General features: G+C 39.0%; 2 protein-coding genes across 2 annotated transcripts in view; one reads left to right on the top strand and one right to left on the bottom strand.

Moving 5' to 3' along the window:
* The first annotated feature begins 14,989 nt into the window (after nt 1–14,989).
* On the top strand, nt 14,990–66,845 carry CCDC93 (coiled-coil domain containing 93). The gene is made up of 23 exons (XM_054830222.1): nt 14,990–15,197; nt 16,352–16,465; nt 18,187–18,281; nt 20,852–20,963; nt 25,014–25,112; nt 26,532–26,588; nt 31,392–31,492; nt 35,853–35,892; nt 37,070–37,162; nt 37,624–37,674; nt 38,607–38,693; nt 44,424–44,540; nt 48,847–48,909; nt 49,108–49,181; nt 49,739–49,820; nt 51,115–51,186; nt 52,207–52,278; nt 52,541–52,649; nt 55,137–55,219; nt 59,555–59,592; nt 61,016–61,100; nt 62,380–62,493; nt 63,723–66,845. The coding sequence occupies exons 1-23, from the start codon at nt 15,156–15,158 to the stop codon at nt 63,774–63,776; spliced, it is 1,854 nt and encodes a 617-aa protein (XP_054686197.1). The 5' UTR covers nt 14,990–15,155; the 3' UTR covers nt 63,777–66,845.
* Nucleotides 66,846–69,109: 2,264 nt separating this feature from the next.
* Nucleotides 69,110–72,089, bottom strand: part of LOC129208161 (5-hydroxytryptamine receptor 5A-like) — a 12,212-nt gene continuing 9,232 nt past the window's right edge. Inside the window, exon 2 of the mRNA XM_054830451.1 lies at nt 69,110–72,089. This exon is cut by the window's right edge and continues 416 nt beyond it. The gene's annotated coding sequence lies outside the window, so the exon portion shown is untranslated.

The raw sequence follows: 72,089 nt of genomic DNA, 5'->3' as shown, positions 1-72,089 counted from the left end.
ACAAAGAAATGACTGATTTAAAAACAAAGAGCTCTAATGGAATTCAATAGTGCTTTTCAGTCATTCCAGTTGGCATCTCTATTACCTGAAATGATTCACAGTCCATTATGGGAGCTTCCATGCTAATAGAATGTCTATCTTCTGTAATACAGACACATCAGGGCACTAACTGAGAATCTGTCACAATGAATTTCATCTAGATTTCACTTCATCTCTTCATGGACTGTAAAATTTGCTCTTGTACAATGCCTAAATTTACTGTGGGTAATTGAGAGAGATCTATAGATGCAGCACACGGTAAAAAGCGGTTTTCCAAAGATCTATTGTAAATTGTGCAGATTTGGTTCAGCTGGGAAAAGATTATGAAGTGCTGGACACCAGTCGCTGCTAATTAAATGTTTTCGGTGAGCTCTGAAAATATTTTCAATGGATTGCGGTGAATAGAAAAGTGAAAACAGCAGCCTGGTTAAAATGTCTCTCTTGCAGCTACAAAGGCAATGAAAAAGCTTTTGAAATTTAAGAAGACCCAAAAAGAGGCAGGCAAATGAGTGAAAGTCAGCTCCATTACCCCTTGTAGGACTTATGGATCATATCGAGTAGACCCATCATATTTTTTATCTGTCTTGTGTTTACATAGTGCAAAGTGGGATATTACCCACTTAATCTGACTTCCTCTAGTTCTTCAGAAAATCCTCCTTAAATAGTGCAGGCAACTCCATTTTATTTTTGCGACTGAGGTTATTCATCCTAACTGAAAATGTTGCTGTTAAGTTCTATGCATGGCCTGTTGATAAAAAATTAAAATAACATTTAATGCGTGGCTCATTTTTTTCCCCAGCTGAATACTTACTGCTCTGCTCATGAAATAGATATGCTGAGCGTTTTCAAGCATTTCTTTCTTTTCTTTTCTTTTTTTTTTTTTAATTTTACTTGTGCCCATTAAAAGCTAAACGAAATTATTGGTATCCTTACTGATCACAGACTTTAATATTTGTTAGCCAATTACAATTGTGATATATTCTATAGCTTTTTTCCCAAGCCACAAACAGAATAATAGCATCACGCTCCACTGCAAGTGAAGTGATCTCAGCCTTTACATTAGGAGAAAATCAGAATGGTATGACTGCAGTTCATTACTGAAATAGGTAACTGATGAACTGAAAAGACAAAGGGCATTGTTAAATGAAATGTCATTATTAGAGCTGCTCATGTTTAACAAATGTACTGTAAGTTAATTCAGCGGTGTTTTCTCCAAAGTTCTCTGTAGGATGTTCACCATTCATGCTTATGCTCTTTACATGTTCAAAGTATTTTTATTTTCTTTGCGGAAACAATGCTAACTAAACCTTAAATAAACACCAGTTAGACTGTTGCAAAAAATGTCACATCAACTTCTGTCCAAGGTTTACCTCCAGAGCTATTGCTCACCCACTGATCTCTGAAAGACAAGCCTTTTCAAATGTTATTAAATGTTTATTTATATCATGTTTGAATAAATGCCTTGTTTTCCTTGAAGGAAAATGGAAGATAAATTCTGAGTTTCATGGGAAAAAGACTCAGCCTTTAGGCTCCAATTCAGCAATCTATGACGATGCAACAAAGCACTTTGGCACGTGTTTAATGTCAGGACCTGAAGCATCTGTTTTAATATGTTGCTGAATTGGGGCCTTAAAGCACAAGCAGAATCTTGGACCTCATATTTTAAGAGCTGTATAAAAGTGGTGTTCTGATATTAAATAAAAAGCATATCATACTTTCAGCATCTGTGGGAAACTGTTTGCATTGCCCCAGAGGTGCTAAAAATAATTTATGGACCTCAATATTTTTCACAACAAGGAAATGACCTCAGCTTTGGCAATCTGAGGTAGTTAGTGAAGCTTTTCTGCTACATTTATGGATTTACTTGAGCTACATATTCTTTGACCTGTATTTTAGATTTATTGGCAGATACATAAGTCACAGTAAATAACCAAAAAAGGAATTGATGCTCTGTGCATTTTGTGCATGGACTGACTGACAGATTAAGAAGAGCTGCTTCTTCACAAGTGATTGAAACTGGTGCCCTTGTTTGTTACAAATATGTCTACTGGAGTGTCACGCACATTGTTTAACCAAAAATTCTAATATAACTCAAAGATTAAAAGCATATTCAGGCTATAGTACATTTAAATATGAGCTTGAAAAGAAAATATGTAGTTATGAATGCTATGATAAGGGCAATCAAAGTGTTGAGAGCAGCCCTGAAGCCCCCTCTGCTCTGAGCAGTCCCACTGGCTTGGTACCTCCTAGGAGCAGGGCTGCAGAGTCCGAGTCTGCGTTGCAGAGCAATAATGGTCCAAACGAGGGGGACAAGACAGGTTCCTCTCCTTCTGCTATCGTGGTATTGACATTCAGATCAGCACTGTTAATAGCTGAGGACCTCAGCCAGAGCTTGCGAATGTCTTGAACAGATTTTGAATGAAGATCTGGGCCTTGAGTGCCTTATGCAAAGCACTCGAAGAGTGCTTTGCATAATCATACAGGATTGAGTAATTACTTTGGTATGTGATGGAGGGAGAGTTGTGCCAGTTCCTCAGGTGGATCAAGCACTGAGCAGTAAATAAGGGAAATAGATACTGTATTTGATGGTCAAGCATCTGATTGGAAGTCACAAACCCCACAAGCATATTCTTTTCATGATACTGCTATGGCACTAAGATATTAATGACACTACGTAGACATCCCTAATATCTTTTCATCCTTTTTTAATTTAGGCAAGGAGCTTAAAAGTTGCAATCAAATATTTATACTGACAACTCCATCATTTGCCTGATGAAAATTGGAAAACAAACATCACCCTCTCCCATCCTTCCACCAGAAGTGAGATCAGTTTAAAGTGTGAGGCAAAGCTGTAGAAGTTCACCCTCAGTCTCTTTGTTCTTGTGGCTTTAAACCAAGATCTTACTAACCCTTTCAGCAGCTTTTTTTGACGTTAAAAAAAATATTTGCATTATAAAAGTTTTAAAGCAACTCATGGTGATATAGCTTCATTCTCTTAGATGTAGCACAAGATAGGTAATAAAGAATAAAAGTTTACTCACTTGAAACTGAGCTTCATCCTCATCTGTTCAGCTATGCATAGGTTTTAAATACGGATCTAAGAAAGAAATGATAACAGATTCTATCTGTTCTACTGTTTCTATGACCAAAAACTTCACAAACAAAATAAACATGACTTGGATAACAAACAGCTATGGATGAATTAATATTTTCTGCTACCTGAATGTGCCACGGGTGATCTGTGCACTGGAAATGAACCTTGCACTGTCTGAATATTCACGGAGCTCTATGAGCTCTCCGCGGCAACACCATCCAGCAGGCACAACACATTTTCTCGATTTATTTCCACCCATTTGTTTAACTTCACTGCCATCTGCTGTTACGGAAGGGAACCTGTACCGCAGGCCCGGGAAATATCTGTGATTTGCTCAGGTATTTGCCATAGCACTTCTAACCCTTACACATTGTAATGTGCTGTAAAGGACAGGAGGGAAATATTTGTCTGTAAGGCTTGTGTCCCACGGGACACTATGCTACCGCTTCCATAGCTGGGAGTTCTTCTAACAGACCAGAAGATGCTGTTTTCCTGCTAAAACAAGTGTTACAATGGCCACTGATTAAATCAGAAGGAAGCCTGGCCCCTAGTACGCGTTGCTGCGTGATGCCATCCTGTCCATGCTTATACTCTGCCCAAGGGGGCGTTTTATCATATCAAGACTCCAGCAACACCAACGTAACGCCATCGTTCTTTGTACACGTTTCCCCTTCTGCATCTTCCTCCCACTTTTGCTCTAGAGAGAAAGCCTTCCTCATGTTCCTTTGCCCCACACTATTGCCCTATATTCCTCCAGACCCTGGAAAATCCCATCTTTTTCACCTAGCTTAAAAGAACCTAGAAGAGCAGCTTGAAAAGTAATCAGTAATTATAGCATCTCTCATTCTGTGCAATAGAAGCACCAGCAGTTTATTAGGCAGAGAGGACCGGACCAGATGGATCATCAACTCTTGTCATTCAGTATGTCAGGTAGTTCCCTCCAGTCTAATTACCTGATGCTGGCATTTTCACTGTATTTAACAAAGAGGAGTACACTCAGTATGGGTGATGGGTTGCATCCAGCAGAAAAGCAGGGCTGTGTGTAAAGACTATGGAGTTTGATTATGGAAAAGATGTTAAAAGTGGAAAATATTCTATCACTGCTGGGTGCAGTTAGAGATAGGAAGTCTGTAAAAGCATGGCATTTGCTATGACTTCCTATGTACGCTTATCCAGCTTTGACTCAATGACTTCATTCTTTGGCCTGATTCAATATAAAGCAACAGAAAACTACTTTGACCTCAGTAGGCTTTGGCTGAGACTGTCAGTAAAACTACTGTGCAAGCTAAAGTGATGTTTGAAGACTAACCTAAATATTGTGTTTAGATAGTTAATCTGATGGCCTTGAAAGGTAAATGATGATATTATACAATTATATGTATTTATTACAAATAGTTTAGTTTTCCTCTGCATTGTAAAGGACAGGCTTCTGTCAGAAGCTGGTTACTACTCTAGTATTAACTCTTTCCCCATGGCAACGCCTACAATCTCCTTGCTTTGCTGGTATTTTTTTTTTTAATTACTAACAGGCTTGATAATCAATACCGCTGTGGGAAAAGCAAGATACAGTCTATCTGCCCTTATGCTTTAGCAATAAAATTGCAGTTCAGTCCTGATCTCAGAATATCTGTTGCTATCAAAGCTAAGTTATGAACTATATGGCAGAAAAAATGTAGCTCAATTTTCAGATACTGTGTTAAGTGCAGACCTGGCAGTTAGAAAATCTTATTTTGCCTTATAAATGGAGTGAATTTGATATGGAATTTAGTGAAAAAGCATCAGAATGGAACACCAACATGCCACTTCCCAAGTAGAACAACATCCCTTGGGGCAACCAGATTTGTATGGAAAAGTATTATCCAACCTTGGGTTACCTGTTAGCACCGGAGCGTGTTCTGGGGGACAGAATACATTAACAGTCATACTCATGTCCAGGTCTCCTGAAAAACCTCTGTATAAGACATGGAACAAAATACTCTTAAAATGAAAGACTTAAGTAAAACACTTTGGAAAGAGCTTGGTCTAGAGCTGACCAAGGTCAAAGGCCAGAGATGTGGGGGTTTTTTTCTTTATGTTTTATTTCTCCATAAAGTGTTTTGAATAATTGTTCTGACCCTAACCCTTTCACCATGCATTTCTTCTTTGGTTGCTCCTATGAAACAAGTGGATGTTCTTCTATGAACATCCACTCTTTTGCACAACCACCCAGCATATATGCAGGCCGATTTTTGTAAATCAGAATCTCTTCTGAACTGGTTCAATATTTGAAAATCTGCCTCTGCTGGCAAGTTCATGGGAAATCACTGGTACTTCTGACTTACTGCATGGCAGGAGAACCGCTGCTTGCCATCTTACTTTGGATCCCCCAGTTCACTTCCTCTTACTGAAAGCAGACTTGGTTTTTTGCTCTCGTACAGATCGGCACAGACCTGTTTTCTCTGAGCAGCTGTGAAGCATGCTGCTTCACTTCATCTACAGTTCCAGAAATAAAGGCAAGCGAATCCTGATGTGATGTTCTGATACAGCATATGCAGCTCATTTCATCTTACTTTCTAAATGAAAAAAATGCAGGATATTTTATGCTACACAAAGGGAGAAGTATAGCAGAAGGACTGACTACAAGGCAGCCAGCTAGGGAAGCAGAGACTGACAAAAAAAGAAAATGCATTATCTGAGTTTTCTTTAAACCTGCAGTAGAAAGGGAGCTGGGAGAGAGTCTAGCCAGAAGAGATGAAGACAGAGAAGTGTTTAAGCTCAGTAGAACAATAGTCAAGGTAAAAGGTTAATTATTCTCTCTGTGGAAGTTACAGTCCCTGAATGAAAGGGGGCAACTGCTTCTCCCCTAAAAGCAGTTACTGGATTCGGTCATTTTGGCTCCACATGGATTATACTGAACTGCCAATTTATAGCATTGCTCAGTGCTCACTGCTCTGCTTCCCACCAGCCCTGGGCTTCCCAAAGTGAAAGGAAGTAATTGCTGCTAAGCCCATCTGCAGGGAATGGACGGTTTTATAGGATGGAATTTTAGCTTACAAGAAGTCTGAATAAGAGAAGCAACATGTCTCTGCAATCACAGGTCATCACAGCCAGGGGTACGGTGCTAAAGGAATTCCAGTATGCCCTAAGAGCAGGGCCAAGAGATAGGAAGCTGGAAGAGGTTATATTCCCTACACAGAGGCAGATTTAGGAGAGAAGAGGTAGTTGCACATCTACTTCTTATACTAACCAAAAGTAATATGGAAATCCAAGAAGGCAGGCAGCAGCAATGGGAACCAGATTTTGCTGGAGCTTTTAACGCTTGCTGTGTGAATGAGCTGTGATTTTAATAGCCATTCCGAACAAACTAGACCGGACAGCCTGTGGCATAGCCCAGGTGTGTGTCTACCCGTAGGAACTTGTTTCCTCATTTCAAAAGTCATGGGAGTTACAAGGCATCCTTTTCCATCTTTGGTTTCTAGAAGGCATAGTCACTGATAAGAGGGCATGCTTTGAGGGTATGCAGTATAACTCCAAACATATTACTCCCAGCCTTTCAAACTCACAAGAATATAAACTACTGGAGACAGTGAAGGAATTGCTAGGAGAATTCTACAACAAAAAGACCTCATTAGCCTTGAAATATAAAAAAATGCAACACAGTCACTGGAGTCAGTCAAACCTGCTGCTTTTGAGTTGACTGATAAGAAAAATGCTAACAATCTTAGAGGTAAATCTTTGTCCTTGGTGGCCCTGCGTAGAGGATGTGAAGCTGTGTAATAAGGCATCGCCAATTCTCTCTATTTTTATTATGGGCCTTGCAATATTCAATGATTATTTAAAGCCCAGCTCCCAGAATCAAGAGATTAGGTGAAAGTCTCTGTTTTAATTAAGAAACAAACAAGAAATGTTTTCTTCATTTTGTAGTTGCTGGAAAAATAAAATCTCCAAGGGTGCAAAAGCAAAAAAAAAAGCAGAGAAAAAAACCTTCATATTGATATATGATTTAGATATATTAAATCACCTGATTTCAGTTAATTACATTATTTACAGAGACTGAATTTTTAATGTTCATTGTTTAGTAACACGAATGATGCTAAAACCAAGAGGAGGTTTCTTTTTTAAGTGACCCATCCTTTAATTGGCAACAAAACAGCTTCAAAGGATCCAAGCTCAAGTCAGTTGATTCCTTTTTGATAGCGCTCATGAAGGAAAAAAAACCCCAGGTAGCACTGATAGCTGATGTTACCTGTATGACTGCAGCTAAGCAGGATATGCAGTATAAAGACAGCGCGTGCATCCATAGCTGTTTCCAAACTGAGTTGCCACATGACTGACATTAGGTGCACGAGATAATGGCAATAGTATCACTCTGTTGCACACAGAAAAGGAAATAATCTCGCCTGGAACACGTAAATCTGCCAAGAGGAATCTTCCCCTTCTGGTATGTGACGTTAGATCTTTGGCAAGACCAAATTGCAGATATCTGATTCTACAGGCAAGAACCCCCGCTGAAGTTGACTCTCAGTTGTAAACAAACAATACACACCTTTCTGGCCGCAATGGACATCTGGTCTTGCCGTTAGAAAGGACAGAAAGTTATCGTGAATCAACGTAGGCTGCGTATTGTCTCTGCACGAGACAGCTTCTTCCAAGCTGCAGAGCGCGCTGAGTGGGATGAACCGTTGCTGTGAGCGTAACCCTACTAGGTGGCTTTTTAACAACTGAGCTAGAACCTGGGCCATTTGGACTTGAGTCTTTCTTGCTTTCTATTTTGGAACTCTTGCCCTCTAAGAAGCCTTAGAAGTCTTGTACGAATTGGAAGCTAAAGCTTTTGGAGATGTAACTTTTTCCTCCCTCATTCTTTTGGGCAATAATGGACCTGTTTTCTAATTTACTGTTTAGTATGAGTGATTTTTCCCGACTTACCAACTACCTCAACCTTCCTCAATATTCCTCACTGCACAAAACAGTAGATTTATCAGCTGGGTGTCTCTGCTACAGTGCATTCAATGTTGAAACAAACTTAACACTTTTAGATGGCATCACAGGCTGAAGATTTATCATCCCACTGCTGTGAGATGGTGGGAGGAAGCAAGGTATCGCTTTTCTTTCAGAATAATCATCGTATGCTATGTGCAGACTTATTCAGACATGCTGCACAGTTTTATGCTAGGTGACATTCTGATGATTATCTTTACACTTTGGAGATGTCACGCCTTATTGTCTTATTAAATAAAAGATTAAATCAATATTATGTGGACCAGGTTCATATGATAAATTTAAAAATAACTTGGTAATTATATGACCATGTCTTTTAGGAATCATATACTTGAGTTCCATGTAACAGTTAAGAACTTCCATGGTTCCCACATTCTTGACCTTTATCTAATTTTTGGCAAGGTTCCCTGAGGTTTAGGGGTTTTGCACAGCTTTTGAAGTGTAAGAGAGTTAGTTTGCACTAACTGCAGCCTTAGAAAACCAGTTCTTTGCAGACTAAAATTCCAGACTGTTTTCTAGGCTTATTATACTTACTAACTGCTTTTATTAATTCCTAACTAAATTCACATTAATTTGCCCTTGAACTTTAAGGAAATGGGTGCAGTCATCATTGTGAAAAAGAACCTATTCAGAAAAATCATGTATTTTATTTGTTAGCATATTCAGGTTCAATTTGTGCTGAAATTAGCTATGATTTTCAAATAATAGTCAGGTTAAGATCCATCCTTTTTCTTTACCTCTGAATAGCTAGAACGGCAAAAGGTATTTCATTTTTCTTAATAACTGCTTCTGTGGAAAAAGAAAATCTTTGAAAAGACAGCTAAGCCAAGTTTCTTGAACATTGTAAGAAAATACTTGGATCACACACAGAAAAACCTTGAAATGTCCAGCGCAATAAAACTTGGGACTGCATTTCATGGTGCCCATAAAATCTGCTCCAAAGCCTCCTAAAAAATGGCTCAGAACAATTCAGAAAATGTTTGATTCAAATTACAAGAACTTCTCAGTGATTTAAGGAACAGTAGAGATAGGGTGACTGTCAGCTCAGATTTGTTTTCGGGAAGTTCACTCTTATACTCCTTATGCCTAATTGAATAATGGATTAAAACATATTAAAACACATTGAGACAGGCTTTCCAAATCACAGTCTGTGCACCACCAATACATTTTCTAATGGCAGCAGAATATAGGGATGTGCCTGGTGTCACCAGATGGTGCTCTTCCACCATTTGTCAAAGTGTTTGTCTTCACGTAAGCAAGATTTCATTCTTAAAAAGATATGTTGTTCTAATGGCAGTTTTGGATTATGCCAGAACCCCCTGCTTAGAAGTAGTTGGAAGCTGGAGGGAATACACTGAACGTTAGCAAAGTTTGCTTTTCATTTAGAGTTAAGCTGCTGTCAGGCTAAAATTCCTAAAAAACATTGCTCTGTGGGACTGTTTCATTTCAGAATGGATACATGTAGAAATTAATCCAATTAAACTTGATGATTACTCAGACAGTATACAGCTGATTTCTTCTGCAAGGAAGCTACATTGTAAACTAGCTCGTAAGTGGTCCTGGATATCTTAAAGGCGTGCTGTTAGTGTCATAATGAGATATTAGTACAAGAAGATGATGGAAGATTTCTAAATGTTAACATTTTTCATCCAAATTTTTTCATCCAAAAAGGCTGTAGATTATTTTAAAGTTAATGAAGTGAAATAATTGTTGATGCAGGGCTTGTAATTCACAGAAAAGGCAAAGTCCTATTTACTTAAATAAAACAGCAATCAGATAAGTGGGATGCCTTCACTCCGTACTTCACGTGCCTTTCCTCTCACTCTTCAGCCTATTCTCCTTTTTGCTCTAGCTCTGTTCAAGGTTACACTTCAAGTGCTTGCCTTGTATCTCTACCTTTCTCTATTTTCTACCTCTACATCACATCTTACTACTACTCTGCCTTTTCAGTTCTCTTTCACAAAAACTGACACGGAAGAAGAAAAGGCAAAGAAACTCCTCCACCTTAGACCATCTTCCTCTTGGGAGTGAGACAGACTTGTGAGAAGCCTGTCAATTGTTTCAGTTTATCTGACTCCATCGGATAACTTAACTTACAGCTATTTTAACTGAAGGATGTGCCATACCATTATGACACACAGAAGACAAATCCATGTATTTTGCCTGAAAAATCCACAGTGAAAATATATACCTCTCTGCCCCTTTGTAAGGATTTGTTCCAAGATAGCCAGTGATCCAACAACTTCTATTCCTCTGTTCTTTGAACATCAAGTAAATCTTAAAGCCTGATTCTGTTTGGAAAAGTTTTACCCTTTAAAAGTATATTATAAGTCCCTGGGGTTTTTGTTTTCCAACAATTCCAAATCAGATTTGCTCAGTCTAAATATAAAACCGAAACAAAACATTTCTTCCTGGTGCTAGCATCACAGATACAGCTCCAATCTGAAATTTAATATCCTGGCCCAAATCGAGGACTGCGTGACGCACTTACAGTGCAATTGTTCTCATTTTCTTTGTACCTTCTCAGGTAAAGGCTCTATGACTCAGACTTAATTAGTTGTTCCATGGGTGACTCAGAAAAACCCACTTCATTCTCCCATAGATTAATTTCTCTTGACTTATCTATAATAGCTACAGATGCCCTGAGACTTTCAGAAGAGATGTTTAACGGCACCGTCCCGAACAAACTTCACGATGGGTAATTACCCACCTGTGTCAGGGTGTACTGTGCCTGTCCTTGCCTGGACTTTGCAATGTGTACCCATGTAGAAACCCAGAAACTCCTCGGTAGCCTGAATTTCAAAGAGGGCACAGTAGGCACTCTCTGAAAATCAAGCCTCTCATAAAAGTTCTCAAAAATTGAAGTTCCCAAAATGATGAGTTACTTGAATATTCTGACCACAGTCTTTGAGTGATGTGACCAAAATCACCACACTACAAAAAAGAAGTCTGGTAAAAGCTTCAGGATTAATCACATACTTAGTTATAATATGCTCTTATTCTCCAGACAGACTGCTATGACAGGACTTTCACGGATGAAATTGTAGAGAGGACCAGCCACCAATTTTGTCAACTTTTGTCATGTAGACTATGAGGGAGCTGTGGTTTTTTTCTTACCAGAACATCAGCGTTTTCACCACAGGACTGTCTTGTCCTCTACAAATTCCACAGGTCATAAAGTCTTTCCTCTTCCTCCTGCTTAAAAAAAGGAATTATTGCATGGACCTTTGCTAACTACATCACCAAGAAGGTGACCATGAACAGGAGCTTATTCTGTTTTCTCATCCGTTACTCCCACCTGTTTTACCTGTGTGTGCCTTGGGTTTGGTTGGGATGAAGTAGCAGCTTGGTAAGCTAAAAATGTTCATATTAATGTTCCCAATCTTAGTAAAACAATAATAAAATGACACAAACATACTCTTCAAGAAAAATGTCTTCCTGTCTCCCTATGTTTTAAACTATTAAATGCTGAGAATAGGAATCGTTCAAAGGAAAGACTGAATAGGATCTCAGCTAGCCTGTACCTTCTAGGTGTCACCAATGGATGGGATAGGGGGCATGTTTAAAACATCAGTAGTTAACATTACATGTGATGGCTGAAAGGACACTGTACCTTGCAAAACGTATCAGCCTGTTTGATGGGATGCAATGGTCTGCTGCAGCCTCTAATGCAATGGCTACTGTAACAGGCCTGCGAGTTTTTCATTTCACAGTGCACAGAGTCTCTCTTCCACAGATGATATTTGGGAATTTGCAATTGCCTACTGAATGGTTCCCCATGCCTACTGCATCTCAAGCAATACATGAAGGGGGGTTGAGTAACTGTAAGGAAACGGGATACAATCAAGACAACAAATGAGAAAGAGTAAATGCATACAAGGAAGATACTGCTGCTATGCCTGGCAGTCTTGCTAATTCCAGAAATCTGGATTGAAACCTTCACGGCAGGAATCACTTCATTATGGATCAGGATGGAAGTGATCTCTGTGCTGGAGCTGCCAGGCAACAAAATGGGTTGAAAACAGAGCTCACCCAAGATACGAGCCACAGAAAAAAATGCAAAAATCGATTCTGACTTTGGAAGGTTTGGGTTTAGTCCCCCCAGTTGGCTTCAGCTTCTCCTGAAATTAGGAATGCAACTCAAAAGATGCAGTTATGGCATTACTGAGGTCCATATTCCAATCAAATCACCGGGATCCTTTCCATTTACTCCAAGATCTGTCCATGACACTTTGTTTAATGCTATACATAAAAGAACGTTGTACCCTAACAAAAGGAGACTGTACAAAGGGCCATTGCACAGGGAGTTATACTTCTTTTATCTTTATTTTACCTATCATGTAGAATTTATGGAAACAAATCTGTCTTTTAGGCCTCCTCAGCATAGAGACAATAGGAAAATTACGTAAGTTGATATGTTTATTTATCTAACTGTGCCTGCCCCACAAAGAGTGGAGCCCTCGCTGATGCTGTTATAACCCCATCTCACATTTTAATTCTCGTTACAAGAAAAAACAAACTGTGCTGAAAGATACAGGGAAACCTATTGCTACATTTTCAGTGGTGACCAAGTCTGAAGCTGTCAGACGTCCAGGCTGAACAGCGAAATAAATCGTGTGGTTACAAAAATGGAGGAAGCTCTTTAGCTCAGTTTCATGGGGTCAGGATTAATGAAATAGAAAAATTAAGACAGAATTGTTCAAAGCAGCTGCACCAAGAGCCAGAATTTGGCTTACCTTCGCAGATCAAAATAGAGCAGGGAAAGGGAAAACGAAGACTAAAGCTGAACCTGCTGGAGATTTGCAAGCCAAAATCTAAAGATCTGAAGGAAGGCAGGTTTTTCCTTTTAGATGGTGCCTCTCTTGGGACTTTTTTTAAACCTAATTGGTATTTAGAAGATTGATTATCTGAATGTCATAGGGGACAACGGCTCTGTCTGGATAACTGGGTGCATTTGCATCACAATTAAGTATTGGGAAGCAATGCCTTTGTGGAGTATTTTATTGAGGTTCAAGTCATCAAAGATGAGTTGAAATGACAATAGAGATACATTTTTGTATTTTCATGCCTTTCCTTTTCATTTCCTAACCGTATATCAGGTGAAGGAAAATTCCAGCCTTCACCATAAAGGAGAAAAATGTTTCCAGTCCCTGTGATCCCATAGACAAAAAGCAAATTAAAAGAACCTATTACATTTCTGTAAGTATATAACTTTAACCCAGCTTTGTCATTTTGGGTGCCAGTTACACGAGTTTTAAACTCCCTAGGAGTTAATTAGCCCTATCTCCCTCCTTTCCTTTACTGTGCTTTAAAAAGCCAGAGAGACAGTGAAGTGTTCCAGGGTGGGTTTGATCCCTCCCTTGTCTGACACTCAGTTACTACTTAAGCCCCTAGTTTATACTGCCCCTGGCTTTTTATCTGTCCTTTTTCTTGGACACATTTCTTTGAAATGGAATTTTATGACCCCATGGTGGCTGAGGAAGCTTTTTTCCAAGTTGATGTTTCTTTTCAGTAGTTACGCCATAACCTGCGCAGGCCTCTGTCTCTGGGGGTGACACGCACCCCTTCCTAACACTCCTCTGTTTCAACCCTTCTTCTTGCCCCTGTTTTTTGTTTGTTCAAATCTTCCTCTCCGTGACAATCAAATTAGAGCCGTACAGTTCCCTGCGAGGAGACAAAAAGCAGAAAGCCTGCATTGCTCTGGTGAGCATGTTAGCCTCTGGGGCTGCATAAGTTTTCTGCAACTCTAATTAAGACGTGGCCTGTGGTTACACCAGTACACGGCCTGAGCCAGTCTGGCATATTTTTGCTTTTATTATTATTGTTTTGATCGCTCTGTCAGGGCAGCAGTCCGTCCGGGCTGGCTGCTGTATGCTCTGCTGCCCTCCAACGGGTGGAGGTGATGCTCTCGTGTGGCTTTTCTTGTTCCTTCATCTCTAGTTGCAGCCTAACACAGAGTTTATTTTTTATAACGCTCTGCGTACAGCAAAGAGCCTAGAAAGTGAACGCCTGGGGTAGGCTTGAAAAGAGACCACTCTCAGGTATTTCCGAAAGGCTACCCTGCCTCCGAGCTGTGGATTAGTTTACCAGCAGGCTGTTACCACCCAGTAAATCCTTGTGCATTGGTGTAAGTTTATCCACGACCCCAAGGCGTGTTAGCGACCAGGCGGTGTCTGGGCACAGCTCTGCAGCCCCTGGCCCTGCCAACCTACACCCGTGGCACCGCGGGTGCTGCTGAAGGCGGGGTGGGAGGCCAGGCTCCAGCTCACCCAGTCCCTGCCAGCAGACGCCTGCCTTCCCAATGGGGCTGCGGTTGGACACAGGCCCACGACGTAGCACCAGATTAAGGGGGTGCAAAGGTTCCTGAGCACGGGACCCGTGCGCGGGCCAGAAAATATTCAGTTAAATCCCCCTCAGCTGTTAGGTCACCACATGAGCCCCAGCTGCTGATGAGGAGTGTCAGCGCCCCGTGAGGTGTGAGAGGCCATGAGGCATCCCTCAGGTCACGGAGCACTCAGTAACTTGTCCTCCATGCTGGTGAGAGGCCTCAGGTCCCCGTGCAAAAGAAAAAAGAGGAAGAAAAAAAGACAAGGGCGAGCGGCAGTAAAACGGAGGGGAAGTGCCCGGGCCCAGGGGGTGCCAGCAGCGAGGAGACGGGCTGTGCGGGGACGGCTCCGCGTCCCACCCCGCGGCCGTGGGCACCGCGGCACGCCGGAGGCACCCCAGGCCCCCCCTGCGGCGCCGTCCGCGGGCACTGCCGGGCGGGGGCGGGACGGCGCTCCGGCGGTTGCGCTCCATGCAGTCAGTCACATGAGCCGCCGGGGAGCCGCGCAGCCCCCGCCCTCCTTCCCCCGCACCCCTTTGGCCGTGAATGGCACGGCCCGGATGCGCTTGTACGCAAGGAGGGTGCGGGCGAACCATTGAGCGGGGGCGGGGGAACCCGGCAGCCGCCGGCTGGGAACACCCCTTCGCCCGGGCGTTGCGGCGGGGGGAGCGGACGTGACAGGCTGAGTGGCTGGGCGCAGGCTGTCGGAGACGGAGGGCAATGGTCGTCCCCAGGGGACAGGAGCACCAGGCCCCCCAGGAGGTACCGTAGTTGCGTCTCTCCCAGCTCCCCCCACCCCGGGCAGGGCGGCGTTGGCGAGGGGCGGCCGCCCGCTGTTCCTCCGGCCCCGCTGCACTGGCTTCCCCGGGCTCCTTGCCTGCTCCTTCGTCTCCTCGCCTCCCCGCGGGCTGGGGCGCTGACCGGCCCTCGCCGCCGCTCTGGGGCTGCGCCGGGAGCCCGGGCGTCCCCGCGGGCTCGGCCCAGCGCCTTCCCTGCGTGCGGCCCGCGGCCCCGTGAGGTGGGGTCCCTCGGGGAGCCGGGCCCCTCTCCGCCCCGCTCCGTGGGGAGGCCCTGTAGGGCTGCAGGCAGCGACCGTGTAGGTCACCTTCTGTGCACCATTACGTTTCCCTGTCCCCACCGCTTGCGAGGCTTTTCAGGTTTCCTTGGGTTCCGGGGGAGGGAGAGGAGAAGGCTGTCGAAAAGATTTTGGGGAAGAGGAGGGTGCGAATGGTCGGTCCCTGCAGCCCTGAGGGGGACCTGAAGCTCTGTTAGCCATCTCTCCGGCCTGGGTCTGAGATGGTGGGGTGCTCTCTGCCTCTAGTAAATCGCGTGTATTCTTGGAGCTGTGCGGTTTCATCCTGTCACAGGGGGACAAAAGTGCTCTTACAAGGGTGCTGTGCTGATGAGGTTTGGGAGCACTGGAACTATCCAGGCTGCCCGTCGGAGTTTACTTTTTGTTACTGCTGTACTTTGAGTTTGCTTAAAATTGCGTTATCCAAAAAGTGGAATTCCACATGAATTTCTCCTCCTGTTTTTGTAAAAAGATTATGAAAGTGTTAATGCGAGGTGTACAATTTTGTGAACCTTGAAATTGAAAGAAATGTGTAAAATGGAAAATAAATTAACTGTCTTATGGCAATAGGAGCAATCTGTCGAGCTGGAGGCAAGCAGTGGACCAGGAGCTTGAACAGCAAAAGCAGATTAAAGTATTTAACTGGGTGAAAAAGATGTGATGTTAAATCCATGTAGAACTGCGTTACCTGTTTCTTTAATGTCTTTCAAATTAACAACCAAGTTGCTAATGGAAGTCAAGGGTTTCCCTGTTATGTAGTCTATGTTAAGATAAAGTTTGGAAAACATTCATTTGAAGAATGAAAAAGAAACACTGAATTAGTGTTGTATTGTTTGTTTGTCAGGTTGAAACAAGAGAAGATGAGGAACAAAACATCAAGTTGACTGAAATTTTGGAACTGTTGGTGGCTGCTGGGTATTTTCGAGCAAGAATCAAAGGATTATCACCCTTTGACAAGGTGAGACCAATGCAGTATTTTTAAAAACCTTTTTTAAGTATATGAGGATTGCATAATTTTTGCAAGTTAGTTTAGCAGTTCTAGGTGATTAAAAAAAAAAAGAGAGACTTGGAACACTGAGGCTTTCCTATGTAAATAATTCTGCAAATGACCCAGTTTCAGACAGATAGGACCTACTCAGTCTTGAAAAATTATTTTGTGCAGCAAGGCCTGTTTTAAAGGAAACACTTGGATGCAAGCTAATTGCTGGTGTGCTTTTTTGTGGGTGTTATGGCCTAAGTTAGTCGTATATGGGGAAATTTGTCCCTCTCTCAATGGCAGTTAGAATAGCTAGAAAGATTTCATACTTCGAGATAGCATTGTAATTTTAAATAGAAGTATTAATTAAATGAGAAATGAGTAAATATTTGTCTTGAGAGGGTCTGTGTAAGAATGGAACAGTTAGCCTGGTGAGATTTTTTTGGGGGCTGTTTTTACATATCTTTAGAATGTCATGTATGTTAACCTTTCATTGTCCAAGGCAGGAAGTATGTGATACTGACAGTGAGCAAAGTTCAGGTTGAAAAGAGATTTGTGAATTGTTTTAGTGCTGACTCTGTGAGAAATTCCTGAACCAAGGTTTGAAAACACAGAACTACGGCAGCCTTGAAATGGACTCTTCTATTTTCTGCTGTTTCTGTGATGACAGCGCGGCTTACTTTGCAATACAGTTTTAGTTTCTTCAAACTGCTTGGCGTTACTGACCTTAGCCGCTCAGGAGGCTGTGCACACAGACACAAAGTAGTTTCAAGGAGACCGCAGTAGGATGTAATATTGTTGCATTTATGTGTAGAAATGGATGCATCAGGTTTATACTTGCCTAAAAACAATTGCCAAGTTACTATTTCACGACAATGCGCAACCTTTACAAAAACGGGCATTGCTATAGAAAATGATCTAGCTGCTAGTATAAATGGGATACTGATTAACTGTTTCAGATGGGAATGTGAGAGGGGTAATGTGTTAGAAAACCTTGTTCACAATTGTACACAACTAATTTGCTGTGTGATGTTGGTAAGTGATTCCACGTTTTAATCCCTTTTTTCTGTTCTTTGCCTTTGCATACTTTTAGGTCATCTTGCATATGTTTATGCAAGGTTGTCTTTAAATATTTACGCTAATTTCTGTAAAGTTGATGAAATGGCTCAGGAGTTTAAATATGGCTAAGTATTTGTAGGAATAGGGCCTGAAATGGAAATCCCCAGCTCTGTAGAAATCTCTATTACTATGTTGATACTGTGCTGAGCATTTGGTGTTACGTGTGTCAGCAAGCAAAGAATAATTATAGCAAAGGTATGTATAAAGGTAAATACATGTATACAGAAATTATGATCCGTGATAAAATTTTGATATGGTCATTTTTTAAAGATCATGACATTTAACATACTGTCGTGTTTTATCTATTTTTTTTCATCTGAGAGCTCGTCAAAACTAATATATAAAGCTGAGGGGAATTTCAAATGTCACTAACTGCTCTGTTTTTTTCTGTTTTCTTTTATATGTGTATTGTATATAGAAGTTGATGTACGTATTCTATCTATACGTATTTCAGTCTCTATATAAAAATATTGAGGAGGGAGAAAATACTAAGCTGTAGTTTCTAGAATAAAGCCTTTAATATGTATTTCGTTTTACCTCTTCAAATTAAAATGGAACTAACCGTGCTGTTGCTCCTTTTCTAGGTGGTGGGCGGCATGACGTGGTGTATCACTACTTGCAGCTTTGATATCGATGTTGATTTATTGTTTCAGGAAAACTCTACTATTGGTCAAAAAATGTAAGTTGACTAAATGGCAAGTGTGGTTTTTTTTGTTCTTGGAAAAGAAGCAGCAGGCAGGGGAAATTACCTGATGTTTGCTTCTTTATAAAAAGGATTTATAGTCCAAGTTTCCTGCTTGTCAAGACCACCTGTTTGCAAAACGTTGCACTGGTTTCTGGGTTTCTCAGACTGTAGTTCCACAAACTCTAAAACTAGAAAGAAGCTTATTCCAAAAAAGACAGTGCTATCCCCTTCTGGGCTGCCATGTTCTTGTATTCCTACTAAGCAGTGAAAGCATTTATGTGGCTCCACATTGAACTGGATTGGGAACTGATCCAGATTAAAACCTACCAAGAAAGAAAGGGGGGGGGAGGAAGGAAAATAGTTTTAACATGAATCAGTTCCTGGATCCAGTTCTCTATGCAGCTGCACAGATGCTTGTGCTGGCGCAAGAGGGTGATGCAGAGGCCAAAACAAAGGGCAGAGGGAGACCATGCTGCTGGAAACTGGAGTTCAACATTAGAGCACCTTCCTTGAGTTCTTTATGTCTGCAGTTTTGCTGTGTAAATAACCTCTGGTTCTCCTTTATGGTTCTGGGTTGGAATTGTAGGCATCGTAAAACAGTATTTAAAGCATGACACTGTTGCTGAAACAGTTACCTGCCCTATACTGAGGAGAAGGAGTTCCTTCCTGATAGTGACCCAACAAAACCATTTTGGTTTGATTGATTTCTTATGCATGGAATTTGCTCATAAACCAGCTAATTCCTGTATTAGGGAGGTTCTAAATATTGTTTATGCTGAGAAAGGGAATACATTCTAAACTACATGATTTCTTTATGCATTTCTATGATAAGAGAGCCATAAATCAGACTTTCAGGAAGTAAGAATTGCCTGTCAAGTTACAGTTGCATGAAGATACTTGTTAGCTCAATATAGTTGAAAAGAACATCTTTCTGTGCTGTTTTCTTGAAAGTCATTTAGCATCAGCAAGACTGTAACACATTTAAAAATAAAGATTTTGGGTTATTGCCATTAAATTTGGAGATGCCCGAATCATCATAGATAACCAACTACATAAAGCATTGTTAAGTGCACAGAATTAAGTAGAGACTAGGAATGAAGATGGTGGTAGTTTTTATGATTGCCATCTTTGTTATCCTTAAGAACAGCAGGATAGGAAATAGTTAAGTTGTTCTGAAAATGCTCTGTTATCTTTTCAGCTGACTGGATGCAAAACAAAACCCAGGCTCCTCTCCCAAAACAGCAAGAATTATTTATTTGTAAATCTAAAGTGTTCAGAGTCACACAAGCACAGGCTGTTTTGATGTCCATGTAATGTTTATATTTGGTGGTGGCTCAGTGCTGCTTTGATGTTCTCAAGATAAGGACAAGTTAAGTTATGTTCTCTCAGTATTATTCTGAAGACATTTTGATGGAGTCCTATTATTTAATTGCTGAGTTGAAATAAGCATGGAAACATACATTAGGAGAGGATCTTGCATCTATTGGATATATAACTTTTTTTAATTGCATTTGCTTTGATCGTGCTGAGAGGCATTTCTATTTTCATGTTGTAGAATATTAGTATGGTGCCATAGTGGAAATTGCCTTATAAGAATTATGTTAAAGTTTTCACTTCTCTGAAGAAGTATAACTTTTCAGGCTCTGTTCCCAGACTTTGGTCTCTGTCTTTGTATCTCTTGCTCCCCTTTTGTTGTTCTAGAATACCAGTTGTCCGTTTCAGCAGTACTGAATTTCACTGAGGTCAGTACTGGACCTGGTAATTTTTTTCCTTCATGGAAAAATAGTTTTAGTTTTCCCAGTACAGTGTTCATCCTCAGTGCTGACGCGTGCTTTAAAAATGTGCTTAACAGCATAAGCAGCCCTAAAATAAGGGATTCAGTGGAAGCAAAATGTTGTTCTAGATGAATCCCTTGTGTTAGGGTAATCCTTTTACTTTACCAGATCTTACCTGAGCTGTAGAACAAGATGGTTGCCAGCAAATTCAGTTTTATTTACTTCAAAACCATGTGAAGTTGTAACACAGAGTAAACTGTGTATTTAGCTTTTAGCTGTAATATATTTTTAAACTCATGAAGTTTCAGTAGTAATGTCAAGATATATTTTGGGAGTTCTGCTAAATAATTTTTACATCCTTAAATTTGATTCTGGGCTTTCTTTGAATGCATATCTTTTACTTAGTATAATTGTTTTTAAAGCTACTGTTTCCTCATGCGTGCATATGTTATAATATGCAAAGGTGTTTGTAGATATTTCTTACGTGGGCATTTCACCTGAACAGACAGGTAGATCTTAAAATTATATGTGTAATAAATGAAATCACAAGCTAGGAGCATGCAAGAGGAGTTTAATGACTTCTTCACAGACTAATAATATATATAGTGCAATGTAAAAAAAAAAAAAAAAAAAGCTGTTTTGTAAATGAAAGTTTGATTGCTTTTCACAGCTGTATACAATGGAAGCCACTAGAGGGAACCTTCTGACTACTGTTTGCAAAAATAATTTCTAATTTACAAATGAAAATTGTAACGTTTATATGTGTGTGTTTTTGTTGTTTTATAATAGTGCCTTAACTGAAAAAATTGTGTCAGTATTACCAAAAATGAAGTGTCCTCATCGTTTAGAACCACATCAGATCCAGGGACTGGATTTCATTCATATATTTCCTGTTGTACAGGTAATAATTTTGTGATGTATTGATACTTTGCTGAAAAAGGCCATAAAACTTGCATAAAAACTTTGACAAAGATCTGTATTATTGTTTGGCTGTGTATTAACTTTGGAATGAATAATCACAGAGTAGTTGTTTAAATGAATGTTTTTAAAGAGGAGTGACATTATGGATGATAGAATTCTGAAGTGTTGTTTGAGCCAAGTTTAAGAAAAACATGAAAGAAACTCTAAATTCTTTCGATAGAGTCAGATTCTGCCTTTTGTGGAATTTGTCTGCTTAAAGAAACTAAAGTTTAAGTTTGTTTTGGAATCTGATTAATCTACTTTGCCACACTAAAAAAAAGAACAAATATCTTGCAGTCTGTGTTAAAGCTTATGGAGTAAGTTACGCAGATAGTCACTCAATCAAAAGGATATGAATAAGGTGAAAGCCAGCTGAGGTTGTTTCTTTAAGCATAATTCATCCTTTACACGTATTGCTTAAAAACTGTATGGGTGGAAAAACTGCTCTGATGTGTGACCCTATTGCTGTGTATTTGTTGAGCAACGGTAGCTGACCATGTGCGTGTTCATAGTTCTACATTTTATTAAGGTTTAAGCTAACACGTGATGTGTTCCAGTTACGTATGGTATTTTGAGAATCCTCGGTATGTTGTTATCACTTTTTGATTTTGCTTTCATCTGCACACAGAAATGTATCTTTGATAAATAGGGAAAATGAAGACTGTTAAGCAGCTCTTTTTCATTAAATATCTCCTTACCTCCTGCCTGTGAAAGGATTTAGCAAGTAAGAGTTTAATCTAAATTCCAGTTTGTAAGAAGTGGGGAAAACTTCCTGTTGTCTCCTTCTTGTTATCTTCTAGTAGGAGGCTCCTGAGGAAAACCACTTAACTGCACTCCCCACAAAAAGTTGTGTGGCGTGTGCTACTGTTAGGCAGCTTTCAAGCTGTGGTGATGCTGCCTAAGGTGGAAAATTTGAATCTTGTTAGTGTGAGGTTTTAATTCTAAACTTGTATCTTCCTACACAAAAAAAAAAAAAATCCCAACCCAGGTTAATTTCTTGCCCTGGTCACTTGATCACAATGATGATGATAATGAATGGTTACATTTATCAAATAAAAGACTTCTCTCACAGGAAAAAATATTCCTCTCCTAAAATGAGAACATAAACTATTACTTCTGCTGTAAAAACTATAGCACTAGGTATTTTTTTTTTTCCTCTGACCTGCTTTATCCAAAACCCTGATTTGGGATATTACCTCTGGAAAGGAGAAACATTAATTCTAAGCAGGGAGGAAATCGGCCTCTAGATTTCTCTGAGTGTAGTGGTTCTCAGTATTAGTAGTTGGCCAGTAGATGGTATATGTAATCCATAATTGGTAAAGTCTTTCATGATGAGCTTAGTTTTTTGTATGTAGAGGATCTTTTTTAGAAATTGTGGCTTTCTATCAGATCCCTGTGAAGTTGTGCCTACTCCAGATACTGTTGGTTCCTCATTTCATCCCAACTAAGATAGGCTTTCCAGAAAACTTTTGTTGGTGTCACCAGTATACTGTGTTCTGAAAAAGACCATGCAAGAGCTATAATAGGCTGACCACACCATGGCACGTAGGAATTATCGATTTGATAATGACACTTTACTCAATGCCCTGTTAAATTCAAGATTTGACTTGCTATCTGTAAATCTCAGATCAGTCCCCAAATAATACAGAAGCTCTTTCCTCCACCTGGCATTGTGTCCCAATAGCTCTTGCACTGTGCAAGCTAGTCTGGTGAACTTGACGGGTGGAATTTAGATTAATTCTTCCCTACAGGAAGAAATTAGATTGAGTTGGCTCACTGCCATAGACTGTAGCAGAACTTAAGACTAAAAAAGATACCAGTGGGCAGAAACGATGCTGTTCTTCCTAGTAAATTCTGCTTGTGTTCACAGAAAAGTATGTATACAATCTTGTATTGAGATGTGCTTTGTAATTAATAGTCTGCATTTTCATCTTGCTGTCATCATCTTCCCCTCACTTTCCAGGGGTTCATGGTTATAGCACAGAAAACCGTTGCTGGTTCAAACTTGGATCCCAAGATTGATCTGATCTCTTATGTGACCTCCTGCACAGGCTGTCAACAGCCCACAAGATTTATCTTCTTCAGCATTATTTAATACGTACTTCAATCTCTTGTGGCTTTTTGTGTGGTCTTATAAATGTCAGAAGAAGTATTTTTTCTTATATGGGCATGTGGTGGTTCTTGAACACTTTGTAGGCTTGAAGATACGTCTTTTCACAGTGGAGCTGTACTTTTTGAAAACAATAAGTGATCTATAGTAGGAAAAATTAATTTAAACACATATAACCTGGCTGTAATGGCTTCTACCTGGTGTACAACCAGGATTAATGACATGAGGTTGAGTTCCAAGTGGTGTCTTCTGTCAAAGTATAATAGACCCGTGATACATGTTCAGTGTTGGGTCCTGGCACTGAGAGCCCAGAACATTTTCTGTTCAACTTCTAATGGTTTCAGATTCCAGCAGAGTTCCAGCCCATCTCCTCCCACTCAGACTGATAGAGATGGGTGCTGTGAACAGTTCAAACTTGCTTTGTAGATGGATGACCATACCATAGCCCACAGACTGTATAAAATCCACCATTTGTTTTAAAGTATGCTCCCAAGGGCTTCTTTGGAGTAGAGGGATGAACCTGTATGCATGCAGAGCATAATCACGTTTTTGTATACGTGCTGTAAATCCAACACTTCCTAGAACTGAGAGATTTATTATTTGTTCAGTATGGCCTGCTCAGTAGAAGGACAGCATTGATAGCTTTTAGAGTACAGTAGAGTTTTGAGTTTTTTGAATGTAGAATAGGATATATGTTGTGTTGGCTGGTACAGCTAAGCTCTTGGTCTGGTGAGTTGTGAGGTGTGCTGGCTATTCCATGGTATAGGTGGAAACAAAACCCCAGAAAATTAACATTCCTTTGTTTTGTGAACTACTGCTGTATATTTTTTTATATGTTATGTATTATTCTGTATTTTGAGAACATAATGTTATTAACGTTTAACAAGTAATAACAATGAATACTTTATATAATATAACTACTTAGTGTGGTGAAATGTACTTCATTAAAACATATTTTTAGCTTAAGTAGTAGATTTCTTGTGCTAGGATGTAGGGTTTATGCCACTCAGATTTTTGGGAGGCCACATTAGGGGTTTGGGGTTTTTTTTGGCGGCGAATGTTTTGGTTTTTTGTTTTGTTTTTTTTTTCCCCACTGATGCTCTTCATTTTCCCGTTTGGAATCATTTTATTGAAGATCCAATTTTTTGGATTACAGAAATTCATATTGGCAGAATTTCAATGAACTTTGCTTATGCTTGTGAAGATTTCATATATTTTTGTTTATAAATGAATTCATCAACTAAGAATTCCTGATAGTTGAGATTTGCAATAGAATTTTCTTTCCATACGTACTATAAAAACTAATTAGAATGTAAAAGCAATTAAGTATATGAGAAGTTACAGTGCAAGCTAAATAAAGGGGAAATCATGCAACAAAATAACTAATTTTGCAATACACTATTTACAAATAATTCAGAAAAGTGTTTTTTTTTGGGATACCAGGCTCTGCTCCAAGGAGCTTGTAAGGGAAGGCAGTTAGATCTTTGAACAATCAAATCCCACTGTAGTGTGAACAGTACGGCTCGTTGAAGTTTGTATGGTTCAATATAGTTCATCAGGATGAAGAATATTTAGGGTTTTGTATGTAAAACTTTGATTATAAGAAAAGCCATGTGATTTCTTAGCTTATGCATTATCCGGTTGCTCTACCGAGCTTTTTAGTACATAGAAGAGCAAACATGAAGTTTATAAAAGCTGAATCATTTTGTTAGGAGTAGGTCCCTGAGTTACCATGTTTGCAAATAAATGTTCTTGTTTGTGTGTTTAAAATATGCTGTGAGCTTTTATCATGTATTAAAAATAATTATGCAGTAGTTTGGTGTTTGCTGCTGTTATTCTTCCCCTTTCCACTGATACAAACTGTGGGTTTTTTTTCCCCAGTGGCTTGTGAAACGTGCAATAGAAACAAGGGAAGAAATGGGAGACTATATCCGTTCTTACTCTATATCACAATTTCAAAAAACTCATAGACTACCGGAGGTAAGATCAAGCCAGTTCTTGTTTCTGTTATAATATGCCAAATGCCTAGGTGCAGTACCAGCTTCACAGCTCTGAAATCAGCACAATATACCAGAGTTGCCTTTGCTATCATTTTATTAATCAGTCCTCCATGCACAAGCAGGACTCCATGCACAAATTCAGCTGGGAAAAAAATTAAAATGTTATTATGACAGAGAGTACATAGATACTGGTTAACTTTTGCTTAATAGGAGCCTTAGTTTTTCTGCAATATTTGGTACTTCTCTGTCAGTCTGGCTTGCCAGGTAGCTTGCTTCTGGAGTGGATCTAGAGCTCTGTGCACTGTATCCAGGCTAACCATGTGAATGGAGCTCCATTTCCTGAAATGTGTTTGAGAACACCTGGCGTGCTGTGGAGAAGCTGATCCAGTTAAATGAGAACTGATATGCTGTTAATGCTTTATAACTTGGGTTTTGTTTTAGAGTCCTCAGAGTCAGCTCTTGTCTCCCTGCATCCAAACCCCAAAATTTATTCTTGAAAACTAGATTACTAAAAAATTTCATTGAAAAACAACGTGGGGAAAGATGGAGAGGGACAGGTTTGGGTTAAAAGGAAATAAATTTGTCTCTGTAAAATATAATTGCCAGAGGAGTGAGAGCTGCAATTTTATCTAGAAGTGTAGTCGTAAGAGTAATTTTGCACTGTTTGAGATACCTTGATCATGTTCCTTCTCCTCCTAATAATAGTCAAATGCTGCTTGCTTTGAAGTTACATGCTTAGAACAGTGTTGTAGTCCTCTCTTCTTCCTGTTCTGCAGTAATGACATGAAGGTTCCTTGGTGTAGGAGCAGAGCTGGCATGAGCTTGGATTTGTGCCTATAGTGCAGAGCCATCAGTTCTCTTCACGCGTATCCCAAGGCAATTCCATATTTAAAACCTAGAACCCAAGTTTTGTCTCCAGTTCAGTAACAGCATTAAAGGTAGATGCCCCTAGTACTGGGAAATACAGCTGAATTTTATTAGCTTGAGGTGGTTTGGATTTTGGTTTAGGTGTTTTTATTGTGTTTAATGCTTAGAAACTAAAATAGCAGTAGGAGAAACTTCTCTTTTCCACACTAAGCCCATCCCAACTTCATTTCTTCATAGTGTAGTAATGATTGGAGATCCTGGTAGTGGGCTGGGATTGCATTTGTGGCAGGTACTGCATAAGCAGAGAGCAGAAAGACTGCTGGTCTGGATATAGCTTTAAAGACCCACCTTCCTATCAGATGAGAGAAGCAAATACTTTTCTGTGTTACAGGAAATTGCTAACATTTCACTAAATAATTGGGCAGCTCAGTTAGAAACTATTTGACAATTTTGTTTGCTAAACTCATTGCAATGGTTGAGATTTGATCTCCATTACCTGGTATTCTTAATCACCTCCATTAATGTCTTGCAGGATGATGAATTTATGCAAAGAAAAGAGAAGGCTATCAAAACCGTTACTGATATCTTTGTAAGTATGTTAGATTTTTATAATCAAGAAACAAGTGGGTTTAATAACGAAATGGTGGCAGTTAATTCTGTTTAATGTAGCCAATCCTGGGTTTTCTCATGAGAAGGTCCCAATTAAGTTCCACATTGAGCTTCATTCTTAGAACAGGTCTAAAATGCCAACATAACAGACTGAAAATCTTTGAAGTGTACGCTGTACGAGTAGGTAAACCTTACCAACTGCCTGCACAGAGAGTGTGGAGTTCCACGTTACCAAACAAAAGTCACAAGGTAGCTTATGGGCCATTAAACCCTCAGCAGACTGTTTGTTTGAAGCTATCAGCAGTTGGACAATTTATCTTGAAATCAATCAAAATGGTAATGATCTCAATTTAAATGTCTGCATTTCAGAACTTGTCAGTTTTACTTCTTGTAATTAGCAATGAAAATACACACCCTGCTTTGGAAATATTTTCTTCAAGTAGCAAATGTTTGTTTGGGAAAGGTGGTATCATTTGTGTTCTTCCTCTTCAGATGCAGATCTGCTAACTCTTGAATAAACAGTTTGTTTATATTTTTTGAAAGCTTGTTCATGGATGCTACTAGGAGTGACATGCAAAATATGTAGGCTATATCACTGTCTTATACCTGAATTCAGATGCCTAGCTAGCAATTTGAGTTTCTCTCCTTGCTTTCTTGTGACTGTCAAGTCACCTTTTCTGACTCCAACAGTTTGCTACCTTTTTTTTTTTTTTTTTGACCATCTTGATAAATTCACAGGCCAGCATTTGAGAAGTGATGAGAAATGTGCGTATGCTTTGAATGGGACACTTCCAAGGCTCTTCAATAAGCTGTGAAACACCACTCTTTTGACAAAATCAATGCTATTTCAGGTAGCACTATCCAGACACCCTAAACTCTTCATCCACGGATAGGCATGTTAAGTGCCAGTATAGCGAGCTGTATGATAGCTTGTATAATGAACCAGACCAGTCATCTTTCTCTTTTGTCATAATGACCTGAGTGCTGCTGAGCCTAATGTATGCGGTTGAATTACAGTGTATGTTTTAGAAAGACATTGCTATGAAAGTCTCCAGGTGATGACCAATGCAAATCCCTTGCTAATCGATTTGTAATTGAAATTTTCAAGGCAAGAGTAATTATTCAGTCTTTAACTGTTGTTCCCAATGGGTTTGTGGTTTTTTTTTTTAGTTTTGTTTTTTTTACTTATTAGCAGACTTGCAATCAGTCTTTTACTCCAACCAGCAACACTTGTCTTTCCAGTAAGATCTGTTTTCTGTTTTACAAGTTAGCTCCCATTGTAAATGGGCATTGTTGTTTTGTTTGTGCACCTATATAAGCCTTTAAATTGGGAGAGAATGCAAGTCAATGTAAGAAACGAAATTCCAAAGGTGTGTTGTATCAAGTAGCACTTGAAATTGAGTTTATGCTTATTTTCAATTTTCAGAGTAATTGTCCTAATTTTTCAAGAGTGTACATTTTCTACCTGCATTACTTTTAAATAATGCTAAAAATTCTGTGTCCAAGTGGCTGACACCAACCTTGTCACTGAAAAGACAGAAACAAAGTAATCACAAAGCTGTTACGAGACACCAGTACCTAGAATTTTTAGCGTCATTTAAAAAAACCAGAAGGTATTTGATTAACAGTGATGAAGGGATCCCTTTGATTGCTGAGGAACAGAGGTAGTTTCAAGGCTTAGTTTTTCTGTGCTAATAATTTGGTGGGTTTTTTTAAAAATTTATTCTGTTTCATTAATGTATTTATTTGGGACAACTTGTCTGAAAAGAAGGAATGCAAGCTACTTTCAGTGTGCAGTTATCTAGTGTCAGGTCTGTTCAAGTGCCTTGTCCGAAGTCCCACAGTGCTTGGTTGGGTTTCCTTTACATATCTACCTGCATGTTTTCTAAAATGGCTTTTCAGATCTTAAAGAGAATGACATGGCAAAGGTGAAGCAGGTACATGTATGCCAGATCAGGTGTTTCTTTGCTGATTGAAGCCAGTGAATTGGTTTTCACTTGCCCAGTATATTAGGGCTGTTACTTTAAAATTCATAGGTCATGGTCCTGGAATGAGGTATGTGTGTGTCTACTTCTGCAGCTAAGGGAGTAGTTCCATATTCAGGGTCCAAGTATGGAACAGATAATGGAAAGCAAGGAAAACAAGGTAGTCTTAAAAGTTTGATAGTATTTTGCACCATTCAGCAAATATCTCTGAATAGCTCTCCTGAACAGCTCTGAATATCCTCTGAATAGCAGTGTGCTGGCTGCTCCCCCCAGTTTGGATCTATCTGCAGGGCTGATAAAGGTGTATTCTGTCTTCTTCAGACCACGGGTCGCTAGTACTCACGTGCATCATCATGGCAGATAAAGTTCTGACACTTGCTCATCACTGCTCAGAATATCATTAGACAAACACCTCTTTCTTAAATGTATGAGCTCTGTCAGGATTATATCCTCTACAGCTGACACCAGAGCTTCTTAACAGATGATTAGTCCATGAGATCTCTTGAGATGTCAAGGCGTGAATGCAGCCTAGAACACACAGAGTGCATTTTCCGGGGAGAAAATGCCCAAGCTTTCCTCTCTGTCCATAGGACCTGGAAGAAGAAGGCTCTAAGATGAAGACTCTTTTGCAGGTCACCTTTAAATCATTATGCATTGGAATTGGAAGAGAAATCTGCTTTCCTAAAAGAGGACCAGCAAGTGTGAAAGATTAGTCTGTTGTCTGAATCCATTATTATGACTCTGGTCTAAGGACCTACCCTTCTCTTCTCAAGGAGAAAATACAGTGAGATTTATGGTCACGATCAGGCCTAAAGATTAGAAAAGGGAATATTAAATATCAATAATGGTTATTGGAATAAGAACTACTACCACTGAAAGGTGACTGTCTAGTGAATTGAGATTATCTCACAGTGGTTTTGTTCAGCTACTCAGTTATCTAATGCCAATACTAATGTTTGTGCTATGATGCCTACACTTTATATAGCACAGGTGTAATATAGAGTGCCACCATAAAAGCTGTAATTACTTTCATGAGTTACATTGCTTTTCTGTAAGTGTGAAAGTACATTTTGTGGGAGATTCTTGATCATAAAAAGCTTTTTCATGTGACAGGCAAAAATGTAGCAAGATTCAATAGTTGGAAACAAAGATGACAGAAATTGAAATTAGAAATGAAGTCAAAATTGCGAAAGGTAACTGACAAATTCAGGAGAAACTTGCCAAGGAATACTGTCTATTTTCACTTCTTTGAAATCTCTACTTTGGGATTACTTGTCTTTTTGAAAAAGATTGAAAGCTATTTCAGCAATGTTACGGTGCAGGAATTGCTTGTCGAAAATAATAGTTTGTTGTGCAAAAATAATCTTCCTTTTTTATTTTCTTTTAGAATCTTTGCACCTTATTGCAATGAATCTTTGTTCCCATGTGAATAGGATTTTATGAAGTTAAATGTGTATGTGGAAAGCTCAAGCTTTGATTTCAACTCTTGTTTTTATAATGTATTTGTTCTAAGCATTCTGAGCCTGGCCCTCAAAGGATTTAAAATACATGAATGTAAAACAAACCAGAGGAGAGGGGGATGTTCCTTATTGATGCTGTCTATTTAGTGGTGATGATGAAGTTTTTATCTGCTGTGATGAGGACTGGAATTTCATTTCAGAAAAAGAAGAGAATATGTCATCTAATTGATTGAGGGGGACACTTTAAAAAGTATCAATTGGAATAAAAAAATATCTTGGAGATCACAGGTTCTTGGTTAGTTTTTTTCCAGTATTCTTGCTAGCAGGATAGCACTAAATAGTAGCCTTAATTAACTTCAAAATCTTTAGTTCAGCAACAGAAGCGTTGCATTACAGACTCACTGCACCCTAATCTTTCAACAGACAGCAAAAATAACTCCAAGTAAATGTTATTTTGATTCCAATTTCTAATTTGGGGAAAGCTGAGGATCTCATGATTATGTTTGGATTTTGTTTTGGTTGTGCTTGGGGTAGAATATTTTTTCTAATGTTGTTATATAGACTTTTATAGTGGCATAGTTGATCTATATGGAAGGAGGAACTAAAAAGGTACTTTAATATAGGCTATGTTTATAGTGCTATAACAGTTGTGTCTGTGTTAACAGTCAGGATAGCTGCACTGTCCTTTTGTTTCCATTTTGTTTTTAAATTGAAAGTAGCTCTATCAGCACAAAATAATACTTGTGAATCCTTGTTTTATTTGGTGGGCTGTTGTCCAGCTATAGGATCACACTGGGATAGCATGAGATCAAATTATTTTAATACCAAACTTAAGATATTTTTATTCCTTAAATTGCAATAAAATCTGCTTTAATTCTGTTGTAACCTGTGATCACTGAGTTAGATAATAATTACATTTAATTATCTAATAAGAGATTAAAAATAGAATTAACTTGCAAAGGAGGTAACATTTCTAGACACAGGCATTATCAACTAAATCATAGGGCCTTTTTTTTTTTAATAGATGTTGATTGTGTTATTTTTGACTCTTCTTTCAAGTGTGATGGAAGAGATGGTTGAAGAAATCATGTTTGTTGTTAAATACCCATTTATAATTTTTTTTAAAACATGGAAAGACATGTCCTATAGCAAATTGGTTGGAAGTAAATTCAGTAAGATTTTATCACGTAATTCCAAAAAGAGAAAGTGAAGGATGTTTATTTGTGTAAGTATATTGAGTTGGAAAGCAAACAGTATTATATATCACTCTAGATAACAATTCTTCATTTATTTTAGAAAAGCCTTTTACAAGGTCTGAATTTACTCACTGTCTTACAGGAGGTTTACAAACCCCAGAGAAAATATAAACGTCAGAAGGGAGCTGAAGAACTGCTAGATGAAGAATCAAAGGTTCATGCTACGCTTCTGGAATATGGCAGGTGAAAGGCTTCATTTAATTGTCTGCAGGGTTTGTATTGTGTGTATTTAAAAGCATTCCATATAAAATTTGGATTGGGGGGGGGTGTGTTTCTACTACTTGAGAATCAAACTGTTTCGGATTTATTCCTGTTTGGTTTCAGATTTTGTTTGCTTACCCTGTAAATTCTCTGGGGACTGGACAGTCCTTGTATGTGTGAACATACAAGTTCCTCTAGTGGAGGATGTCCCTGCCCGCAGCAGAGGGGCTGGAACTACATGATCTTTAAGGTCCCTTCCAACCCAAACCATTCTATGATAGGATTCTATGATAACAATGTTTTGTACAGTGGGAGCCCAGGTTCTGACTTAATGCTGCTAGTAGCGTCTGTTTATTTACCATACTTGTTCTTTGCTTCATGAAAATGGCTTGAATTCATGATGGTTGCAGGTAGTGTCTGTCAATCAATATTGCCTCTTTGCAGTCCCCAGAAAGTAGGAAAAAAGGAGCTGGAGTTGTTACTGCTTCTTTTTGTAGTTCTAATGTAGCTACAGCTACATCAGGAGGCTGAATCATGGTTTAGTGCTGTCATCTTACTTTTCTGCAAACTTCCATGTAGAGATGAAGTTACCAAGGTTTACAATTACCCATTCCCTTTGGAAGTCCCTCTGGTTTACTGAGAGCTCTCCAAACACATAAAAATGATGTTACAGAGTTTCTGTTTCTAGCTTCTCTTTCCAGTTTTCATAGTTTAGTGATATGGACAGCTTGTCTGCTGTCTGAGCTCTTAATACGTAATGAATGCAAATGACATTTGAATTCGTTTTTGTATCTTCTGTGGCTTCCTCTCTCCCAAAGGCATAAATGTTTTTAATTTTTTTTTGGAGGTCTTATTATTTTGAGTACCTTCCTTTTACCCTTTTTATGCATTTGTCTTGACATACAGTTGAAATCAGCAAGTGTCCTGGCTGCAGATTGCTTGTAATCTTCCCCTTCATTCGTGGTGGTATTTTTTGAGGGCAGCATGGACACATTAACATCTTTCAACTTGTTTTCCATTAAAGTGGGGTGAAATTCTCTGTGTGTTACTAATGGAATGAAACTATTCAGAGACATCTGGGTGTCCTGTTACTCAGCAGAACTCTTCTAATGTTGCATAAAGTTTATATACAAATGGTTAACTGTAGAACTCTTCCATTCCTTCCACCACGAGTGGAGTTCAGCACAGTTATCTGAAGTACACCGAGCTGATTTAAAAGCCTATGATGACTGGCTGCTCTAATGAGCTTAATCTGTTCAAAACAGAGAGCTACAAGGAAATGCCATGCCTCTTCTATATGTGTTAAACAGCTGATTTTATTAACACAGTTTGCATTTACACATTCTGTGGGCCACAGTCTTCAATGAGTCTTATTATTTTTCTAATGCTAGTAAGGAGTTAGGCTGGATTTACCTCATCCTTTTTAGTGTCCAATTCCCCCCTCCCCAGTGAAAACTGAATTTGCAAGTTAGCAGTGCCAGGGATTATTCTACTGGGCATGTGAAGTTCTTCCATGACTCTTTAGGGGAAGACGTGCATGCCAAAATCTTGAGATTTAGATCAGGTCATTGAGACGTCATCAGTGCTCACAATGGGAATCCAAAGAGCTGGTATGGAAAAACAAAGTGCTGGTGTACTCCTGTCTATTTATAGTTTGTCTATTTATACTGTTTCAGAGTTGTTACTGTATATTGGTGTCAATAGATACCTCCTAATAAATAAAAAGAATATAAAATAGTTTATGCAGTTTAAGGGAAATTTTGTGTATGATTTTTTCTAGAGTAACTTTAGGTTTTTTTGTTTGGTTTCAAAAAGCAAAACTGGAAATCAGTATATTGCTTGAAAATTGTAATAAATAGAAGATCTTTTCTACGGATCCTTACAAATTGTTTTAGCTTTAGGTAAAGTGGAACAGTTGAGACCTAAGTAAAGCTCATTTCTCCTGGAAAAACAGATAAATCTTTAATACAAAACACAATGAAAATGGGTGATGGAGTAAGTTCAAGCACAGAGAGAGGAAATAACAAAAAAGTAGGAGGTGTTGAAGATATAACAGAATGGCTCTTCTATTGTATAGCATGCATCAGTACATAGATATGAGGAATGGTTTGGGATTAATAAGAAGGATGACTGAGAACTTGTGAGCTTTTGGGAGGAAAAATACCTCTTCAAGACAGTGCTTGGTATTGCAGAGCCCTAGCTCTGCAAAGGGAACAAAGGGAAAAGAGGTGTTTGGTGTTTGAAGGGCATTTATTGAAACTGGTGATCTGAAGGAAGGACAGGACTTACTAAAAGACAAATACAGTTAGCTATTTGATATGAAGTGCTTGACATGAATTGAAGTGGGAGAAAATTAGGATAGCTGTAGGATTTGAATGTGTTCTGGTAATGATTTCTTAATGAATTCTCAAAGCTCAACTCAGGTCTTGATCAGAACGCTATTTTTGATATATTGCTAAAATAAACAACATCTGAGAAAATGCCAGTAGTGAGCCACGCAAATATCTGCTTCATGTGTTTTGGTAGAGAAAGAAGCTCTTAAGGAAGGTGATAGTATGTCTACTGTGAACCTAGTAATAAACTAGGAAGAGTACAAGGACCTGGAGATACACAGAGAAATCTGTGGGGGTAGTAGGAACTACTGTCCACTCTTCGACTCTGTTAGGGGAATTAGAACACTGCTGAAAAAGACAAATAGTAAATTTTGCTAGATTTAGGAACAGAGTTGAATGTTTTTAAAATTCAAATAGTTAAAGTGAATCTTTCATTCTTTTACTGCATGTAGATGGCAGTTGTAGAAAATCATGACTAGAGGATTTTTTTTCCTCCTAAATGCCCCTTGGTTATCAAAGAAATGGCTCCTTTCAGAGCATATTAGTCATGAAAGGTAATTTCCTCAGTCCAACAAATAGTATAGGGTCTTGTCATGTCCTGATGCCCAATGCAGAATTATTCAGATCCAGCCAGTGATAGTGCCATATTCTAAGTTGTTTTTTTGATCCTGTGGCCTCCAGCTTAGAGGTTCTCACGAATGAGCTTGAATATGGTAGGTCGGAGTCTGGCTTGAGAGCAGAGTGATGCTGGTGAGCATCTTTCCACGCAGTTGCATAGTCTGTTCCAGCTAAGGGCTTTCATTGCCACATCTTTCATATTATCAATCAGTTTTCAGCAAAGTACAAAATCAGTTTCTATTACAGGTGTGAAATGTTAAGCCTGGGAGGCATTTGGGTTCTCTGTTGATATAACTGATGATGAAGTTTTTGTTATTGCTGTTCTGGTGCAGTTCATTACTTGGATGCAATTATCTCTGTGAAAATAAAATTGTGCTCCTACAAAAACCAAGAACAGATAATACAATAATGGCAATACTAATTACAAATGCTTTTATACTAATACAACTTTGTGTGTATTCTGTGGGAAGGTAGCACTCTGCCACATTCTTTGTACTGCTTTAAAATGCAGAGAGAACTTAATGTTGGGGAATTCTTGAAAATTTGGTGTTACGCTATAATAAAATATGACTGAATTTACCTCCTAAGTATGAGTGTTGAATAAATGGAGAACCGGTGAAAACTGATACTGCTGCTGAGGGTAACTTAATTTTTAGCCATAAAAGTCTTGTAAATAGTCCTGCTTCTGCAGTAGTTAAGCAATTAAACAGTTGTAGGTATAAGTTAGTCCATCGGAACATCGCTCCTTTTCCTGTCTGTGTACGTACTGGTTTTAGTGCTTTGTAATATTGAAGATGATTGCTTACTCATATCTAAAATTTTTTTCTACCTGTTTTTTTCTTTAAAATACTATTTCCAAACTAACAATATAACTCAAATGTAAATTTTTCCTCTCCCTCAAAAAAAAAACAGAAGTAAAAAAGGTTTTTTTGAGTATATAGTTAAAGCTCTGAATGCCGTGCTTCAGAAAGAAATTGAAGATTCATCAAAGCATACAAGCATGAGTGTGTTTTTTGGGAGAAGAGATTGCACTGACAGCTTCCTGAAGCCTTTATAGAATTCAGAAGTATATAGCTAGCAGCTGAGGATTAACTTCCAAATGAGAAGAGAGCATTGCTTTTTACTTTCAGGAGCTTTACATGACAATATTTTATGAACAGTCTAGATTTGCAAATTGTAATGGAGGGAGTAGATGGGGCTTAAATTATTCTGTAAATATGCTGCAGTACCTGCTTATTCAGTTTATTTGAAGCATTCCAAAACAAACCTGAACCTGGTTTTATTAAATGATTCACTTTTTAGTGCATTTCTTATGTCAAAAACTGATAGAAACTTTATTTGTGGAAGTTGTTAACAACAATGTATTTCTTTTGTTACTGTTGTTCTTTTAGGAGATACGGATTTAGCAGACAAGCAGGAAAAACAGAACAGGTAAAAATAGAACTAATTTTAAAAATTCATATTGTGGGAAGAATTGCATTGGTTTTGTTGGAGTGTTGGTAACTGTAAGATCTGAAAGGAATACAATAGAATAAACAGCTACAAATTCTATTATTACCACCTTTTAAAAATAGCTAACTGGAACAAAAAATCTACATACCATGGAAGATGCAACTGATTACTGTCTCCTTTTTTAAAGCATTTCCTTCAACTGTACACAAAGATCACATTTTGCAAACATTTTTCGCTTAGATGATTTTTTTTTTTAATGTGAAGTAATGAACACATCTGTCTGTTTAATGAGTATCTTTTAACTAAGTATTCCATGATGTGATCATTGAAGAGGTTTTTTTCCTTTTCTTTTTAAAGAACCTTTCAGCTTGGTAAGAAATTTTGTAGGCATTTATTACATAAGAGGTTATTTAATGTGATAGAGAAACATGATGCCATGCCATAAATAAATCATAGTGCCTCCTGAAAAGTAGAATCCTTGCTATGCTTTCAATGATTATGGAATCATAAAATGTCCTTGTCAGAGTATTCACAGTTTTCTTATTTCAGTGCAGGTGTTACTTTGGCTACAACCTGTTATTACAGACAGAGATAATGAAGAAATGCATTAGGCATGTCATGGACCCAGTAATACGCTGAGTACATTAAGGTTGCCCTACTTCATTATCTCAATATTTTGCATACAAATTTAGCATTTAAATATTATAAATTGAGATGTTTCCAAATCTAGGCATACCTCTTTTTCTTCTCAGAGTAACTGCCAGGCTACAGTCACATTTATATAGTTCATTTTGTTTCGTCAGAAATTTTACTGACTTTGGAATATTGTACATTAGAAGGTCATCGTGTCTGTTGTGTGAATAGAGTCACCAGTAAAGCAGAAGTGGAAGATTAATTATATAGTGGTGCAATAGAGTGACCTAGAAATTTAGTCTGTCACTAGTTCTCAGTATTTTAGTGGTATGAATTCTGGAGTACTTATGAAGTCAGCGAGGGTTACCCCTCAGCTGGCATGAATTGCAGTGTGGGGATGTTCCAGTAGCTAACGTGTTCATAAAACCAGAACAGCTATATTCCTGTTTTCTCCTCATTGTCTTTCTTAATACTTTAGATTATTGTAACTAGATAAAATATTTTCTTAATTTTTATTTCAAAGGCTGAAGATAAAAAAATTGCGCTACCTCCAGGACTTGCAGCAGCAGGAAAATCTGAGCCTTGTGATGAAGATGACCTTCAGGCTGCTGAAGAGGTGTGCCACATACATAGTAGGCAAAGATGTTACTAACTTGGGGGGAGGGCAGCAGTTCGCACTCCCCAGTCATTCTCTGCAATAAGGAAAATTTCCATGCTTAGCTGCAGTGGGACTTGCTTCCCACAGGAGAATATGGAACCTGAAATTGATGCACAAAATTAAGTATTTGTTGATATTTAATACCAAAAAATCAACTTTTGTTTTGGAATGCAAGCATTTTTAAGAGGTTGGCTTTCAGTTGATAGTGGGAGCTGAATACTCTGAATGAACCTGTACTGTTATAAGGAATTTTCCTTTGATAACTTTAGCCACCTTTTCTTTAACTTTCATAGACTTACTGTCCCATTATGTGCATTAAACTACACGTTATATGATACTAATTGTATACATGTGTTCCTAGGCAGAAATAAATAATAAAAGATAAATTGCTATGTGTAATTCCTCATATTTTGCCCTAGCTTCGCATTAAAACTCTGATGACTGGGATGGCTGCAATGGCAACAGAAGAGGTAAGCAGCATTTAAAACTGATACAGCTTTGTTTAAGTGATGGTTGGTTATGGCAATTACTCCTAAAATCAGGTTAATGGTGAATCTGAAGTCTTGGAATGACTGCGTTTAACTTCTCATTAAGGGAGTGCAAGCAAAGATGGTTGAATTAGGAAGATGGTAATTTTTATGAGGCTGATGACTTAATCGTTTGCCTTGAAATGATAAAAGCAATATAAATAAGTGCCTCTTTCAAATGGTTCCTACGAGGAGAATTTCAGGGGAAAGACATCACAGTGCAGCTACCCAAGATGCATTGTGATCTTACTTTATTCATCTTGTGAAGATATCCAGAGGCATAATCATTTTACTGGGGAGACTGGAGGAAACCTGTAGGCATTTCAAGGTGTTTTTCAAAGCACTGTAAATATTTATAAACACCAGCATTAGTGTAGGACACTGCCAATACTGGATATTGGTTGTAGTCGATGATATGATGGAAGAGAAGGTAGCAATTAGTCTTGTCTCAAGGTTGATTGACATGATTTCTACTGAAATCCACTGTAGAATTCAGTTCTACTTGAAGATTGTTTTTCTATATGCATCCAGTTTGAAAGGTGCATTCTTTCATGCATCTGCATTGTTACAGTTTGGTTTAAAATGTGGTCTAAAAGTGAGTTTTATTACTGCATGTGCAAAATTCAGTATACAGAATACAATTTGAAGTAAGTTTTTGAAAATCTGTTTTGTTTGCTAAAAGGTTGTAAATGGGAAATTTCCATCAGTGAAGGTTTTTTTGGGGGTGGAATGTTTCTTGGTCTTTTTTTATGATTAGAGATTTTTACCCAGTGTAAAGGTTTTGTACATTTCAGTTAAAATTAGAGCTTGGGGAAATTCCATGTAAAAGCACAGGCAGTTCCAAAACTCCAAACATTTTCTTGACACAATTGCAGGGCAAGTTGACAGCAAGCACAGTTGGCCAGATTGTTGGACTCCAGTCAGATGAGATCAAGCAAATAGTGTCAGAATACGCTGAAAAGGTAAGTGTGTTACCTGATTATGTTTTGCCAAGTAATATTTGCCAAAAATATATTTGATAGCTTGTTAATTTAGACCTTAAGCTTCCAACTTAATTGCCATGATTCTCTTGAAACTACACTGTTTCATACATGCTGTGGATAACAACACAGTCAGAACTCAGGAAGTACTTTAATGAGTCTTAAACAGGCACAAGTTTTTGGTGCTACAGCACATATTCCTGAATGGCTTTCATGAGGAGTTTGGGTTTAAGCACCTGCTTCAATGTTTTCATAAATAAAGAAGGTCCTGAGTTAATATCTGTTCCAACCAGTGGCCTAATCTCTAAATGTGTTTTAAAATGTTCAGCATCAAGTGCAGAAATACAGTTCTGCGGGCCTGTCCAGATCAAAATCTAGGCCTCCTCCACTTGGATTTTCAGACACTGGGCTGTTACTTGCACTGGGCTCCAATTATCTGTCATACCCTGGATTTCTTGTTCTGAATCTAGTATCATCAAAACCAAACCTTTGTTGTTTTTAGAAGTCAAGGCAATTAACAGTGTATATTAGCTCCATTTATTGTGTTCAACTGTGATTTTTTTTACAGTAATATGAAAAGAAAATCTGGCTCTTCAAGCAATTAACGCATACAATACATCACTGCCAGTTATGAGTTATAGGTCACTCTTATTTGTCCAATAGTCTTCTCATATTTCTTCCTTTTTGTTGACACGTATGAGGTATGGAGCTTTCCCATTTGGGAGATAAACCCTATAACTCAACAGAGTCTATCGCAAATTCTTGGCCTTTCTTTATTACAAAGGATTGGAAGAACAGAAGCCCAAGGGTCATATTTCAGTGTTACATTTCTTCTGTTCTGAGAGAAAACAGCAGGACCTTGACTATTATAGTAGAACGATGATTAATACTCTGGAAAGTAAGAACTGATTCAAGTCAAACAAAAAATATATCGCTTTTCAAATCTATTGGATGTGCTCAAAAATAAAAAAAATAAATCTGTGTGTGCACGTGTGCACCAGTAACAGAGAATTAAGGATATTATCAAACCGTTTATTGAAGCATCAGCAATGTTTGGATATAGTTCTAATAGTTTTAAACTCTCGCAACTATACATAGTATTCATTACCTGCTTTCTAAGGCTGATTAGAATAGAATAGACAAAGTAAAATCTCTATGGAAAAGCAGCATCTTCTTCTAAGAAAATGCATTATAACCTACTAAATGGCAGCTGTTCCTGCAGCATATGTAGGGAAAACCTCACTTTCAAAATGCAGAACGGAAGAGACTATTTCAGTTGGAAGGGGCCTACAATGATCATCCAATTCAACTGCGAATTATTCAAAGTAGCTATGATTTTACTGTGTTAGAAGGATTCTTCCTCTGAAAATTTACAAGTATAGTTATATGTAACAAATGGTTTTGCTAGTAGAATATGAGGAAAAGCTTGTTCCCTGGTAAAATGAAAGAATGACTAAAACTGGAGAAGTGCTGTCTCGAAACTACCTCTTCAAAAATGCCTGAAGGAGAGTCGTCTTCAACAGTTTAAATGCTGGTTGCAAGTTGCTTACATCTTGATAAGTTGACTCAGAATATTTTTTGACTTCTAGAATCCCATATCAGAGATTACTATGTACCCTACACAGTCAGTTGCAGTAGCATAAAATAAGCATTCAGCTGTTTAGTATGGTTAGGGGTTGTGTTCAAGGAAAATACTAAATTAGGTATTTTTATAAGTTTTGGTTTGAGGAAACCCTGAAAGATAAGGTGAGATGCAGTGATTTTTATCTTTGGGTTCCTGAGCCTCAGGAAAATGTCAAGGAAAAATGACAGCAAATTACATTGAAATGACTGCTAAAGATCTACATGGAACTTGACTGAAAACAGATCTGAACTGTTACAGGTCTGGAGATTGTTTTTGTTTTCTCAGTGGACTTCAGGCAGTGGACTTCAAATTGAGGCAACTATGATGGAGTTAGTGACAGAACTAAACCTCTGAAGTCTATTTGCTAGTAAGAGGTGGCTGAACATGAAGAGATAAAATTATTTACTGCTACAAAGTTTGTATTTCTGTATAAAGACTAAATTTTATTTTTTTTTAAGAATGTGAAGTTCTGTAGACTAATGATTGAATTCTCTTTCTTTAATTATTGGAAAGTTTGTAGCACTAATGTGTGTGAGAGAACCTCATTACAAAGAATAACATTAATTCCATGTATTTCCTTCCTCCTTCCCATTTAAAACTTTGACATTTGAACAGTGGGAGGCAGGCTCTTAAAGTCAATAATTAGCCATTTATTTTGGCTAGCAGTTTTTGAGCTGCCATAGATTAGTGATCATCATGCATAATTAATGTGGAGTTTTAACTTAACAAATTCTGTCATAGAAGATGAGGCTACTAACACTTCTTAACTTGTTTATTTGAATTGGCTAAATCTTTTTAGGGCGGTTGAGTGTTTGCAGGGAATGGGGAAGAATGCAGAAGTGAGTGCACAGCTCAGTCAGTGGTGGGTATAATGTGTGCTAACAGAAATGTTGGAGGATGTATCCAGGTATCCTTTTTTGTCAGGTGTAATTGAAGTTGTTGTTTTGAGATAGAGTAGCAAATTGATAATCTTGAACAGTCAGAGAGGCTAGTGCTCAGATACAGCTTTCTTAAATTATGTTCGAAAGGCAAGTACTGTTTCAGTCTAATAAGAGACCAGGTAACAACAATAGTGTCAAAAGCAAAGTAGCTTCTATAATTTGTGCTTCCTTCCTTCTATGCTGAAAGATGCGTTTTTCTCCAAAAATTGGAACCCAATTCCTCAGTAACTTCAAAGCTGTAGTGTTGCTGCAGAACAGACCCTTAGCCTGCTTTGACTGCCCAAGGCTTAACCCTAGCTTTTTCATTTGCAGACCAGATAGATTTTTCTGCAGAAACCTGTGTATTATAGTGATGGTTATTCCCATTTTCAAAAAGCAAGCTGTAACAGTCCACTTCTTGAGACATGACCTTTTCTTTATGTCAAAGCTGTACCGTATGGTTTTCTACTATTTTTGCCAGATCAGTCTTAGACTGGTTTAGCTCATGTTTCTGGCATTTCCAGTTCTCTTGATTTGCATGTTATGCATATTAGATAGGCTAATCATATGGTGAGAAGGATGGGGTCTTGGAATGCATGACATGATGAGGGAATGTGGTTTGGCTAAATAATGAGAGGAATAAGTAAATCTGAGTGTGTATTTGTTGAATAGGTCAGTGTTACAAATGTTGCTTAGAGGCATTTTTTCTTCCCTAACAAATGGAAAGTAAGTGTGAATTGTTGGGGTAAGACATCAGAATCAGTCTTTTCTTGCTGTAGATGTAAAAGTATAACAAGTCATTCAGCTGCTCTTTAATATGGATAACGTAGAAAATGGAGAAGAGGAAGACAGGTTTTGCCTCATTTTCATTTAAAATTAAGCTGTTAGTGAAGACCTGCTTACCCATCTGCCTAGAGCGGATACCTGGAGCCACTATGAGTGAAGAGCATTTCATACTTCTTGTAACATTTTTGCTGATTATACATTGTAGTCATTGTCAACATTTGGTAATTATCCAAAAAGCACTTAGTATTGAAGTCTTTGACAGACGCTGCAAATTAGCACCTGAAGCAGTTGAAAATTAACTGTTTTTCAAATGAAATATTGGAAAATGAATTAACTGGAAAAAGAAGTCTTGAGTGCATGAAGCAAATTACCAAAACAGATGGATGTAAGTATTACAGTGAGGGCTTTCAAAAGGTACAAGTAGTATTTAGGCAAATAATCACTTAGACATCTAGCTGTCACTGATTTTTAATCATTCTTTTGTCTACTGCAAATACACAATTTCTATTACAAATACTATTCCTGGTAAAGAATGTTTCTAGCAGGTTTCATAGAATCCTAGAACGGTTTGAGTTGGAAGGGACCTCAAAGATCATCTAGTTCCAACCCCCTGCCATGGGCAGGGACACCCTCCACTAGACCAGGTTGCCCAAAGCCCCATCCAACCTGGCCTTGAAAACTTCCAGGGATGGGGCATCCACAGCTTCTCTGGGCAACCTGTTCTAGTGCCTCACCACCCTCATAGTGAAGAATTTCTTCCTAATATCTAATCTAAATCTTTCCTCTTTTAGTTTAAAGCCATTACCCCTTGTCCTATCACTTGTAAGCGGTCCTTCTCCAGAGTTCTTGTAGGCCCTCTTCAGGTACTGGAAGGCTGCTATAAGGTCTCCCCGGAGCCTTCTCTTCTCCAGGCTGAATAACCCCAACTCTCTCAGCCTGTCTCCATAGCAGAGGTGCTCCAGCTTTCTGATCATCTTCATGGCCTCCTCTGGACTTGCTCCAGTTGCTCCATGTCCTTCTTATGTTCGGGACCCCAGAGCTGGACACAGTATTCCAGGTCTCACAAGAGCGGCATAGAGGGGGAGAATCACCTCCCTCAACCTGTTGGTCATGCTGTTTTTGATGCGGCCCAGGGCATGGTTGGCTTTCTGGGCTGCAGGCACACATTGCCGGCTCATGTTGAGCTTTTCATGAATCAATACCCCCAAGTCCTTCTCCTCAGGGCTGCTCTCAATCCATTCTCCACGTAGCCTGTATTTGTACTTGGGATTGCGCCAACCCACGTGCAGGACCTTGCACTTGGCCTTGTTGAACTTCATGCAGTTTGCACAGGCCCACCTCTCAAGCCTGTCAAGGTCCCTCTGGATGGCATCCCTTCCCTCCAGCATGTCGACCACACCACACAGCTTGATGTTGTCAGCAAACTTGCTGAGGGTTAACTCGATCCCAGTGTCCATGTCGCCAACAAAGATGTGAAACAGTGCTGGTCCCAGTACCGACCCCTGAGGCATGCCACTCGTCACTGTTCTCCACTTGGACATTGAGCCATTGACTGCAACTCTTTGAGTGCGACCATCCAGCTAATTCTTATCCACCGAGTGGTCCATCCATCGAATCCATGTCTCTCCAATTTAGAGACAAGGATGTCGTGCGGGACAGTGTCAAATGCTTTGCACAAGTCCAGGTAGATTTCTTTCACAGTTCACAGAGAACAAGAGACTGGATCCAGCTTGCTGTCTTCAGTACGTATTTATGAGACACTTTCTTGGCAATGCATGCCGGATTGAGTAGTTTTCAAAGACTGGTGTCCTTACCACACGCACACACAAAAAAAAGCTTAGAGTGGTAAATGGATCTACAACACTGAGTATGTCATTGCCATTCAGCATAAAGATGCATCAAAGCCACTATTTTAGAATCTAAATACACAATTCTTCAAGGCCTTTGAAAGTTCTGGATCTACTTATCGAGGTATAGAGCATCTCTGATTCAGCAAGTTCAGTAAATACCACTGCTTAAGGTGTTTTATAGCATGTTTGTATTTTTTATGTTTAAGAACTCTACCAGGTTTAACTATAATGCTGATGCAAACAATTATTTCTTTCTTCTATTATACTGTAGTATTTTCCACCCATTCCAGGGCACCTGACTTTATTTTTACCTTACTTTAGCTGTTACCTTTGGGATAGAATTCAGTTGTTTAGCTGCTTCCTCATCTTGATGTGAGATAAATTGGTAAGTCAGTCTTTCTGTTGGGTAGTGGGACACAGTTCTTGATAAGGAATATCACAGGTGTGTCCCACTTCAGCATTTCCTGAGGTACTGAAGAAGCAAAAAGTAATGGCAGGAGGTCCAACGGGCTGTTGTTATTTTTTATTTTAGCAATCTGAGCTTTCCGCTGAGGAGCGACCAGAAAGGCTTGGAGCTGCACAACAACACAGAAGGAAGGTGGCATCTCTGAATAAGCAAATTTTGCAGAAAACCAAACTCCTGGAAGAGGTAAGTATTGTGTGTGTAATAAAGAAGAAAACATTGACAAATGTGCTTGATCACAAAGTTTTTGCCATCCAGAAAAGATTTGCAGGCTGTCTTCCATACCAGCAGTTTGTTATGCTGAATGTTCATTTCAGCATCTTTGAATGTCTTGCTTGCACATTTATTACTAAGACAATGTGGCTGCTTTTATATTAACAAATTGTATAGCCCTGTCTGTGAGGAGGGGGGCTAGCTAATCAAAATATGCTTTTCCTTTTTTTTTTTTTTTTTTTTTTTGTGTACCTCTCTTGGAGGAAAACAGAGTATCTCCATTTGACTTGTTAGCTGTAGTGCTGAATGGGCTCTTTTCACTGTTTCTTGAAACAATTTAGGAAGTTACTCTAAAATATGCTATAAATGACTTTTTATCCCTTCCTGTCCTTGAGCCAGCTTGTCTCACTGGCTTTTTTGCTTGTTCATTTGTTGGGGGTGTTTTTGCACAGCACTCCTTGGTTCACATCTTCGCATTTGTTTTAGGGGGGAAAGGCTCTTGAATTTGTGACTGATGTTCTGTTCCTACATATAAGTAAGAGTAAGAACCACCACGCTTGTATTTCAACCTACTTATGCTATTGCCATTTAAACTCAGAAAAGTGTAAGTGGAAAAGCTATGCCATTAATGAAATGCTTCTTTTAATTATGCATGCTGCTATAATCAGCACCATGCCATCTTTAGCGTTCAGAATCTGATGAAAACATACTGCATCAGAATCAGTAATTGGAAGAGCTTGCCAAAAAACAAGTAGTACTTGAGGAAAAACTGCGCTGCTGACTTCTGTGGTTGATACTCTGTCAAGTACAGCACTGCTCCAGCAGCCTTCATCTGTTTTTTGTTTGGCTCTGCTCTTGTCAGTAACATCTTAACACCTTACATCTTAACTGGGTTTACCCATTAAATTTTGGGGGTACAGGGGCTTCAAAAGATAAGTGTCTGTATGGCACATTTTATGAGACAGCGATATGTCCAGTCTTGCAAACAACAGAGGTAAAGGAATCATAGCTTTTAAAGTTTTGCCTACTATAACTATGGGAGCACTAGATTTTAAATGTTCTTTTTCAGCTACTTACTGGACCTGACTTTTTTTTAATGAGAATAAAGTAGTCTCTAACAGTGCAATAAAGTCTTAAGTTTTGAGGGGATAAATATCCTTTAAATAAATCTCCTTTCAGCAAAGCATATGCTGTGAACCAGTCTTTGAAGTCTCTAACAGTCAAGTAATACTAAGTTTAAATAAACCTATAGAAATAAAACTTATGCACAAAAAAATGGAACGACTAATTGTCTATCCTGTTCTTCATTGTTCCTCTTAATTTATTTCACAAAAAAAGAACTTTCAGAGGATAGAGTATGACAGTGTTTTAACTCGAAATGCATTCTAGTATTTATCTTTGGAACATGGCAAGCTAGTTCCGTTCTTTTTAAACTGATGCACTTCTGTTTCTGTGTTGCCCTCTGGCATGGCCCATCTGTTAAAAACAGAATTTTTTCATAGTCAATAGCACTACAATTATTACTTGCACTGTATATTGAATATAAACCATGTCTGTCACAATTCCTCTCCATTCTAGAGTGAAATATTAGAAAGTATTATGATATATTATAACTATATTATGATATACTGAAATTAATTATACTTTTTTAACTCTAGTTGGTATTCTTTCAACACTTTGGTAATATGAATTTTCCATGACTGTTTACGTCAGACATAACTTTGATGCCCTGTTACTTAAAAAAAAAAAAAAATATTGACAATACCTAGCATTTAAATGCAGGCTGAAGTGTCAGGCTTTCAAAAATCATAATATGCGCTTACAGACAGTTAAATCCTGCTGGAGCTCCTATGTTAGTTTGAGGGTTCTTCCTGAAGTAGAAACACAAATTACAGAATCAGATCTTTGGAATTTCAGAAGCAGGGAAAAGAAGAGGATGTTCACTGCATCCTAAGTCATGGCAGTACATTTCTACCACACTTTAACTCTTCCTTTAAATCACAAAGGCTCTAAGACAAATATACGTGGAGATACAGATGTGCTGCTTGTATATTGTAGCATGGAGACAGATGCATGCTCTGTCAGCATCCACTCTGCGCTGGCAGGATGCAAACGTGTTCCAGATAAGAAGCTTTACTGTCGTGACTGGCAAAGGTTTAGCACTGCCCTGGGATACAAGAGGGGATGTTTGCTCAGGTTTAAGGATGTTCTAATGCAGTTCTATGGATTTTGAACAGATGTTGGCTTATGTCCACCAGCTCACATCCATGTGCAGTTTTTCTGCAGACAGTATGTAGAGATACTGGAGGTGCGCTCAGTTTGAGCGTATAGATACTAGAACACTACACCACAGCCCTTGCATTGTGAGAAGAGTTTGTGTTCTTGGCGGCAGTCAGCTCAAGCTTCATTTTGGGAAGGACAGCTTAGGTACAATTGTGTAGTAAGATTGGCATGAGGAAACTGCAACAGCTGGCTCAGGTTTCAAAAAAAGAAAATCTTCAAAATTGCACTAGCACAGTTCTCTGGCCACGCTGTTTCCTTGATCTTTCTTGCCTAGTTGAGCAGTGAGAGAGGCTGGTAAATGAGCTTAGCAGTTGTGGGTAGCTTTCGCAGCTATTCTATGTTGTGTCGTTATGATCTGGAAGGCAGAAAGGATCTGCCAATGTCTGTATGCAGTCTCAATGACTGAAATGTTCAAAAGCATTTTTTCTGTAGCAGATGGCTTTTATACTCCACAGAATTGTAGCATAGTGTGGCTGCTGAATTAGTAATACAGAATATGCCTGTAATTAGATATACGTTTAGTGTATTACATTTTTATGCCTGGTACAAATAATTTCCTTTAGCAGTTTCCCTGGCATATGAATGAATGTATTTGCTTGCTTTCCACATACTGCTGAGAAGAAGCAAGTAGTTTGGGGTGGGGAGGAAACATGGCTGTAAATCTCACAAAATTGGTAGCATCCTCACTTCATTACAGATTTGCTTTTAACTGCTGAACTAACTTCATAATCCACAGCAAAACTTAAGTATTTTCTAAATCTGTTATCATGCTACTTGCCGTTTTAACAACTGAGGACCCTTGAATTGTGTTGCTTATTTCCAGTACATAACAGTCTCAGTGCCATGTTTTTATATGGAAAAAAAAGTACTGACAGCTATAAGCCAAATATAATCCTTTTATCGCTTTAGTAAAGTAAAACTTTCCTGGCTGATATTTCCCCCCCCCCCCCACTTGCTAAAGACAGCTTTTGAAGTCAGTGACAGTCAAGACCCGCCCTTTTAAAAAATGTTTGTGAAGTTCTGGCTTCACAAACTGCAATAAGTTTTGGCAAAAGTTCTTATAACAAATAGTTCTGTAATCTTTATGTCAATGTTCATGAGATGTGGACTGAAGGCTTTTTGTCAACTAGTTAGAATTCAGTCTGTTGGGGAATTATTGGTGAAAAATATGAAAAACAATGAAAAAGCTTTCTTTTCATAAATTCAGCTGCGGAAAGAGGCGAGTGGAGTAAGTCACAGCTCCGTGTTGTAAACAGTAAACTAAACCAGCATGAAAAGAAGTGGAACAAAGCCAAATGTGCATTTCTTTATTTGTAACACTTCTGCTCCACTTTTGTAACCCAGGTCCCATTTTTGTTCTTACTGTTTGCAATGTTATCTTAAATCACAAGGACTTTAGAAAAGGATGTTCTTCAAAAATTAGTCTCTGTAAATTATTTGATAAGTGAAATATCCAGTGGCATTTTGCTAACTGCCTTCTTATTAGACTTTCCATAGTTTCACAAAAGAAAATCATAAATCAGCTTGCTTATTTGGTATGGATATGACTATAGAATGGTGCCACGGCACTTTTATGCAAGTCTTGAATCACCCTAACTTATTTGGAGAAGAACAAAATGGTACTCTCTTCTTAGCCTGGTATGAAACTACACTAGTGTAACCAGGCTAAATAATGTTGAGCAATTCAGCAGAGATTCTGTCCAGTAAGTTGCCGTTCTGATGGTATCCGTTTTGTAAAAGCTGCTGTTTATTCTGGGACCGAATACATCTAGAAGGTCAGGTGGAAAATGTTTGCTGTTTTTAATTAAATATTTGATCACAATTCTTGCAATCAAATGCTCTTAGAGTAGATGACAAGAAAAGACAGTGTTTGGGATGGTTGGCCTGTTGTTTAATAGACAACCACTATTAACAGGACAAATACTGCTATTCTCCATTACAGGTGTAGTTAGCGTGAATATAGAATCAAAACTCTTTTCTTTCTCTTTCATAATAGTTGCAAGCTAAATGTGCTGATCTGCAGGCAAAATGTACTGAAGCAAAAAAGGCGTTAACCGAGGTAATCTTTCTTTTGTTTTTCTGTGCACTGATTCTAGCTGAATCATTTTTGAGAAATTCAGCATGCAGTGGGATGTATTAAATGGTGAAGCTGTTTGACAACCTACCTCACTGATCCCATGGCGTGAGAAAGCTGAATATTGTGAATCATTTTATGCGTGGAAGTGTATTTCAATTTATTATTAATTGCAACCCTTAGGTTAAGAGTTATGGTGAAAAGCTGGACAAGGAATTGGCAGCCCTGGAAACAATAGAATCTCAAGCAGATTCTAGGTAAGCTTCTTCCTTTGTGGCCTTTGAAATTCTGAAAAATGATGGTTTTAAAATGAATCAGTCAATGTTTCCTGTTTTGTCAATCTAAATAAATAACTAGCATTTAAAAATTAAACAATTCTCCGGCTTGCTTTCCAAAGACAGGAAAATACTACCATAGCATTCAGTCAGAATGAAAAGTGTCAATCTGTAGTTGAAAATAATTGTAGGCGTTTAAAGCAGAAGAACCATAGGCACATTTGACAAGTAGATGAGGCCTTCCTGATTTTATTTTCTTCATATTTGAAGCCTTCATCTCACATAAATTAAATAGGAGGCTCTCTCAAAACTCTCACAATAATGAGGTCAGAACATAGCAAAACCATCAAAATACTCAGTATAATACTACATTTTTATTTTGACCTTGGTATATCAGTGGTGATATTTAGGTTTTTAGTTTACACAGATTTTATTGGAAATTTATTTAGAACTAAGTTTGTTCTAATGTCTTTTAGTTCTCCATCTGCTTAAATTATAAACTAAAAATCTAATGTGATTTACTGCATGTTCAAATTTAGCATATTACAGAGTCTGCGAGCACTGGTGGCCATGAATGAAAACCTAAAAAGCCAGGAGCAAGAGTTCAAAGCACACTGTAGGGTAAGTTTTAGTTTCTTGTATAAGGATTCATTTAAAACTTGGTAAATAAGCATTATACTGCTTCCTGATTTGTCATCGTGTTGTGTGTCCTGTCCCTCGTCAGTCCCCCTCCCCACCATTTACTGGTATTTCCAGGTTTGTACCGAACGTTGCCAACAGCTTGATTTGTGGCAGAATCACGGACAGTTGCCCAGTTCTGCAGTGTATCACATCTGCAACAAGGCTGGTGGCCAAGGAGGTTGGAACTGGATTCACCAGGAGAACTTTCCCCCTGCCCTGAGGCAGGGAGGTGTAAGGAAGGCTGCCGAGGCATCTGAGTTAGCGCAGCCTTTGGTGTTCTGTTGTGACTGGGACTCTTTAACAATGGGCAGTTCCTAGACACATAATGCCAGATCTGCCTTGTACTGGTCACAGTTGTGGCTCTCCTCATTCTGTTTCCATTCTGCTGAGAGCAACTTGGGGTGGGTTGACAGAGAGCACTACAATGTAAGTTTGAGACTGGGCTGCACTAGATACCCACTGGTGCTATTTGCAGCCTGAAATGGATTGTTGCTTCTTGGATAATGCAGCCAGCAGTGACCCCGGGCGAGGTACAGTGCCAAAGAGGAGGGCTTCATGAAGGCCCCTGCATTTGGAGCAGTCCACCAAAAGAGACAAGATTGAGATGAAACTATTGCAGTTTTCAGAGCATGTTTCAGTTTTACTGCTTAATTACTCTGTTTTGCTGTCCTGTTTGGACTGCCTAGAAATAGGATCGGAGAGAATTGTTTTCATTCTGTTAAAACAATAGTGGATGAGATTTAATAGAATGAAAAGAAGTAAAAAGAAATAGTGCCCTGAGGCATAGACTGTGCATAGGAACCTCATTTTCCCATACATACCCCTTTGGAAAGCTCTGAAGGATTGTAATGGAAACTACCTTGCAAGTAGCTTTAGGTTCATTCGTTTTTACAAATGCCGTGTGTTGCAGTCCTGTGTCATGCGATCGCTATTGCAGTATTCCTTTGCTTCCTCGGTTTTATTTTCCATGTTGCTCATTAGTTGTCTTAGCTGGATCTAGTGTATTTGCAAATAAGAAATAAATTTTTCTGTGTTTGACAAAAGCAGACAGCTCTATGCAATGAGTGATAATGGATGCCTTACTCTTAAGCAGGGCATGCTGTTGAATCTTACAAATGTAAATACAGTGTGTGGTCAGCTCCACAATTTTGTTAAAAGTTGTATGTTGTCGGGCCTCCTGCTAAGAGGACAAGTGTCAAAAGCAACATAAACTTTTTGTTTGTTTGTTTTAAAGGAAGAAATGGAGAGACTTCAACAAAATATTGAGAATTTGAAAGCCGAGGCAGTAGAAAATGGGGAGGAACAGGTAAATAGCAAATGTCTAAGTGTTTTATTTTTAGTTTGTCCTTTAGAATGCTGCTTTAGGGCCTTCTGACTTCTGGCATGTTCTTGGAAGCATTAAAGTATCTGTTGCAATCTCTGAAAAATTCTATTCTCGCACCACTGGTAAAGCCACAGTTCAGGCCAATAAACACAGAAATATTCATAGTATCCTTCAGTATTCTTGCAGAACCCGTGGTGCTAACTCATAGATCCTTTTGTGCCTTTTACTTCTTTCTTTGTAGTACCACAGAAGAATCTCTGGATGTTAAGAGCAGTGCATACCTCTGACAAAAACAGGTCTTCCTCAGAAAGCATGTTTATTTTGGTTGGTTTTTTTCTTAAAAGTGGATTTATTTGAAGGATGAAAGCACAAGTTTTCAGTGGTTCAGTACATTGCATACTGTGAGCAGCTGTCAGAAGTTAAGCTTTGACACAAGTGCATCCAGACTGATGGCAATGAATAACAAATGAACAGAAAAGGAACAGCTTGAATTACTTGTGTTTCAGTGGGTAAACATTTGATACATTTATGCCTCTGAAATGAGGTAGATTACAGGTTCCATGATGTTGCTGTCCTTCTGAACACAGCATGAAAAAATTAAAATGTAAACGTAAATCTTAAATTTTTAAAGATTCAAGCTGACAATCCAGGAAATACATGTCAGAGGGTTTATGTTCTGTGCTGGGCCATATTTATCCTTAACGCCACAGTGGAAAAACTATTGACAAATTCTAAAAACTAAAATACTAAAGACTTCAAGCAAAATTCACTTGCTTACAGTAAAAGATGTCAGTTTTTAATGCAGATTATGAATCATTGTTAAAAAAAAAAAAAAAAAAAACAACAATAAAAAACCCCCAACCAGCAAATGGTGGTGTTATTGTGGTACCCATTAAGTGGAAGATAGACAAATACAGAAAACAAACCCAGTCGGCACGTTTTTGAACTTCAGCTCTCATATGCTACTGTAATACACAACTGTTTTGGGTCCTCAAATTCTAGGAGCCGAATAAGATTATAGAACAGCAGTACAAAACTGAGAAAGATAAACTTCAAAAGATCCGGCTGTTATTGGTGAGTAACTCTTTGTAAATTTACTTGTACAAAATTAATGATGTTTTTCTTATCTTGTAACTTCTACTACTTCTTTTTGTTGTTCTAACTTGAAAAAGTTTTTCTGTCACAAATCAATTACAAAAAATCGAGCCTCTGCCAACACTTTTTTAAAATTAATTATTGAGTAACAAAATATTGCTGGGGGGGGGGGGGGCTTCATCCATTTTAAGAAGAGAACAAGAAGAGGCTTTGTTTTCTCCCCTCCTAACTTTCTATTCAGGCACGAAGAAACAGAGAAATAGCCATTTTACAACGCAAGATTGATGAAGTACCCAGCCGAGCTGAACTAACACAATATCAGAAGAGATTTATTGAACTTTACAGTCAGGGTATGTATATCAAGCAGGAACATCCTGCTGAAGGCTAAAGCCCTGGAAGGAGGGCAATTGCGTTTTAAGTATATGGCATGTAACAACAGCACTTGCTAATTTTGTGGTATTTTAAGGGTCTTTTGGTATTCATGTTATACACCTGATTTTCAAGGTTTTATAAGCTGGCTATAAGAGCTTTCCTGAGGGTGAAACTTGATGCACAAGATCTCTGGAGTAAACTTTGTCTGCAACAGGTTCAGTCATTTAGATTAATGACCAGTGTGTTTACCAAGTCCTTCATTTATATATGAAGTACAAAAAGATAAAGGTCAAAGAGACTTGGGCAGCTTTGGGTGTAGATTTAAGATGCTTTGAATTTGATGGGACTTTGTTTTCTATAGTACAAAATACGTGCAGTAACTTAGGATAACGTGCTCGGTTGTGGCTGGAAACTTGCATTATATGGGCTGGGCTTTTGCAAAAATGAGCTGAAAATCTAGCAAGTCTTTCTGTGAATTGTGGTAATTTTTTAGAGACTTTTCATTTGGCCAGATTCAGGAGATCTTCAGAGTTGCCAAAACCTATTTTTTTTTTTTGAACTTTGATCCAAGGGGTGGTAGACAAGACGATCTTCAGGATGCCTTTCAACCTCAGTGATTCTGTACTAGACTGCTCTTAAGTTCCGATATTCCCTGCTTTATTTTTGACTGAACTGAAGCCTCTTCTCTTGAAAACATGAAGCTGTGGTTTCCAGAGAATCAATGAGCCAAGTGATTCCTCCTTCCTCTTCTTTCTCTGTCTGTCTTTCTTTACGTGAGCTCTGGTATGTGCCCATAAGGCTCCATGAGCTGGTAAATCTTTCTAACCCAATGGAAATCCTGAAAAGTTCTCTTCTGGGTTGGTATGTGGAATCCACTCATTAAAGATCTGTGACTACCAGAGCTGCTGCAAGAAAAGGAAGAGTTGCAGGAACAAAATGGTTTGGGAGAAGCCTCTTCCATTTGGCAGCAGCAAGTCCTGCAAAAACCGAACTAAGAGAGCACACCTGAAGCAAGCCTGTTGGTGATCATTCTGTTCACGCAGTTTTTCAAGCAGCAGCCTGATTTCAGCATTTGGAAAATCCTTCTGGAACTGCTGATTAGCCCTTTACTAATTTGTCAGCCTCTCGCAGGCTTTCCTGAATTCCTCAGTGCTTTCAGGCTCCCAGTACTCTGTGAGCTTCTCAGGGTTACAGCACGTGCAGAACACGTGTTGCATTCATACTGTGGCAATGGGAAAGCTCTTGGTCCGGAACATCTTGCTGCTGCAGAAGTAGCCGCTGCTGGATTTCTGTGACTGAAGTATTCAGCTTTGAGCTGTGGGTTGCTGTTGGGCTTCAGCTGGAGAACAGAATTGTACAAATCAAAAGTTGGACTTTAAAAATTTGGATGTTTAATGACGTTGTGATGTGGGAAGGAGGTCATGCTGTCTGTAAATGATTCAGTTCAAAAGCTTAGCCCAGTGTTTCCATTCAGTAAAAGTTTTATTTAAAGACAGCAACTCGTTCACCTTTAGAGTTTAAGGTAATCATGATTTCACTCAGGTTTATCTGGCTTCATCATGACCTCTGGAATAATCTATTGAATGATTGGATCTCTTTTAACCCATATGTTTTTTCCAGGTTCAGGATCTAGATAGTGCTTAATATATTAACCATGATAATTTTTGCCAACTGTCCTTCTCTGTTGAACTCTTTCCTTGGGAATCACAAATTTCTTAAGTTTCCTTAGGCATTGAAGAGCTAAAGAATATAGGAAGACTTAGCAGATTTGAGTATCAGTCTTCACCTCGTAGGCCCAAAGGGAATGCATGTGTGAGCCTTACCTTCCCCACCGAACTATGACCAACATCTGCTATAATCACCTAAACCAGAAAGCATTATTTGAAAGGAAAGTATTATTTAATCCTATCAGTGTGAATAAACTGTAAGAAGAGGAAAAAAGGCTTTAAAACAGGAAAAACTTTCTTGGGTATCTTGCATATATGTAACTTGAAATATATAGCATAATGCACTCTTTTTTTTTTCCACCCACAACTATCAGATTTCCTACCTGTCCCTGCCTAACCTGTGCCTCCCCACCACCATGGGCAAGCTAGCACGGGTGACTGTTAGCGGTTGTGTATGGTGTAAGGGTAGCAGCCTGTATGGTATAAGGGTAAAGCTTACGAAGGAAGGAAGAACAACGGTGGTAAGAAAGCACAGCTGATCGTGCCAGCGTATGTTTGCAGAAAGGACGGTCAGCAGTTGAGGCTTAATTTAAACACTGAGCTGAGGTGTTCTCGTAAAAATCTGATAGCTGCAAACCCTGCGGGAGATTTACATGTAGAGGAAATACTCTTTCAGAATGTATTAAAAAGTGTGTTCCATTATTGATGGTGGAAAGTATGTTATATAAAGCTCACGAAGTATTATTACAGATTCCATTTCACTGCTCTTTTATTATTCTACCCTTTTTTTGTTTGCAGTCTCAGCAACTCACAAAGAAACGAAGCAGTTCTTTACTCTTTATAATACACTGGATGATAAGAAAGTATATTTGGAAAAGGAGGTAAGAAAATGTTATTACTGTTTTCTAAATCAGTCTGTGGAGAAGGAGATAAAGTGTTTTTACTTGGCTTTCACCATATTCAGTCGTGTCAGAGCAGAGTTAAGTCTTTGTAAGTAAAAATGCAACACCTGATTCATAAGAATATTTCTAATGTTGAGGGGGAAATGGTGTGTGTTGTAAAAGAAGTGCTATTAGTGCAGCATGTTTAAACTACTCACTGTGCTCACAAAACATGAGTAACATTTGATTAGGAATTATCTCTATCTTGGTATCACAGGACAAAATTGCCCTTTTTTTCTCTTTCTGGTCAATATCTTTTATTCTGAACCAATGCTACAGTCAGTACCTTTGGAGAGCAAATTCCAGCTGCTGCCAGCAACATCAGAGTTAGTTCTCAGGGTCTGAGCCTGCCTACACTGAAGTCGCTGGTGATTTTACTGGATCAGGATTAGAAGACTAGTTTTCATGAAAGCGACTTGGGTTTTGCCCTCCCCTCTCTCCCCACTATGTAGAGTTTGGCTCTTTCTTGGGGATGACTTAATCAAGTGATTTCCACTTTCGTTTTTTACAATGACAAGCATGTGATTTCAGTAAAGGTGGAGAAATAGGAACAGTCAAGACTTGATGAAAATGATGACATTACTTTAAAAGTATATAATCTTCTGATATGTGGGGCTTCTCTGTTTATTCTAATAAAATAAAAACAGATTAGTTAGTTTTACCTTACTTAAATATATTTGTTTAGTTTGTGAGAAAAGCAGTAGTCAAATTTCAGACTGTGTAAAGACACTTCATCTCCTGTTTTTGAAGATGACGAGCAACCATTTCCTCCCCTTAGGCAGCTGGTTCTGACACACGTGCTAGATAGTTTTCAGTTTTTCAATTCAGAAAAGTCAGTAATTTATGTAGCTTTTTAGGGGGCATGTGGTCCTGACCATTGCTTGCCATACAACACAACTGAAGGAATAAATACAGAAATATTCTCTAACAATTAACCTATGCTGCATGTACTGCACCTGGGTAAAGCTAGGAGGAGAGGGAGATGGGGAGCAGGGGAACTTATGGCAAGCAGCAGCCCTTCAGGCTAGAATAACGTTAGGCATGTCCAAAAGCATGGTAACTGTGGGGGGGCAAACCCAACTTTCTGTGGCAGAAAAGTATTAACACTGCTCTATGAATGTTGTCAGAATCCAAACTGTATCACAATAAATTTAAAAGTAACTTCTGTAACTTAGTGATTTAACAACACACGTAAATAATATATGCAAAAATATCTCAAGTTCTGTGCTGAATTGAGCCTTATGGCTTTTTTAATGGGGGGGGGGGGGTATAGAGAGAGAGTGTTAGGTCAGTGATGTGTACAAAGCAGGATCTTAACAAAGTTTAACCTGCCATGATGATTGTCATGTGCTCTAGAAATATGTAATTTCTGGGAGACGTTTCAGTTTAGCATGAGAATAAATTCTAAAAATTTATTTGAGGATCTTAGGGACCACCGGGTAGAATAATTATCTTGGAATTAGTGGTGTAACTTACCTTCTTATCTCTTAAAAACACCATTAAGATTTTCCTTGAAAGTTTTTCAAACATCAACTTCTTAGAAACCAGCAATGATGATACCACTTGATGTCAGTTACAGCCTGGATGCTCGGAAACCCTAGCTGCAAAACTTGCATCCCTGCGCAAGAGTGGGCGTGCAACGGCTGCCAGTGGGACTGGCAAATGCCTTACCTAAGTCTGGAAGAAGATTATCACATGCTTTGTATCTCTGTGGTCTTTCATTGTTTCTATTTTCTTATTCCCAATGGTGAAATGTGTTCATAATATATAATACAACAGGTTGCAGTTTAGAGGTTAGAGTTTAATACAGATTTATTTATTTTGAGGGCAAGCCTGCAAATTTAAAAAGCATACAGAGATTGTTTTTGAAGTGGGCACATAAAAACCAGCTGACAATACAGAGCAGATGTGTTTCATAATTGTATAAATTGAGAATATTCTTGCCAATATAATTCAATGCATTTTGGGTGGTATTGGTTGGTGGTTGATTTTTTTTGTTGTTGTTTTTTGGGGAGTTTTGGGGTTGTTTTTTTTCAGTTCCAAGCTTCACTTACATGGATATAATTTCAAATGGCAAATAAATTGATCAAGGGTTTCTTTTAGCTTGGTGTCAGTCACAAGAGAGAGGCCTGAATGTCTTCCAATGCAGTCTTAACTGTTAAATGTATTATATAGTTGAAGTTTCCTTGTGTTGCTTTTAATATTAGAACCAAGGTTTCAGCAAGTAAATATTGTCTAGTATTGTACAAAAGATGCTGTTGGCATCTGTGCCTCTCAAAGATTTCTGGAATATGCTCATGCCTCTTCTTGCCTGTCCCCCCATCCCCTTTTTTTTCTTTTCTTCCCCCAAAACTAACCCTTTAATAAAATATGCTGAGCATAATTGCTTTAAAGTAACAATAGCAGGAATTGGTATGCAGTGAAATTTTGGCTATAAAGGTTATAGTTTTGCCATGAAAGGTCTCTGTGAATATGGTTCATATTTTAATCATATTTTGTGAAAGATTAATTTTTAAAATGCTTTTAAACTCATTTTTTCATAGCGTCTTTGATTTTGGGGGTTTATAGACTGATTTTACTGTCTGTAATGTAATATACCAGCACTCTTACTATGCAATAGCTGTGACACATTCAAGTCATGAATGTGTTTCATGACTTGAAAGTTTTGCGGTATAAACTCTAATTATGTTCTTAAACACATGCTTATTGGAAATATCTTGAGGCAGAGATGTGGACTTGGCAAATATTGATGAGTCAGTCAGTAATTCCTTTCCTTTAAGTAAGAGGAATTCTTAAGCATCGCAGCTGTTTTGGAGTCTGTTCAGAAATTAATTGTTTGAATTTTTCAAAGTAGGGTCAGGAACAACTGCGGATTCTGCCATGCATCTGCTTATTGTTGTCTCATTCAGATGGAAGATTTTAGATTTAGGAGAGATCAGTTTAGCTTTCCATAGCAGTGAGGCAAGTGATTCCATTTGCAACACTTAGGTTTGTTTAGTACAGAACACTTTCAAATATTCATCAAAAGGAGAAACTGCTTGGAAGGTTTAACCACAGGAGACTTGCGAGAAGTATTCAAAGCCAAGAGGGAGAATCGCATTAATTGCTACTTCGTGAATTTTAGTGCTCTCAGCAATATGTAGAAAGCAAGAAAAAAGTCAAAGGTGGTTGCATAGAAAATATTCAATATATAGTTTAATTAGTTGGTGGAGTTTGTATCAAGAGCAACAAAATATTCCTGTGATGTTGGTATAAATTTCTATCTCTGTCTTGATTCAGTGCAATGTTAGTATCTTATAATAGAAGCCATGCATATGAAATGCCATTCTGTATTTTTTGAAGTTCGTCTTTTAACAGCCTGTAAAATACATATAAGCAAAGTGAGTAACGATGCATGGCTTGTTCGGAAATCCGTAAAACTCACCTGTGCAATGAAAGCAGTGCAGAAATTCACCTGCTGTTTGGGCAGTGCTTGATGAGTCTTCGCAGTATTGGGTGGAGATACTGGTTCCAGTCTCAGGAGCAAAAGCAGGGGTTTCTTTGTCATTTTTCTTTTTTTTTTTTTTCTTTTGTTTCTGATGCAATGCTTTGCTCACGCTGGTGAGCTAAGTTGCAGCCTCTTGACAGAGCGATGCTGCTAACAACTCCATCTTCAGTACTGTTAATACAATCTGGGTTTCTTTTGTTTGGGTGGTGGGGAGTAACTGCTTGGTGGGGTTTTTTTAAAAGATATTTCTTCCTTCACTGTCCTGCCTGCCTTGTGAGCATAGTCAGGGATATGCCTAAGTGAAACTTTGCTCTGCTTTGTTGCTACAAGACTAATGATGCAAACCTAACGTAGCCACAGCATGTGCTTGTGCGCTGTCACTGTTGAACGCCAGATAAGTAACCTGTGAGTTACTTGTGTGCGAAGTTTCAACACATGTTGAACAGATGTATATGCTGTTTTACTTCATCGCTTTTGTTTGGAAAGTTGTCATGCTGGAAGACTCTCAGTGGTATAATTGGGCATCAGTAAAATTTAAAATTGCATTTGTGGTACAAGACTTGCTTCTGCTTTCTGTGGCTCCTCCACCGGGATAGATTTTGCTAATACAGTGGGATCATGGTTTCTCTGCCAAAAGACATGGTGATTTTCATATAGCTGACTGCTTTTCAGAGCAACATCTATATAGTAAATTTTTTAACTGGAATTTCATTTTATTCTCTGTGAAAACTCATACCAGAAAGAACAAATGTATAATTTCTTTTTTTTTTTCCTCTCCTAATTCACAGGTTAACTTACTGAATTCTATTCATGACAACTTTCAGCAGTAAGTAGTGGTCATTTTTCTCTTGAGAGTTGAAATCAGTAGCATGGCTGGTTGGAAAAATGGGAGTGGGCATGAGTTATGGAGTCTAAATAATTGTTAGAATTTTTTATTTCTGTAAACTATTTTATAGAATAGCTTATTAATTCTGTTTAAGCCAATGTTTGGGGAATCAAAGACTTGGAATTACCTAATTTTTATAGCCAACATATGTTTTTAATATCTGGCTCTTCAGTTGCAGTTGTGGAAAGAAATCATTCAGGCATAATTTTCCTGGCATTAATTTAAATATTCTTTTCCATTTTGTGAAGTTGTGGTTATTACATTATGTACAAAACATTAAACTCAGACATATTTCAGACATGTTTATTGTAGACTAACTCTGTATTTAAAGGTTTTGATGAAGTGTGAAGTCTTTAGGTAAAATCATGGTTCCCTTGGAACTTCGAGGTCAAATATCAGTCTATGATGCAGCTGACTTTTTTTTTTTCTGTGTTTTTTTTGACTTCACAAAAAAGATTCTAGTATGAATTTTTGTCACAGCAGTACAGTTCAGTAGATTTATGAGGGAGGAGATGGCCATTTAATAGTTTTAAACAATTCTTCCTATTAGATCTTTTTATAATTCTGTTATGAAATTACAAGCTTCTTTTATTTCCAGAGAAAATTTTTTCCAGAGCTAATTTCTAAATTATCACTTGTGTCCATCTTTGGTCAGAAATTTTGATTTTATTTTTTTAATGATTTTTTTTTCCTATTGTGATACCCAAAACTTTTAATTACAACAAAACCCCAGGAATTAAGTATTTCAGATGTTCTCCTTTGCAGCCAGGCTTGTTGCTCTGTGTTGCTCAGTGATAAGAACTTTTTTTTGATTCTGTCCAGTCAGTAGAAACCAATGCTGTAATTGACTGCTGGGGTTTGGATTGGGGTATTTTGTTGGGTGGGTGTGCAGGGCGGTGGCTGTATCTTCTTTGGTTTATTTTTCTTAATCTGTTAAAGATATGTTACAAGTCTAAAATTACTTCTGGGCTTTCCCTATTAGGGTGTGAAATTATTTTTAGAATATTTACTAATCTACTAGACCTCTACTTACCTTCTTAATATTCACAACAGCTGCTTTTCCTAAAAGTTTATGCTTTTGGTTAGTTAATAGCAATTTATTTCTGTACAACACCTGAGAGAAAGGAACAGACTTGAACCAACAGGGAGAACACTTGTGCTGAGCTCTGCCGTCTCTGTTTCCATCTCTTTGATAGTTTATACCAGCTGAAGAGCTGCACTGTTACCTGAAATCAGTGCTTAAAAAGATGAATTTTTACATAGGGCACTAAGCAATGTGAATTCTTGGACACAGGTAAATATGCTAGACAACTGTAGACGAGACACGTCCCACATCCCTGTCAGTTATCTTTTTTCTTTCCAGAGCAATGGCATCTTCTGGTTCTCGTGAGCAGTTTTTACGGCAGATGGAGCAGATTGTAGAAGGCATCAAACAGAATCGGATGAAGGTCTGAGGCTCTTCACACTTTCTTTGCTAGAACCTGGGAGTTTTTTCAGAAAAGCCTCTTGGAGAAATCCATTACGTGAGGTGCAAATTAAGAAAGCAACTAACAAGTATTACTTCTTTTCACACCCCTAAGAAACTGCTCACCACTGAAATGTTAATGAATAGAGTAGAACAGAGGTATTACAACACTTCTCTCCGGGCAGGAAGCTTATACCCCTTAACTTTGTTATTGGCAGTGTAATGGTGTAGATGCTTGAAACAGCTGTATGTCACCTGAGTCAGTGAGCATTCTTGCATTTGGATTGCATGGCCGCAGTCAGAGCTGTGCCTCGGGCGCGGTGCCTTGGGCACGGTTTCACAGGCAGCCAGTGCTGATGGAAGCTGCTTTCTGCTGCTGCAGAGGGTCAGCAGCACCTCACAGAGGCCCAGCCATCAGCTTCCCTTCTCCCAGTTGCAGCGCTCATCTGACACCTTGCTGAATCTACTTGGGTAGTTTTTTATTGGTTTTGTTGTTTTCAAAATTTAGGAGGTGAAATTCTGTCAGAGAATGCAAAAATAATTTTGGGGGAGAGGAATACAACAGGGCTTTTTTAATGTGGTTGTACCCTAGCACCAGAGGGAGGGAGGGAAAATTTACTCTCTAGACTAGCAGTAAACGTGGGTGTGATGCTGTGATGGAAGAACTTCATTAGAACTCCCCTTGAGAGGGAAGGCAGTCTGTTCTAGAATTAGCCCATCCTCTTCATATTTAGGGTCTTAAGTCATGTTTGTCACAACTTTGGCACAAGGAGAAAAGAGATTTCTTATGTTGTGGGTCTTGAGCAAGTACAGCACTGCATAGGCAGGTAAAGATATCTCCTGCCCTCCCTGTTTATATGCAACTAACACAACCAAATTAAGATCTCAGTGGTGCATCAAAAACCTTTTTGTTTGCTTGTTGGGGGGTTTTTGTTAAGTAATTTCACTGTGTCATTGTTGAGGTAGGATTGTTCCGTGAGCAAGATTCCTGGCTTGCAGAGATGTGAGCCTTAGTTTAATTCTGAATGCTACCTATAGTGCCACTGACACTGAGCCTTCAGCATTAGCTTTTTAATTTGTTTTTTTTCTTAAGAGCTGACCTAAACATTTGTTGTATTTAACACACAAGCCACAAGTATCATTTATGAAGCATCTGTCTCCTATTTTGTCTTATAGATAGTTGTTCTTATACAGTATATATGTGTGTGTTTATGTATTCCTTATACAGTATATGATCTCTTATCCTTCCTGTTTACCAACAGATGGAAAAGAAAAAGCAAGAAAACAAAATGCGAAGGGACCAGTTGAATGATGAATACTTAGAGCTTCTAGAGAAACAGAGGCTTTACTTTAAAACAGTGAAAGAATTTAAAGAGGTAAGAATATTTTTGCTAATGTAAACTGGGAAGTGTTCAGTGAGCCATTTTGGCTTGACTTGTGCATTAATATACGCACAAGAATTCCTAATATGATGCTTTTCACACCATGTTTACAATGTCTCTTGGTGGTTATCTCCACGTGATTCTTGGATTCGGAATTTGATTCTGGAAATTCTTTTTTCACTGATAGACTGGCACCCCTCTGTGTTACAGAGGAAGGACAATTTGTTACTGAGCAAGCTGTATATTTGGGTGTCCACACAGAATCTCCTGAAGATCTATGAGCAGTTAGGTGTTAGAGCAGAGAGGGCTGTGGAAATGTGTGAATAAGGGAGGGCATCCAGAGTCTCACTAGTTACAGGTACCTTTAGGAACCAGCCTTGTTTTCTAACCACTGCGAAAGCACTGTTTAACACTTCATTGATTTAGCTTTTCCCGAGTTTTTCATCATAATGTGCTTCTGTTAATTACTGTCTCCATGATAATGAATGACAAAGTAGTGCTGTCAGGCAAAACTCATTTGGCTTCAGATGTCTGAGGAAAAACATTTTTCTGTAATTTGTCCTGCTTTGTTTGGAGACAGTTCCTTCCTGTTTTGGACAATGTACTCTGGGAGAACAACAGGGACTGTTCAGCTGCTTTTCTGACATACAGGATTTTACGTCCTAGTTACAGAAGACAGGTGGAATTTATTTTATGTTTTTGTGGAAGCATAAATAAGCCATTTTTCTTCCACTGCCTTGTGAGGGAACTTCTACTTGACCTTGCTGTCCTTAAGACTAAATGAAGTCACGGTTGTGGTGTTGAAAACAGGTGGTACGTACTTATGTAAATACATTTCTTGACCTAGAGCTGTTCCCTGAACACTGACGTTTTTGCAAACTGTCTTGTGAAGTTCCAGATCACCTAGAAGTAATTTCAATTTCAGGTTTATTCAATTTATAAGTAAAAAAAAAAAAGTGGATTTGCTTTAGCTACTTATAACAACTTTAGATGAATGGTCAAGCAGCGTTCCTTTTGGCTTGAATGTCATTGAGTTTAATGAATATTACCATTGGAACATCATTATGGATGAATCAGAATTATCTTCAGCTCATCACTCACTCCAGACTACTTTGGATTTTGGAGATCTTTCAGAATAAAAGAGTTTGGTTTTGCTGATGTGAAGACAGAACTAGTGGAGTTGAGAGCAACTACCTCCTTATCTGTCTGCTTTCTGTTAACAGGAATGCCGTAAGAATGAAATGCTGCTGTCCAAGCTGAAAGCGAGTTCTTCCTGAAGAACTCAGGCTGGTGAAGTTCATAGATGGTTGTTCAGTCTGTTGAATCTCTTTTGTGAGGTGTCAGTTATAACTGCAATGTAGATATATATAGATATATATATATATAAAAAAAAATATATACACACAGCTGTAAAAGTCTGGGGTTTTTTTTCCAGTATGTATTCAGTTTTACATTCCTTCATCACATGGCTGTATTATTCCTTATTGCCTCTACTACACAGTAAAAAGTTAATGCAGTACAGCAAAATAGAAATATTGTCTAATTTTATTTATTTGGTTTTGGTTTTTTTCAACAGTAAGGAAAACAGGGATGTCTTTTATTTGGGTTTTAACACTGAATTAGGTCAGGATTCTGGAATAAATAAGTTGGTATGTACTGTGTAATATGTCCGGTACCACAAAATGAGCACTGCAGTGTGCTGTGGTTTGTTAATTTTGGCCAAAAAAACCCCACAGAATGAGATTCTTGAAAGTCTCTTCACCAGCTAACAACTTCACATTCTTTTAATTTACACTTTAGCCATAGATAAAATTCCAAAGGATAAGAATTAATTTCTAACAGTTAAGACATAAAAAAATGGAAACTTACCTTGAATAATTCCTGGTGTAAAATTATAGATCTATATTTTTATAAAGTCTAGCTGTTGTATAAATTTCTTTGAAATTTCATTTTTATATATAGAGAGTGTACTTGTTAAATTAATAGCTCCAGGAAAAACACCTTAATCACTAGGACCATCATGTTATCCCTGGCTGGGATGACAGTCAAAGTCTGTGTCACCTGTAATAAAGGAAGATAAAGATTCAGACATTCTGCTCAAATGAACTGCTGGTCACCTTTGAAGACAACAGCCTATTTACCCTGCTGAGGATTTGCCTTTGAAAGTTTAGAAACTTTGTGGAACACTTTCTGAAACATTTTTATATCTGTATATACAGTATTTTATAATTCAAACAGATGCTTTTTTGTACTTAACATCAGGATTTTGGACTGACTTCTTAATGTACATCACATCTTCAGGAGAAGAAAAACCACATTCTTTTTTCCCCAATAACACTGGTGACAGTGCTATTCGATTATTTCTATGGCAGCAAATATAAAATAAAGAATGTTTGGAATCCAGTGACCTTCTGCTATTGTGTTTTTAAGGTGGCGTTTGCTTTAGAAGCCTTAGTATGCTTTTGAATTACAAGTGCATTAAAAGATGAATTGTGTCACTGTAGTGTCTTCATATGCACTTAAACAGATGTTTTCACGTGTCACACAGCAACTGGTAACTTTTTGTTTTCTCTTGCTGCTTTTGGTAAGCTTGGTGCTTTGGGAGTTGGCACAAACTATCCAACCTGTTATATGCAATGGAGGTCTGTGTAAGGTTCTGAAGATACAGAATTCTCCGTGGAGATGATACAAGTTCATCACACTCAATCCCTGATTCCACTCCTTTTGAATACAACGGAAGGTTTGATATGAGCACGTGAATCTATGCAAACTGTAGCACTGGAAATGGAGAAGTGTGGGCATTTGTTAAGCCGTGCACAGGGACATTGTTGACGTTCTGTCCGGGTAAAACGTAGTGAGCTACCAGAGCTGTGGTACGCTAAGTTCCATGGGATGTACCTTCTCATTAAGGAGACTGGGTTTGTGACAACCTGAAACGCTTTTCCTGTTCCTTCAGTACAAACAGAAGGAAAGCCTTTCCACAGAGCCAGCTTGTACCTTACTCCCCCATCCTAGTGAGTGACTGAATAGGAACAGGCTGCTCTGCTTGTATGTATTCAGAGTCAGTCTTCCTAGAGCTAGTGAAATAATTAAGGCAAAATTACATTCCAAGTACCTTCAAAGAAGGAAAAAATTACATTCAGAGTTCCTTCAAAGGAAATTTGCATTGAGTCCCACTTGCAGACTTTCTCTAGTCAGCTTTGATATTAGGAGACATTATTTATGTCTACAAATTTTGCCCTCTATAAAAACAGTAATTCTCTTTCTGATTTGTAAATCAAATTATTTAACCTTGGCACCAAGATAACCTGTTTGTGAATTCAAGCTGTGACATATTTGCATACCATGCAATTCTAAAACAATAACTTGAATGGGCATTTCAATTTAGGTTTTACAATTTTCATCAAAATTGCTTTGGTATCAAGCAAAATTTCCTAGGTGGGGTAAGTAATGAACTTACACGTAGAATAAATGATGTGATTATTTGTTAAGCATAAAGTTTAAAGTTACACTGACGTGTTGCAACCACAGTAACCTGGAAACTTCAACATGCAATATAAAAACCCTAGAGCCATTGCTGTGGCTTGGAGCTAGTGATGTTGACTAAGATGGAAAACCTGGGGTTTGTGACGATCCGGTTATTGCTCAGAGGAAATAAATCAGAGTCCAGATTATAACTCGCTGTAAGGAGTCAATTAATTTCTACGACAGATTGAAACCCAGGGCAGACAGACACTGTCTTTGCTTTCAGGTACCATGTGGAGATGAGAGGAAGGAGGCTGGAGAGGTCCGAAGAAAGTTACATCAGCGTTCCTTGCTTTCTGTCGCAGGCTGCCTATGTTGGGGGAACCCTTTCTCCTGGCACCTGGGGAGGAATCAAAATGCAAGAGGCGCTTCTTCTAGTGGCCTGATTAACTCGGTGGCCGTCAGGCTTCCCCGGGACATCAGGCTGTCTGTCCCCAGTGTGGAGGAAGCAGTATACATCGTGCTATGGCTGGTCCTGGGAAGGTGAATTTTGGGAACCGTATCCAGGATGTTTTGACACTCTGAACACGACAGTCCCACTAAGCAGAATTTTGACTTCCAGCAGAAGGATGACAGCTGTTTGTCAAGGTGAAGGGCAGTGTCAAGATGTAACTTCTGAGTGGAGTTTTCAAAGAAAGGAGGGCAGTGCTTTGAAGTGGTTATTTTCTTTTAAGTCAATAAGCTTCAATGTGTACCATGGCTTTGCTGGAGATTTAAAGTCTTTTTGCATAATTATTACATTAATTTTTTGATCTACAGAATTAAAAATATTTTTAATGCCCACAGTTCGGTGATTGGAGCTGTGCAGCTGAGGCACTGAATTCTGAGCGTAGATGCGTGTATGCAAAGGACTACACAAACCCATAGCAAGCAGAATCTCTCTTAATTCTCCATTTCAGCTGGTTGCAAGGGAGGAGCTAACAGTTTGTCAAAATTTTACCTCAGTATTGCTGGATTTCTTTGACTGTTTAAAGAGAAAAAACTTACCCTGAATTCATTTGGTGTTACTAGGCTTGAAAAATAACATTTACAGGGCTTGTAGCAGAACTTATCTTCTTTTTTTTTATTTGATAGAGCCTGCTCAGAGCTTTACTTTGCATTGCAATAAATTATTTTGATATGCTGATGAATAAACTGCTGTAAAGTAAGTCTGCGGTTTGTTTCAGCAGCTGAGACAGTCTCTGAACTTAAGGCATACACTTACATTTTCGACTGTGACAGCTTTCTTTAAATGCAGTTCCACAAGTGCACTTGTAAAATACCTTTTGAGAGCAAAATCAGTGACATAAACCTAATCCAAGCATGACAAAATCCAGATAATCTTTTTGTTACAGTATATCAAAACAAATGTGGTACTAGTGATTTGAATAAAGGAAAATCTTGGAGGGCAAGTTAAAATGTGACCAATATTTTCTTTAAGGTTTCTTCACTTCATCTTTATTTCATGAAGTAATCTGCTTATTGAAGTGTGACCTTAATGTGTGCAAAACCATTTTCCTGTGTGGCGAAGTAGCACGTTGTGCTCTTTATTCTCCAGAGGCACTATGGCACAGGTAAACCCAGCCCTATAGGTGACAGAATTTTAAAGAAATTTCTTTAGAAACATAAAATTACTTGCATGAGAGGAAGGGTATTACTTCTTTTAGGTCCCACGTTGTAGAACTGCTGATACTCGGGCAAAACAGACAGCTGGAGAATTGCCATTTGCTGGTACACCCACCTCCTTAGCGCCAGCTTTGCTAAATTAGGCACGTAAGTAGGGCACGCGTACGAGGCGATACACAAATCTTACTGGTTTGGGTGGTGGATGACATAGGATAGTCTTTTATCTAAGAAAATCTGTGAACAGAAGCCTGTTTATTCATGCAGTGTCTGCACAGCCAGGGCTGCCGTCTGCACCAGCTCAGCCAGCTGGCATCAGAGCCACTCGTGCTCTGGTCCTGGAGCTCCTTCCGCAGCTCCGCAGGCAGCCTTGGTGGCCACTTCAGCCCCAGCGATACGTTCCCGTCATCAGCTGCTGCTCCTACCTGGTGACTGTGGGACAGACTGGCTTACCAGTTGCTGCTCACAGGAACTCAGCAATGTGTATTCTTAGGGCCAAACCCTTTCTTGCTTCTTACATCAATCTTCATGGAGGAATTGCTTGGGAATTCCCATGTAACACAGCGATTTAGAAGCAGCCAGGTTCGGCTGAACGATCAGGAACTCCTGGGTCTAACAGTGAATTACTGAAGAGCTTTCATTGTGGAAGCTGTACCATGGATGTGGGTTTCATGGAGCGAGGAGGAGCAGAGAAAGTTATTAATGTTTTCTGTTCACATTCATCCTCCAAAGCTCTTTGGTTTCTGCAGAGTCTGGATTCCAACAGCTCAATGAACTGAGGCCTTAATTTTGATACAGCTGCAGGGTTCTCGGAGCCTTGCTGCAGGATACAGCAACATCCTTCAGCTGAGCAAGAGTGAGGAGTTCTAGGGCAGACACAGTGTCAGGAAATAAAATTAATAGTAGTACACAAGCAGAAGTGACTGTACTCTAAATTGGCAACTTGTGTTTAGGGAAATAATGACTAAAACACTACAAATGATGTTTCTTCAGAATAGCTGATACATTTTTTTTTTTCTATTTAGATATTCAAGATACTGTATCATTTATCTTAGTTCACATGGGAGTCGTATTTTCCATATTTTCTTTGGTCCATCTTAAAGCCAAGGATAACGACACAGCAATAATGCAAGATCTAAATTCTAATGCTTGAAGAGCCAGAAAGAGGAATGCCTCCATGCTCAATTTTATTCTCTCCTCTTTTTTTCAATTAAAATAAAGTTGCAGGTTTTAATAATGAGAGCAATTAATCACAGAAATAAAGTACCAAGGGAGGTAGAAAATTATCCACAGTTCCAACCATTTTAATCAAGGTTGATGTGTATCTGACAGTTATGGTCCCGCTGCACCAAGTACTGGGTTTGGCACACAAATCCATAGGTAAAAGGCTGTGCTCGCTGTGCAGGAGGCCAGGGGACTGCACCACCTTTTCTGGCTTTAAGCAGGAAGCAGCATCCAACCATAACCCCAGCTAACAAATTTCTCCTCCCTATGCTAAGCTCAGATTCCATGTGATTAAAATCCAGGATTTTAAATCCTGAATATGTGCAACTGCTCTTCTGAATGCAGACGTGCGCAGAGGCAGTGTGGGAAGCTGATTTTGTTAAGAGCTTTCTAAGACTGCACTGTAGCGCAACTAAAGCTCCGCGTGTTTCTCATCTCCTCCGGGTGAGTATGAAGCAAGGCTGCTTTTGGTGGAAGCATGGCACAACTCACTGCCGTCACGGATGCTTGGGTGGGCAGAGCACTAACCTAGTTATCTTGAAGAACTTCTCACAGTAAAATGGCAGAGGCTCAGATTCACCTCCTAAGGAAGCTAAATTCATCTCTGAGGAGGTGGAGAGCTACGTCGTACGCTACATCAGTAGCCCTGCTACCAGTTCCCAAGGTAGCTGAAGACGGCCCTGCACACCAGTAATGGCTCGTCTTACCAGGCAGATGGGGTACAGGCACTGAAGTTTGGCCAAAGCGTGATTATGGGGAACTTCAGGAGTGGCCACATGCACGAGATGTGTACGCTCCTAACAACCAGCTTAAGGTGATCGCTTCATTTTCTCTTTCCATATTCAACTCTTTGTATTTTAAGGTTTTTAGAACAGTGACTATCTTACATGAAAAAATTCAATTCATTTGAAAAAAATTCATCAATGGTTCTGAATAAGGCCTGCAGGTTTTAGAAACTTTTAGACTCTTACATACGAGCCTTCCTTCCAGTTTAATTAAACCTCCAAACACCAGTGTGAGCCGTAGCTATTCCACATGCAGGCAAATTGAGATTCACAAGGGAAAGAGTTGAATTGGCATTTAAAAGTCTGAGCCACTATCTAACAACTCTTTGAAATTCTAGGTTATTAAAACTTCTTAAATCCCACTGAAATTGAGAGGAGAGGCATCCTTCGCGGGTATGTCAGATACACAGGTGGCTGTGCTGCAGACACACCCTGGACTTCCACAGCACCACAGGGTGTGAAGCACAGCAGTGCCGGACCTCACCACACGCTGTGCTGGTGAAAGGAGGCCAGGCGGTTCCCTTAGGGAACTGGAGGAACGTGCAGTTTGGCGGCATTTGTTTAAAGTCACTTAGAAAGGAGCTGGAACTTGCCTTGATCTAAGTTGCCCATATCCCTGGCACAAAGCTCAATCTGACATCACGAGGTACACAAATCACGTTACGCTACACTGCAGTAAATGCTGCTTTACAGTTACACAAGTAAAGGCTGCATCCTTTTTTTTTATTCTTCCGAATACAGAAGCTACTGGATAATACCTCTCTGACATGGCTGTTAAGTATGTTGGTCCCTTAGCTGATGGAAACAGACCTCAGCTGCCATTGCCTGTGGGAGACCGCCAGGACACCAAGACTTGGGTAGGAGATTCACGGTCAGCACTGGTGTTGATGCGATGCCCATTAGTTTGGTAACTGTCAGAGACAAGGCTGAGTGTGATACGCTGCAGTAAGAGCAAGATGCCAGTGGTGTATATTGCTGGAGCTGAAATTCATGACTTTTAGTCATTCTTTGCAGTACCTGAGGGTACGCTTTGAGTCAAAGGGTTGCTTAAGCAGCACAGAACACAAAACTGGCTGAGAGAGGGAGTGTAAAAGGTTAAACCTCAGCTTCAAAAGGAGGTGTGATGTTGCCCAGCCCCATCAGAGCTATGATGTTTTGCTCTTACGGCACCTAAAGAAGCTTTAGGAGGAGATGGGAGCGGGTGCTGGGATGCTGTGTCAGTGAAAAGCTGCCACAGCAGAAAAACACAGAGGTACTGTCAGCATCCCCCACTCAGGGAAGGGGTGGAAGGGAAACCCACTAGAGGAACAAATAGAGAGAGAGAGAGACTGGGCAGTCTGCATGGACTTCTCTTTTATATATTTATGTATGTATTGTTGGGACAAGGGTGTTTGTTAGAGCTTGGAAAAGCAATTTAAGGCTTGGTTTTAAGTCACGTTGGAGTGTTTGGTGTCACTTAGTCCTGATGGCATCAATACCTTTCTTACAGGAGGAGAACGTCAATGCAAGCTGACAAATTGTGGAATGCACTGGGGCAGGGTGATGAGCACAACATTTACGGTGCAAGGACGCCAGGCAGCGCAGTGCAGACACCCACCTACCACTGACAAACACCCACGTGTTGCGGCCAGCAAACCGGGTGATTGAATACGACGTGTGTGGTGTTTGCAACAGCAAATACATGCCTACTCTTATGGTAGTACGAAGCAGTAATGCATACAGTCCCACTTCACTTGGAGGGAATCAGGTGCCTATCTTGAGCTCACCGGGGTTTCAGAAAACATGGAGTGCGAGAGTACAATCCAGGTGAAAACACCATGCTAGATCCTCCTCCTGTGCAAGCGGGTGCACGCTATGATTAATCTTACACTCGGCTCTAAAATTTCACTTAACCCCAGGGGACCTAACTGACCTGTATTTCACCAAGACCTCCCATCAAGGACTGCCGCTCACTAGAAAACACGCAGCCCGTCAATCATAGTAGGGCGTGTTTTTGAGCTGCTTAGTCATCCATTTTAATTTCACATCAATTTAACAACTGATTGAATACAGCATGTTTATTCCCTTCCAAATAAATCTCAAAACCAAAGCCACCATCCTGCCCATATCACAGACATTTCAGTACTGCTCAATTAGCAGTTCCCCCGGTGCCTTTGCTAATGAGGAGAGCGCTACAGAATGGCACCTGTAGCTGGTAGGATGAGACCAGCCCAGTGAGGTTTGACAGTCATGGTATGAGACACATACAGTGCTTTGCTTGCAGACCTTAGCACACGTTGATTCCGAGAGCAGATGGGAGGTAGTCATTGCTTCGACCTTCTTTGCCAAACCCTGGAGCAGCATATATTTATTTCCAAGGGGGAACTGTAAACTGTCAGTAGGTTTATATCTAAATATATTCCATCTTCTTTTTCATTGGTCCTAAATCCCCTCCAGTGGCTCTTGCACGTGAAA

The sequence above is a fragment of the Grus americana genome, chromosome 6, assembly GCF_028858705.1.
Source record: "Grus americana isolate bGruAme1 chromosome 6, bGruAme1.mat, whole genome shotgun sequence".
In the NCBI taxonomy this organism is placed as follows: Eukaryota; Metazoa; Chordata; class Aves; order Gruiformes; family Gruidae; genus Grus; species Grus americana.
This window is presented reverse-complemented; position numbering and strand designations above follow the sequence as displayed.

What these genes read in the sequence shown, in the direction of transcription:
- CCDC93 (XM_054830222.1), top strand. Translation starts at nt 15,156, where the DNA reads ATGGTCGTCCCCAGGGGACAGGAGCACCAGGCCCCCCAGGAG. An exon ending in AGCACCAGGCCCCCCAGGAG is followed by an intron (nt 15,198 to 16,351) that starts GTACCGTAGTTG and finishes TTTGTTTGTCAG; the next exon opens with GTTGAAACAAGAGAAGATGA. An exon ending in AAACCGTTACTGATATCTTT is followed by an intron (nt 26,589 to 31,391) that starts GTAAGTATGTTA and finishes ACTGTCTTACAG; the next exon opens with GAGGTTTACAAACCCCAGAG.